The following is a 60,948-nucleotide window of genomic DNA, read 5'->3' as shown; positions in this document are numbered from 1 at the left end:
GAAAATGGAGGAGAAATAAGGTAGACAAATCATAGTTAAAGAGGTACTAATAATCTTTATTTAAGTTTAAATACAAGACAATTGTGCTTTGAGATTCCTCTATTCCTAGGAGGCGAGATCTTTTCTAACTTTGATTAATGTGGTGAGTGTTGTAATTAATCATTATCCTAGGATAAACATAGTTGTAATTTTTCTGCCCCCAATTCTTAAAATTAAATTGAATATTTCCCCTCATAGCTGCTCATTTTCAAGATAAGTTTACCTTAAAGCTGGAAGAATAAGCACATCAGAAGGCAAGCATGCTTGAAAAGATAGGAGTGTGCCCTTTATCAGTGTGGAAATTTTTATCTCATACTATGATCACCAAATAACTTGGACGATGCAAACTTGCTATGTACATTTAGATCATCCATTAACAAGCAAATACAATTTTCTAGATATTTTATAGCTTCACTTCTTCCAAGGCCTTGGCATGCCTCAACATTTACATGTTCTCAGTTGATCGATGTTTATGAAAGGAAGGTAATTTAAGTGCATTAAGAATGTAATAGTCCCCACAAGGATGAGGTTGAAATCAATGACATGACTCCAATACTGCCACGTAGGCTATAGCCGTACAAACAGTAAATAATCTTAAGCTAAAGAGAGACCACATTTGCTAATGCACCCTGCAGCCACTATTGCACCTAGAGAAACTAAGCAGTTAATGCAAATACTTCGCTCTGTCAATGTTCAGCATATCAAGTTTCTTGCATCTTCTCTAAAGAACAAATGTGAAAGCCAAATTCCACATTTGATCACTTCATAAGCAAGTCTTCCAATGATGCATTCAAAATTTTAATTTTCAGTATCTCATAAAGATGAAGATGCTAAATTTGGTTCATAATTGAGGAAATTGATTAGAAAACAAGATATACTCAAGTGCTAAACTATGATGTTTATTCTCTAACCCAGAAAACAAAAATGCCCTGCTAATTTGATTAAATACATTGGCATCACCCAGGACTGCCTCTAGTGTTCATGTAGTATTACTCACTGCAAAAAAACTGGTAAGCATATAAGGGAGAAAACCTATAGAGTAATTTCAAGCGCCTGCATTAGCTTGGATGCTTCCTTGCCTCTGAGGGGCTGCTGGTTCTGCTGGTGGAGCAGGTTTGGCATTCGGAGCATTTGGATCCTCGCCACTTGGTGCTGCAGCTGGAGGGGCTACTGGGGCTTTCATATGAGCTGGTGGATTGTGCTTCAGCTTCACCAATACTTGCCGCATACGTGTCAGATCTGTTGCCTTCCCTGGTTTGGGACCTTGATTAATGATAACGCTGGGTTTCTTCTTATCCTTACCTCGAGACTTCACCTCCATAGAAGGAAGTTCATGCGGTATCAACTCAGCAACAGCCTTCCAGTAATGTTTGTCTGCATTTGCATGGAACTTCTCCTGATTCTCAAGAAAAACCTGAATAACAGTACCCCCCAGTAAGTGGCATGTCAATTGACACAAAAAGAACAAGTAGCAGGAAGTACCAAAACCACCTTCACAACCAAGACCTCATGAAGTCCTCCCAATACCCAAGAAAACAGAAATTCCACACCAAAAAATGACTAAAATTTCATGCATCGCCTTAAAAAAACTATCATGCTTGATATGTACAGCTAACTGAAAGTTCACAGCAGCTTAGCTTCACCTATCTAGAATTTTGAACAGCAAACTTGGAATTTTGAGCATGTGCATTAATTTGTGGTAGACATAACTTTCCCTGAAAACCCCAAAAATAATATTAGACTTAGAGAAACTTGTGTGTGGTGCTGGGTTTAGGGTTCCCCCCCCCCCCCCCCAACGGGGGGTGTGGGTTTTCAGGATTTCTAAGAAGTCAGGGTTTAGGTTTTTGGAGACCTCCAAAAGGATAGAGACTAGGAGAAACTTTCTGCTGACGAGTGGCAACAGAAACAAAAATTGTGCCATGTTGCCAGTGTTACATGACATTACCAGGCATTATGGCTGCATGGAAGATTAGTCTCAGATTGATAGTGTTGGTATTAAATTTGGCATCCATTTTAGTGTTTACGAAGTGATCCATTTGCATGGATTGACAATAGCTTTATCAAGGATGAGTTTAATGGTTCTTACTTAAATAAGCTTTATTGGGATATCCGCCCAAATTGGGGTAAATACTACTACATTTTTTATCTGCTATATGTGAAGAAGATTACCTGACATGGATGTATTTCAGACACAAGATCTTTTGATCAAGTGACAACACTTGGACTATCAGAGTGAATAGTTATACTCTATGAAATCTACCTCAACTATCAGAGGAATAGCTAGAGGCATATTTCGAGGCTCGAGCTATAACAGGGTCAAGAAAGCGAGATTGATGCTTGAAGTCTGTAAACAAAATCCTCATATCTAGCTTCTTATCTTGTTTCTTGCTTGACTAGGTGATCAGCCATTGCCAAAAGATTAAGGATAACCTGAAATTGACTAACTAGCCTCCCCACTCAGCATCAGCAAAACCTGACTCAGCACCCAAATTGCAAAAGTGGTGTCTTGACTTGTAAGGACATCAAGGACCTGATCAAGCTTCTAAATTTTGTTGCATCTTCAAAAGTGGTGCCCAAGCACTAATTAATGATACAAATAAAGCCTTATTGGGACTGTAAATGGAAACCAAAAAAGGAATAAATGTAATACAATGCACTAAATGACTTGGGGTATCTGAAACCCCCTCTCAGGCCCAAAAAGGTGAAATAGGAGTAGTGGAATAGGCATCCCCACCTCGTAATCCACGTATTCCACCTAAAAGAAAACCTCTAAGGCAGAACAGTAGAGAAAATGTGCTGATAGTGCCCCAAACTTGACCTCGAGAGAGAAGCCATTAGCTCCATGTCTCTATGCTGGTGAGAATGTGAAGGCATAGCCACGAAGTCATTGTTGACACATCCAATGGCTCAACCTAGGTAGAATTTGTAGATCCTAGGTGTCAATAGGTAAGATTGCAGCTTGATATCAACCATCCCCGCCAAGGGAAGGCAAAGAATGCAAAGGCTTTTTGCCGAGGTGTATGAAGGACCGCACAATGAGTAGGGACCCCTTCTTAAACTAGAGGAAGAAATCTGCCTCTAAAGATGGAGAATTAGGATGCCTCTCTAACAGAGATAGAGAAGCTGAAAACTCATGAATCATGGCCTCCAAAGTGTCTAATGACAAACGAAGGACCATTAGTGGTGCCAAAGAAGGTACCTAAGGCTGCAAAGAAACAAAGGCCAAACAACTCCTAGAGATGGCCTCCCGAAATTGAGTAGAAGAGGGATAGAAGGTAGGGGTATCACAAATGATAGCCTCGATGCCCTAATCTAAGTTGGTGTCCGTGGAGTCCTACAAGGGAGAGTGGATCTTGTGGAGCCATAGGGAGGCAACAAACTTTGTCTATCAATGGACTGGACTGCAAAGCCGAAGGAGTCGAACAACCTTAGCCTCTTGACAAAGCGAACAACCAAAAAGGAGCCTCTATCTCTTGGTGGAGTGGACTACAAAGCCACAGGCTGTGGAAGCCATTGGACCCAAAAGTAGGTGGGGAAACCTCTCTAGCACGTTGAGGTGGTCTCCAAGGGGGCTTATTGCCTCGTAAGGTCATCTCCCAACTAATGCAACGGGAAACAAATTGTTGGTATTCTCATAACCTTTTTTTGTCTCAATGAAGTACTAGGATCTTTAGCTCTTGGTGCACCTTTGCTATGTTATCATGTTGAGAGACGAAAGTTGGAATAGTATGCTTTGATATCATGTCGAGAAACAATAGGGTTTGTGAGAAAAAACACAACGAATACGGTGAACACTAAGACGAAGAAACTCAAAGACACTGAAGAAAAAGATGAATGAAGAATGATGAACACTAAATCATGCTGAATGAATCGTGCTAATACAATGTAACAAAGCTCGAAGATAAGCACACTGTCCTAGGTGATTAGATAGCACCATGTGAAAGAAATTTGCACTGTGAAGGGAGTGAAATGTGGTCCTTTAGGTAGAGGTGTCAATGACAAGGAAAAGAGATGCTCTTTGGAGGGAGCGAAACATATATGCTTGTTGAAACCTCTCTATGATGATGGTTGCTATCAAGTAGAGAAATAGGAAACTGTCGGAACAGCCCCTCGGCATGCTGAAACGCCACGTATTGCGCCCTCAAACTATGAAACGTTCAGTGTCTCGTTTGGCCTGCCTACAACTACTCTTGGTCCGATCTACTGCCCCCGTTGCTCCTGGTCTTCCCTAGCCTCCCGCCCGCCTGTAGCAACTACCAACTACCAGCTACTAGTTGCCAGCTTCATCAAAATTAACCTCATCTCTCTTCCTTCTTCTCCAACCTCCCTCTTCCTTCTTCCTCTACTTCACTCTTCTCTCTCTTCTTCCTTCTCCATTCTTCTCCTCTTCTCTTCTTCCTTCTCCCTTCTCTCCTTTTCCCTTCTCTCTTCCAAGTTCTAAGTTCTCAACTTCTCCATCACTCTTGAGCCTTCTCCCTTCTCTTGAACCATTTTTATTTTAGTTTTCAACATGAAATGGCTTCATCTTCCCACCCCGCTCGTCATGCCGGTGGTCAAGGAAGAAGGTCCAATGAATGGTCATGGTGGGAAGAAGTAAATGCTAACCCCCCATTGAGTGGTGGAGGATCTCGACCATGGGCTTACAAGCTTTGCCCATACAAGTAAACTAGTGGAGCAAACAAGGTAATTCGTTGAACCGAGCATTTCTATTTTGAATTTTTACTGATTTTAATTTTTCAAAGTTACTTAAATATTAGAATATGGAATACCAATTGCCAATTGTTCTGTTTTATACATAATTAGGTCCGAGCTCATCTCCTACATGAGTTAAATTTAGAGGTATAGCTTTGTCCTAATGTGACCTTGGAGAAGCAAAGGAAGGTTCGTGACCGTATAATAAGTCAACAAGCTTATCTTGTATCTAGACCACAACGTGTTGCAATTAACCCTGCAACTTTTGTGACACCATCCCCATCAAATGTGTATAGAGCAAGATCGATATCAAAAAGTGCTATCTCCACACCTACTACAAGCAGTGCATTGGCAACAACGCTACATGTTGCACGTAGATAAAGCACACTTAATACTAGTTGGGACCCCAAGAAGAAGAAAGAGCTAGATACATTAGTGGCACGTTTTTCTATCATGACCACATTTTCTTGATCACGTTTTTTCTACCATGTAGCGCCATCATTAGAGACCTTACACACCACCTTGTTCGACAAGAAAAAGTGCCTTGTTGAGCAAGCAACAATGACTAAAAAGAGCCTGTGGACTAAAAATGGAGTTTTGTTGATTTTTTATGGTTGGAGTAATATACGCAAGCGATCCATTTATGAAATGGTTGCTTATTCTTGTGGGGAAATGTATTTCATATCTTCACATGACGCATCGGGGATAGGAAAGTCAACAGATGTACTTGCAACAGAGTGGGTTATAGGTATTGAGCTTATTGGCCCAAACATGTTGTGGGATTTGTTACAAATGGAGAGTCCGCAAATGGAGCAACAGATGCTATTATCTAGGGATATTATTCGCATATCACAATTTCATATTATATGGCTCATTGCTTGAATAACCTACTAAAGGATATTGGTAACCTATCATGGATTGCACTTGTCATAGAGCAAGGAGCTCAAATGGTTAGCTTTGATTTGAATCACCAATTTCTTCGCCATCAGTTCTCTTTGTGGTTGAAGAAGACACTTTTAAAATACTCTGATACTAGATTTGCTTTTAGCATCCTGATGCTAGGTAGATTAAGAGAATGCAATGGTACCTTGAGGCAATTATTTCTTAGTGATGAGTTCACCTCATCAACATTGGCAGATACTCCTACAGGTTACTTATGCTTGAAAAAAGCAAATAACTCTGCTTTTTGGAATGATGTAAAGCGGATAGATGCTATGGTATCACCTATTGTGCATTTATTGAGAGTTACGGATGCTATGCAACCTTGCATTAGCAAGGTATATGAGGCTATGGATAGGCTGAATAAAAAGCTACAGGAGTTGGTACCAAATGATAAGATATATGAGGAGATATGTCATTTAGTTATGATGAGGTGAAACTTCTATAGCTCACCCATACATGCAGTTGCATTTGTTGTGAACCCTGAGTTCCAAGGCAAGGTTCAAGAGAATGACACGCATGGAGACTTATATTGTCTTATCTAGTGCCTGATCATGGCACTAGACGAAAGATCAAATACCAACTTTCATGTTATAGGACCTTTCGAGGTTCTTTTGGTTGTGGGGATGCACAGGAGAATCGCTGTAAGATTGGGATAGCTTTGTGGTGGGAGGACTATGGTTCGAATGGCATGAGTTACAGCAACTAGCCATCCGTATTTTGTGTCAGTCAATTAGCTTCACTTGTTTAGAGCAATTGTGGAGTACATACACTCACATTGCCTTAAAGAAGAGAAACCGTCTTGGTGTGGAGAGGGAAAATAATCTAGTATTCATTAGTGCTAATTTGAGGATGTTATGTAATAATATGACAACAAAGCCTGATCCATTCACAGAGTGGGACATGCAACAAGAAGAGAACACATGCTGATGTTGAGGGAGATGCCACAGTACATGGTACACATGATGATGAGACTGGCACTTCAAGAGTAGCTAGAACAGCCTCAGATCATAATGATGATCTTTGATTTAGTTTGCTTATCATGAGTCTCGTGATACATGTACATTGTATATGAGATTATCATCATTGATGACAGTGTGATACTTGGGCCATTGTGCCATACTGATATAATATTTATACTTGCAATCTTGCAGTTGCCCTTTGAGCTATTTTAGCATGCAACATTTTGCTTTAGTCTAGGGATTAAACTTCATATTTGTAGTCTTTTTTGGGGTGATGAGCATGTTCTTCCAAAGATTAGACTTTATATTTGTGGTCTTTTAAGTTTTTGGCAATGGAACCATGGGCATATTCTTTCAGCTTAGACTTTAAAGTTTAGTTCATTGTTCATTGTTTTATGGCATATGTATTATGCGCTTTATAATTGAATAGCTTAACTCTTGAGCCTTGTAAGTTGTAATTCAATTTCTGACGACTAGTTTTAGAATGATGCATGATATCTTTAAAGTTAAAGCTTGAAATGATTTGTCCTCGTGGATTATATACCTTGGTTTTAACACTCCACATGGATTAAGAGTAAAATATTTTTTTAAAAAAGCCTGAATTTTTATTTTTTAAAAGTCGTTCCCATTCCCACATCCCCGTTCCCTAGGTTTGGTATCCCTGTCACCATCCCCATCCCCATTCCCCGTTCTTGTTCCCCGTTTCATGTTTCTATGCTGTCAAGACAACTAACTAGAGAAGAAAATGCAAGAATGTCAGAGAAGATCTCTCCATGTAAGTGGTTATAGACAAGAGATTACTAGGCAACCCTCCATGGGAGAAGCAAACTTAAAAATGCGGGTATCTAATGTAGGGATGATAATGGCTTGAATCTGTTACAAATGCAACCTCCATAAAGTGATTGATGGCTGAGAACTATTGCACGGGTACTAGGGTAGCAACAAGCGCTAGAACCACACAATCATGATGAAGATGCATACTGTACTAGTCCACTAAGAAGTGAAACCAGCAACAAAACAATGGAAATGATGCAAAACACGTTCCTAGGCCTTGTAGACTCAAAACACAACAATCAAGAGTGTCTAATATCACGAGGACGTGAAATTTTATTGCTTTGCTTAGCATTGGATTAAAAGTTAATCAAATTTGCAAATGTGACTTGCACATGTAAAGTGCACTACATGGTACCGAGTGTTAGAACTTGGCCAAAAACATTTAATTAGCCATTAGTATCAGTGGTGATGCTAAAAATTTGTCATTAATTAATTAAGTAATGCAAGTCCTAGGTTAATGAGTGCTCATGATCACTTAGGTGATAAATTGGACTAACCAATTTAATTGTTGACTAGTTAGATTATTTTTCTAGGCAATGAAAATTTTATTAAATTAATTTTCAAAAATTATTCCGAAAATTAATTTAATGGAAAAGATAATGCTGGAAATTCAGTTTAGAAGGCTGCACTTCGCAAAACTTGCCCGTGCAAGTTTGGAAAAGCTAAATTTGGAATGAGAGGTTGGATTGTACTACTAGCTCTGGGAGCCATTTCTTAGCCATTGGAGACCATTTTGGTAAAGACAGTTGCGTAATCCTGACCAAAGGAAGCTAGTGATCGCAATTGATATACTTTTTCCTGAAGTTTACAGCCTCTGATGCTCCCTTTGCTGTTGATGAATCCATTTGGGACTAAAAACCAAGTTGGCAACTCAATTTCACCAAATCCTCGCTACAAATCTCTGAATTTTCTCTCTCTACACCATTCTCTCTCTTTGACCAATCATTTCCTAGCTTTGCTCCAAGTTTTATAGCAATCCAACCATTGGAGGTGGAGATTTTGACATATCTCTGTTGTTAACTCTAATTTATTGCAGAAATTAGGGTTTGACAACCACTTGAAGAAGTGTGCCTAGATTTGAAGGCTTCATACTTGAATTTTTAGAGCTGAAATCAACGTATTTTCAAGAGAATTCAAGAGGCCAACCAACCAAAGCATTGAATTTTGGGATAAATTTATTTCCCAAGGAGCACGGTCAATCCCCTATCAAATCAATGGGCAAATTGATTTGAAGGCTTGCTAGTCATTTATACAGCAAGAGACACTTGGATTAGTGGAATACTTGTAGTAAGTGTTGAATTAGGTTATTTACCACCCTATTCGAGAAGGAAGCCTTTTTTCTGTCTAGAGCTGATGGCGATATAAAAAGAATCTCCAAAATGAAATTGCCTAACTGCTGGTATGGCATCACGATCAGCTGGACAACACCACGAATTGGGATACCCACTAAGATAGGGGTGTGGACAACAATGGTAGAAGGTTAGGTTGAAGGTGTGATGGGGAAATGATGAGGAATGAATGAGGGAGTAAGTGTTGAGTGATGAATACCCATGCTCTATTTATAGACACATAAGTCACTAAACTATCTAGGGTGGTGTGTTGGTTCTCTTAGATGGTGCTAGACACTAATTACTAATATAAATAGCGCCTTTTTGGCATTATAAATGGAAATCAAAACTTAATGTAATACAAAGCACCAAATGACTTCCATATCTTAATACTCTCCTCCATGTCATTATCATTCATACATGGATATTGCATCCTACTATAGAAAGGGACTTTTGGAGCAATGTGCTACTTGTCTACAGCTGACGTGGTTGTACACTCAAGCTTTGGTATATAAATTTTGTTTCCAAAGTCCATTAGTTCTAAGTTCATTTCTTCTTGTTTTTTTGTCCAATTCTCCATGTATATAGCATGTTCATTACTTTGCTTCCATCGCTTCACATTTCTTTAACAAATAAATGCATCCCTTCTACTTCCTCGAGTAGAATTCATAGACTTTGATGACTTAATCCTGATCTTAAGGAACTACCTCTCACTTCTTCATTATCGACACACATAAGAACGGTCACACACATTGGTTTCCTCGTGTAGAGCTTGAGAGCCACAACTAAAGCTAAAGAAAAGAAAAATGGAACAAAAAGCAAAACCCAAAAGAAGAGAACAATTCCTTTGCATTCCTAACCTTAACTCAATGCCTTGGTCCCTTTGGGGTGGGCCCTTTTGGGTCAAGGCTAAGCCATCTCTTCACTCTCTTTGATCACCCTTTTAGGGCTTAAGAGGGGATTATCTTCTAAATTATAATATTTTTCTAGCACCTTTTTGGGTGATTAAACAACCTAAAAAAGCACTTTTACTTTTGGTATGTCAGACAATACTTTTTCTAGCTCTAGTATGTTCAATAAATATGGACTCGATATCTAGACCCTTTTTATCCCTTATTCATTATCATCAGATCGTGCAAGCACTCAATCACCATTGCCTTTATCATCAACTCCCACCTAAGGTTGTTGTCAGCTTGCTGCTACCTTTGTTGTTGCCTCTGGAGTCTCATCACCATCATCCTAAATGCATTGCCTAGCTACATGAGGTGTTGCTGAGCTGCGAGAGGCTTCTCCATAGTTGTTGCCAAATTCAAATTGTGCCAATGAGCCCTTAGTCTCCTACAACCTGCATTTTCAGCCTCCGCACTGTCCTACATCATCCCACTACTATTGCTAGTCATCATCTACAATCAGCTTTTTCCAATTCTGATCCACGTAACTATGTTTTATTGCATTTTCATCAGCCCCACCTCCTACCTACTGCATGGATCGTATATAATTTTGCTGCACTCAAAATCCATTCTTAAAAGACAACACTCTCCCTCATTCCACTTCACAAGAGACCGTGATTATTAGACAATCTCCAAGGTCCTTAAGCTCGCTACATTTGTATCAATTCCTTCATTTCTTCATTAATTCATTCATGTATTAGTTACTTTCTTCTTTTTTTTGTCTTCTTATCCGAGAGAGAGAGAGAGAGAGAGAGAGAGAGAGGCCTATTAGTATTGCCTTCAGCCTAGATATCGAGCCTCTACCTCCATTTGGCTACATTGCAATTGGTTCTTCAGCTCCTTGAGCATTGTATCATTATGTTATCATTTTATTTCCATTCATTCTGATTGGTCATTTATTATTTGTCTTGCTCATATGCTCTTGAGTATTTTCCATTAGCCTCCACACTCCCACAAATACTACCCTTGTCTCCATTAAGCAAACAAAGGGATTCAAGATTCTTCAAGCCCAAAAGAGTCGTACATATGTACATATGGAACAACTCCTCATATCATACCTTAGCAACACATAGTGAGCCCTTACTTTGTGATGTGGTTCACTCTTCTCCAAGGCTTCAATTAGATAAACTACTAGTTGCAATAAAGAGAAGAGTGGGAATCCTCCCATTTGAAGAAAGAGAAGAATGTGGATGCTTTCTTCACTCAACTCACTGAATTTCTACTCATCTATTCTCTCTCTCTCTCTCTCTCTCTCTCTCTCTCTCTCTCTCTCTCTCTCTCATGAGGAATTCTAAATTAATGAATTGAAATATTTACAAAGGGCCTTCTTACCAACCAAGCACGCTCAAAGACAATGTAAAAAAAAAGGCCTTCAAGTTCTCTCCTCTTTAGGGAGATTTGAGGTAAAAAGCTCTAATCTCGACTTTTGTAATGATTGCATATATGGAAAACATGTGAAGTCTCCTTATTACTTTGATGTCATTAAGAAGTCTAATGCTCTCGATTTAGTACACTCTGATGTGTACACTATGCATGTTAATTTACATGGGGGTTCACGTACTTTGTCACTTTTTTTTATGATTTTAATAGAAAGCCATGGATGTGTGTATTAAAGAGGAAAAAGGAAGTGTTCGATGCTTTTTAAAGGTTTCATGCCTTTGTTACCACACACAAAGGGCTTAAGTTAAAAGCTATAAGAACGGATAATGGGAGCGACGAAGTATGTTTTTAATGAGTTTAAAAAGTTTTGTGAGATGCATGGCATTAAGAGGGAGTTAACAACCCCTTACAATCTTCCATCAAATGGCGTGGCTAAAAGATATAATCACACATTTTCTGAGAGAGCCAGATGCATACTGTCCACAGCTAATCTCCCGCAGCAGTTCTAGGGAGACCCTCTTAAAATTGCAGTTCATATATGTAATCGCTCTCCCAATCGAGCATTGGAAAATGGCATTCCTATGAAGAGGTTTGGTCTGGTAAACTTGCTTCATATGACCATTTGCGTGTCTTTGGTCATGATGCCTTCGTACATGTTCCTGTAAATCAAATGACTAAAGTAGACATGAAATCCATCTAAGGCATCTTCATGGGATATGGAGATGAGGGAGAGATGGGTTATAAAGTTTGGCTTCCTCAAGACAGGAAGATAGTACGCAACCAAGACGTAGTATTTAATGAGACAAAGTTGCTGAAAAATGCTACACATAGTGACCTTGACAAAACAAAGGTCAAATTTCAGCATGAACAACCAACCATTCAACAACCATTAGTTGAACATTCTTTTGCTTTTGATGCTGAAAACGAGCAGCAACCTATCATGCTACAGCCAAAAGATAATGTACAGCAAATAGATGCACAGGATGGAATAGGACAGCCAGAAGAACATGCTGAAAACAGGTTACAGCAGCAAGAAAATGCTGAAAATCAGCCACTGGGTGATGGTGTGCACATACCTGAGGATGTAGGCCCATTGTTTCACAATACAGATCATTGGGTAAGAAGGTGTACACGTATCCAAAGGCAACCACAGAGGTTTCAGCCATCTTTGGACTACATTTTATTGATTGATGAAGGTGAATGTATGACATTTAGAGAGGCACAGTCATGTGAAAACAAGAGAAAGTAGGAGCTTGCTATGCAAGAAGAGATGAAGTCTCTGTATGCAAATTACAGATGGCATCTTGTACCTTTGCCCAAGGATAGAAAAGCTATTTCTAATAAATGGGTTTACAAGGTGAAATGTATTGATGGAAAGCCCAAGTACAAGGCACGTTTGGTTGCTAAGGGCTATACACAGATTTAAGCGCAATCATGCTAATCATTCTTATACACTAAAAAGGTTGATGATAAAAGCCTTATTGTGTCTGACTTATATGTGAATGGCATGCCGATTGCAAGAAAGCATAAGAGTACTTTAGATGCTCTTAAAAGGCAGCTAAGTTCAGCCTTCTCAATGAAAGATTTGGGAGCAGCTGAACACATTTTGGCCATGCACATCATAGTGCGGGGAAGTTTCAGAAACGAGGGAAACGGAAACGAAAAAAAACGGAGTTTCAGAGTTTCAGCCAAATTTTGAAAATGGGGAAGCGGCGTTTCGAATTGTACACTAAAAAAAATACAGTACTATGTGGGTATGTAAATATATCAATGCCTACAACAACATGTACCCAAATTTCATACAAAACTTTGAGTCTTTATGCCATATGATTAAAATCATGATTCATTACACATTTCACGAGTCATAACTCATGACTCATGAGTGAAGATTGAGGAGTCAAGACTGAGGACTCGATGGTTGAAACTTAAGACAACTTAACACAGTTAAGACTCAATTTTCAAAACTTAAGGCAATAAAATAAATTAGAATTTATGACTCATGAATAATCTATGATCTAAAGAGCAGTGAAGACTGGCATCAAGAACAGTAGAACAAGAATAATTTGTATAATAAGTGGGATCAAGATCAAATGATACATGTTAACTATCTCATGTGAATAATCTGTCAAAACTCCAAAGTTCAGTGAGCCTATAGGTATCAACATCAATGAATAACTCGCAACTCTAGTCTAGACTTTGCACTACTAAACTGACTCCTATATATCAGGCGTCATAGTCATGACTCATGACTCATCCGGACTCTGAAGATTTGTGCACAATCTCCTCGTCCGACTCCGAGGACCCTGATCAAGAAGTTGATGAAGCAGCCTCAACCTCAGCCTCATCCTCAAACTCTGGCTTTGACTATGCCTGTGATCCACAACCACGTGAGGCCCTCACTCTAACCCTCCTCTGTTCAAGGATCTCATGCACTGGTGCCGATAGCTCCTCATAGAGCATGGAGTGAATATCTCATTCCTGCTGTGGTATCTGCTCCTCTAAAGGTGAATGAGACAAAGATATATCATATGAGAGAAGATTCAATATGTTCAATGTTCATACATATCACAATTTGCAATCCAACTTCCAAGCAAATTAGCAATGTCAAGTATCAAGGACTCAAGGTTAAAAAGTTAATTATACATGATACTAATCATTATCAATTTACTTATGAAGGCTCCAGGGACAGAGCGGTCCTCTCAAGAAGCTGGAGATTACAATGGCAAAACACTGAACTCTCCAATTGGGCAGTTGTAAGCTTGTTTCTCTTTATGGTATGGAAGAGGACCCATATGCTCCAGTTCCTCTCAGCATGCCTTGAACTACAATTTTGCGACAGGACCAGAATAACAATGCATTTCTATTCAAATTTAAGGGATTGAGGTTAAGTAATTGACAATTACTAATATGCAAGCCACAAAATTAACATTTGAGTAGATAATAGATTATAAAACTTGTTATCTAGGTTGGATAATGCATTAGATAATTAAGATTCAAAATATAAAAGTCACCAGCCACATTCCAAAGTAGCAGCACAATTGTCGCATTTCTCCCACCAAGAGATAGGTTGAAGCTGTGTCTCTCGAAGCCTAGCTTTGGATTGGCCAAAATGAAGAGAATGATTGGGGAATACCAACAAATCATCCTCTACTCTTCTCATCATATCTATATCATCCCTTGTAAGGCGCCTCATGTACTCCATGAAGCTCTCCTCTAACTCCTCACTAGTGTACTGCTCCTCACTACGCCAAAGGAGATGCAAGATATGTGCGACAGCATGGATTGGTTTATGGAACCAATCTCATCATGCATTTCACACTGCACGAATCTCATCGACCCTATAGATAAAATAAGTTAAAAACTTAAAAGTTGAAATAATGATTAATCATCAAGGAGTCATTAATACCAAATAATTATATGTGTCAAAGTTAAACAAAAACTTACTTGTCTTGGGACAAAAAGCTCTTACGAAGCAAGGACTCACCAATTTTATCCATATACTCATATAGAAGTCCCAAAGTACTCCCCTCCATATCAATGATACACAATACAGTATAAATAAGAGTGAGACTTTTCACCAATGCCTCTACCTCAACCCACCAACTCTCATTTAAAATATTGCGTCTAAAAGCAAGAGCTTTTGGAGACTCTCTCTCACTCCATGTGAGCCATTATTGACATGCAATGGTCCGTATCAAATTTGGACGGACTCGTATCAACCTCTTCAATACAATAAACATATAAACAAATCTAGTGGTGAAGGGCTTCAATAGCTCAAGTGTGCTATTGGCTCGAAACATGCTTGTGACAGATGGCCTCTTCTTCACAAATCTTATTATGCTTGTTGTCATCTTAAAAATGTCATCCACCCAAGATATTTTCCCAACATCTTCAATAAGCAAGTCAAGGCAATGGGATATATATGGAGTCCATACTATGCTAGGAAACTCCTCCTCAAGTACACGTCCCATAGACACATAATTGCTTCCATTATCTGTCACCACCTGCACCACATTTTGAACTTCTACGTTCGTGATAACATATCGCATGTGCTCCCAAATGAAAGCTCCTATGATGGTAAGACCTGAGACAAAGGTATCGATGGCCATAATAAACATGGTGCCTTTACATGAAGACACCAAAACATTGCAAACATTTCTTCGACGCATATCTGACTATCCATCGCATAATATTATGCATCCACCTTTTATCCATGTCTCCTTCAAGGGCTCCAATTGAGCCTCTATGAATGCTTTCTCCTTTCGAAGCTTCCATATACATAATACATCTACGAATGGACCTTCCCACTCACATCCTATGCAGCTTACTGCCTTGATTGTCTTCTTCCATTGATGTATAGTGGCCACATTGAAAGAGAGCACACCGAATAAATAAGCGTGTGAGTTCCCTAGTGTTAGAGATCATAGCCTGACTGGAGGGCAGGCAGCTGCACAGTCAGACTGTGCAGTCGGACTGCCACGTGGCAGTCCGACTGCCTGCAGCCCAGTCGGCTGCATTTAATGCAGCCGACTTATTCAGGCTGCGCCCTATTTTCTGGCGCCCCAGTTCGTGGCAGTTTTCGGCTATAAATACCCGACGTTTCCAGCAGTCTGGCCACTCTTCTCTGTCACAGATTGCAGACCGGTGCCGTGCAGATTTCTGTCTCTGTTCACAGATTTCAGACAGCAGACAGTGCAGACTGCAGCAGACTTCGAGGTGGACAGCAGGTCGCATCGTCGAGGTGGAGACACGCAGTCCAGCGCACTGCGCCCGTGTATATCTTTGTATTCAGCATTCTATATACAGCAGATCTTCATCGTCCACTGTCTCTTTCTCTCCCTTCTCTCTCTGCGTTCTCTCTCTCTCAGTCCTACGCTTCCGCACCGCTGCACTCTGACATGGTATCAGAGCAGTGTTTGAGGGCTGACTGAGTGCAGAATCAACCTGAAGAGGAGTTTCCATCGCGACACAAATTTGCGTTTTTTGCGTTTAAGGGCAGACAGGAGGGCTGCGCCTTGGAACAAGGCTGAAACGAGTGTGGGCGCACAGGAAAGGAGTACAGGTGGTGGATTTGCTGCTGTTTACTGCTGTTTGACGCGGAGGAAGTTTGAGTTTTTAACCTAAAAGTGTAGGTTTTCCTTTTTCATCGCCTCCGGCGGGTAAAGAAGCTTCGGGACGCGGAAGAGCCTTAGCAGGCTGAGTTTGCCCAGTCAGAGGGGGCTGCTTTTGCGTTTGAGTAGGCATTGCAGGTGAAGATGTCTACAGAGATGGACTTGGAGTTCCAGGCGATTATGGACCGGAAGGTGCCTGTCTTACCGGCTCTTCCTACAGATCAGAAGCTCGACGGCGACAACTACCGCATTTGGCGCGTTATGATGTTGGCCATCCTTCAGTCCTATGATTTGGCGGAGTTGGTACAGGAGGATATTGACCGGCCTTTGGTAAGAGATGAGTCTAAACTCTCTTCCGATACTCGTGCGGAGTTAGCCAAGGCCCAGTCTCATTGGGACAAACTGAATGCCAGGATTCGATCCTTTCTCTTTCTATCATGCACTACAGCCGTGATCGCTCACATCGAGCACTTGACGGTGGCTCGTGAGATATGGCTGGAGCTTGATCAAATGTACAATCGGATGACCCTGATGAAGAGGGTTTCTTTGGAGGTACAGATACGGACCTTGTCCGTAAATAAGTCTTCTTCGCTAAGGGAACACATTAACAAGCTAAGGCAGCTACAGATGCAGGTTCAGAATGCGGGGAAGCCGATTTCCTCCGAAGACATGGCGATCACACTATTGTCCCAGTTGCCGCCACGATTCGGTACATTTTACTCTGCCCTTATTGCTTCGGGGCGAGAGTCTACTCTTCGGTGGGAAGAGTTGGTTCCTATGGTCTTGGACCAAGAGGAACAGTTAAAGGGACAGAATGCTTCCAAGTCGGAGGCGCTAACAGGTCAAGCCTCTCAGAAGAAGGGGAAGGACCAAAAGAAGAAGAAGGGGGATAACAAGTCCAAGAAGGACAAGGAGAAGGACAAGGACAAAGACTCCACATGCCATATTTGTGAAAAGACTGGCCATTGGAAGAAGGATTGCCCTGACAAAGACACGAAGGACACCAAGAAGAAGGACACCAAGGATTTTGGAGCAGTGGCTGCACCCTCATCAGCTGCATTTCTTCATCTAGCTGTCATTGAGGACGCTTCACCGAATGCTTCTGATGCTGCGATGACGGCTCCCCAAGCTCGAGAGTGGATTGTCGATAGTGGTGCCTCACGGCACATGACTCCTTCCTCAGATGGTGTTGCCCAGTTGCGACCCTCGCGTGGGCAGATTCTCATTGGAGACAGCTCTTCAGTTTCTGTTGCAGGTCGGGGTAAGATGCAGCTTATTCCGGATGGACGAGGTGGCACCCATACCTCAGAGGTTTTGCATGTACCAGGATTAGGGTACCATCTCCTTTCAGTTCATAAGATTTGCTCCCTTGGTCTTTTAGTGGAGTTTGACAGTTCTACTGTGCGAGTCCTTGATCGTGAATCGAGGAAGGTTCTATCATCTGGATATGAGGAGAACGGCATTTACAAACTGAAGTCCTCCACTGCCCTCTCTACTCTTCTTCTTACCTCACAGTCTCAGTCTGAGTTATGCCATGCTCGGTTTGGTCACCTGAACTATGACTATCTTCGGAGGGCGTCACGTGGACAGCTTGTTCGAGGGTTGCCGGATATAGTGGTGAGCCAACAGCCATGTGTCTCCTGCATACGGGGGAAGCAGCATAGAGATGCCATTCCCCACACCGCTTCGCGGCGGTCTACTTCACCGATGGAGCTAGTATCTACGGATCTATGTGGCCCTATGAGGAATGAGTCCCTGCGTGGGAGCTCGAACTTCATGTTGATCGTGGATGACTACAGCAGGATGACATGGGCCTATTTTTTGGCACTAAAGTCAGAAGCTTTCTCACAGTTCAAGGATTGGCTTCTCTTTGAGGAGAACCGATCAGGCCGGAAGTTGAAGACCTTGCGATCCGACAAGGGTGGTGAATTTGTGTCTAATGAATTTGCTCGGTTTTGTGCAGATAGAGGAATTCACCAGGAGTTTGCCAATACCAATACTCCTCAAGAAAATGGTATTCTAGAACGGAAGAACCGCAGTGTGATCGAGATGGCGCGCACCATGATGGAGCACCGACAAACCCCTCAGGTTCTGTGGGCCGAGGCTGTGGCTACTGCAGTCCACATTCTTAATCGATCCCCTACTTCGGCCGTGGAAGGATGACTCCATTTGAGGCTTATTTTGGGACGAAGCCAGATGTTTCCTACTTTCGAGTCTTTGGGTGTGATGCCTATGTTCATATTCCCAAGGCTCACCGTGATAAATTTGAAGCGGCTTCCCGAAAACAGGTATTTGTTGGCTACAGCTCCCAGTCCCAAGGCTATCGACTGTATGATCCCGTCAAGCGGGATGTGTACACTAGCCGTGATGTGCGGTTTGTGGAGGTTCCAGCTTCTTCAACGGGTGAGGAGCACCCCGTTCTTGGAGATCCAGGGGAGAGTTGGGCTCCTTCTACAGTTCCACTGGAGCCCGTGCCTTTTGATTATGATTCTGTTTCTAACACAGAGTCTACTGTTCCACCGGACACCTCTGAGGAGTTACCACCGGTGGATATTCCAGAGTCTTCTGCTGATGGAGAACGACGAGGGGAGATTCGGCCTCCTCCTCGCTGGGCCCGTGACACACTCCGTGATTCAGGGATCGAGGGGGTTCCTGAGGAGTGGGAACCGCAGGATGGTCTGCGGTGGTCACGGAGGCACCAGGCGCATTCTTCGGAGCTTGTTTGCTCCAATTATTGTTTGTTGTCCCGTGTTATGCAGGATCGAGAGCCCACCTCCGTAAAGGAGGCTTTACAGTCCGCCCCATGGAAGAAAGCTATGGAAGCTGAGTTGGAGGCTATTGAGAGGAATGGCACTTGGTCACTTGTGCCGCGTCCCCCGAAGAAGAAGGTGATTGGAGTCAAGTGGGTCTTCAAGACCAAATATCTCAGTGATGGTACTTTGGATAAGCACAAGGCTCACCTTGTTGCTAAGGGTTTTGCGCAGCGCCCAGGGATTGACTGTCATGACACCTTTGCCCGCACAGCTCGTATGGCAACCATTAGAGTTGTTCTTGCTTTGGCTGGCCATAGGAGATGGCCTGTTTATCAGCTGGATGTGAAGTCGGCCTTCCTGAATGGTGATTTGAAGGAGGAGATCTACGTTGAGCAACCTCCTGGCTTTGGTTCTTCAAATGGGAAAGTCTACAGGTTGAAGAAGGCCCTGTATGGCCTCAAGCAGGCCCCGCGAGCTTGGAACGAGAAGATTGATTCGTTCCTCCAGTCTGAGTTGGGATATCGGCGATCCAAGTCCGATCCGCAGCTGTATGTTCACACTTCCGAGGATGGTTGTGTGCTGTTTGTATTATATGTTGATGATTTGATTGTCACAGGTGATGATGCACAGCAGGTCCAGAAGACAAAGTCAGCTTTACATCGGACGTTCGAGATGACGGATTTGGGGCTACTCCATTTCTTTTTAGGCCATGAGATTTATCAGTCTCAGAGGGGGATCTTTCTCTCCCAACAGAGATATGTACAGGAGCTCTTGGTGTCTTTTGAGATGAAAGATTGTCGGGCCCTCTCTACTCCTATGGATCCGAACTGGAAGGCCACTTCCCATTCAGCTTCTCCTTTGGCGGATGCGTCCCGCTATCGACAGTTGATAGGGTCCTTGATTTGGCTTCTCAACACCAGGGTTGATCTATGTTTTGCTGTTGGGCTCTTGGCAGGGTTCATGAGTGAACCTAAGACGGTGCATTGGCAGGCTGCTCAGAGGATACTTCGGTATCTGAGGGGAACGTCTGCTTTAGGGATTCATTACCCCGCAGGGACAGATGGGTCAGATCTTGTACTTGCAAGTTGGAGCGACTAGGATTGGGCCGGTGACGTGGACCACAGGCGGTCTACAACAGGTTACTGCTTTACTTTGGCTGCAAGTGTTATTTCATGGAGTATCAAGAAGCAGCCCACGCTAGCCCTTTCGTCTACTGAGGCGGAGTATCGGGCCGCGTCTTCCACCACATGCGAGGTTGTGTGGCTTCGGAGATTGTTGGAGGAGCTTGGGTGCCCCCAGACTCGTCCTACATTGCTGCGATGTGACAATGAGAGTTGCATTGCCTTGGCAAGGAACCCTGTCTTTCATGCCCGGACGAAGCACATTGAGATTCAGTACCACTTCATCCGAGAAAAGCTTCTGGATGAGACCATCACTGTGGAGTATTGCAAGACGGAGGACAATCTTGCGGATTTGTTTACGAAGGCGCTTCCTGAGGCTCTTCTTCGGCAACATTCCAGATCCCTCAGGCTTCTGCCCTGTCCAGGCTCTGAGAGGGGGTGTTAGAGATCATAGCCTGACTGGAGGGCAGGCAGCTGCACAGTCGGACTGTGCAGTCGGACTGCCACGTGGCAGTCCGACTGCCTGCAGCCCAGTCGGCTGCATTTAATGCAGCCGACTTATTCAGGCTGCGCCCTATTTTCTGGCGCCCCAGTTCGTGGCAGTTTTCGGCTATAAATACCCGACGTTTCCAGCAGTCTGGCCACTCTTCTCTGTCACAGATTGCAGACCGGTGCCGTGCAGATTTCTGTCTCTGTTCACAGATTTCAGACAGCAGACAGTGCAGACTGCAGCAGACTTCGAGGTGGACAGCAGGTCGCATCGTCGAGGTGGAGACACGCAGTCCAGCGCACTGCGCCCGTGTATATCTTTGTATTCAGCATTCTATATACAGCAGATCTTCATCGTCCACTGTCTCTTTCTCTCCCTTCTCTCTCTGCATTCTCTCTCTCTCAATCCTACGCTTCCGCACCGCTGCACTCTGACACCTAGTTGCCTCCACAATTGCCTACCCTTAAAATCTTACATGGACACTTGCACCATGCAAGGAGCCCTTTTGCTCACCACCACTAGAAGATTGCTACAGGGCCCTTTTTGCACTTAGACCCGATACAAATATGGATGCACTTCTTTTTTTATGGGCCACTGGCACCTCCAATTTTGCTAGCGCCACTAGATCCACTAGCCTCTCTTTGCCTCACTTGTGCTTCATTAGTACGATGTGGTGTTGGATGAGAGGATTCATCCTCTTCTAGCTCAATACCCATACACTTTCGGTGCCAAAGATGAAGACTTACTGTTACTTCTGCCGATACATTAGCCTAAGGTCCAATATCTTTGTTGAAAACGCATGCCAAGTGGTCTTTTACACGCGTTACACTCCCTAATTTTTCCAATCCATAATAGTTGCACCGCCACTTCTTTGATCTGTCGAAGCCCTCGAATCCCTTGATTGGAGTGACATGCCTCCAATATGGGTCCGGCACCATGATATGGTGACTAGTCTTTAGTACCTAGATAATGGATTAAAGGAGGAGAAAAAAAGAAGAAAAACAAAAAGAACAAAGAAAAAGAAGGAGAAAGAAAATAAGAACAAGAAGAAGAGGAAGAGAAAGAGGTAGAGGAAGAAGAAGAGAAAGAGAAAGAGAAGGAAGGAGCTGGACTTTGGAGGTCCGAGAAGGAGACGAGAGCCGGTGTGCCGCGCGAGTCATAAAGTGGGGAACGATTGAAATCCCGATCCGGCGCGTTGGATAACCAGCACCGAAACAAGCCGCATGATCGCAAATCGGCGGTCTGCCGTTTGCATTCTAATCCGAAACGGCCGGTTCGTTTCGACGCTGCCAAAACGGCATTTTTGGATACTATGATGCGCATTAAAAGAGATAAAGAGCAACACTTGTGGATATGCCTTTACTTTGACTGGTGGTGCTATTTCTTGACATTCAAGGTTGCAGAAAATTGTGGCACTAAGTACTACACATACTAAATATATTTCTGCCACAAAAGCTTCTAAGAAAGCTATTTGGCCTAGCCGTGAAGTCAAGGATTTTGGTCTTTCTTCACGTACTCCATTACTTAGTTGTGATAGCCAGAGTGCCATATGTCTGGCTAAAAATGCCATGTTTCATGCACGTAACAAACACATAGATGTTTGATACCACTTCTTTCGACAAGTCTTGGATAATGGTCTTGTCACACTAACTAAGGTCAAAACCCAATATAACCCTGCAGATGTTCTCACTAAGAGTCTTGCAAAGGCTCACAATGAGCATTGCATTCGATTAGTGGAAATTGGCTAGCTTAAAGGTAGTACTTCGGGCCTTTAAGTGGGAGGTTCCTTCGGATAAAGTCCCTTAATCTCCATGTGTATAAACTTACGAATGTGAACACACTCTTATTTGTACCCTAACATATAAATACATTTTATTTTTGTGTACCGTCACTCAACTAGTACACTCATCTTGGGATTCTCTCACTCTCACTCTGAACACTGCTCCTGCTCCATTTCTATCTCGCACTTCATTGCGCATCTTTCCAATAAGAATTAGGGTTTACAAACAGAAATCCTCCTACTGCCCACCAAATTTGGCGACGATTTACTTAGAATGATTGAGAAATGTTGAGATCTTTTGAGAAATTACTAAAAAAGGTAAGAGAAAGCCAAGATCAAAGAGAAATCTAATTTTCTTCACAAGAAAACCCTAAAATCTGCCTGCTGTCTGCTCCAACCTGCATTTAATGCAATCACTTACTACTAGGTACCTCCAAAATGATGTCACATGATCAACAATGCTATTGCCGGCCCCTAGAAGATATCTCCTTGTTGTCCCCTGCTTATTGAGGCTCCTAGATGGCTGTCTTCTATAGCAAATTCCTGTTCATTTGCTCTCTCCCAGGCTATAAACTAACTGAATGGTTGAGACCTACCCCTAAAAACGTTTTCTCAATTTACATAGCCATTTTTGCCAAGTGAGAACCTTCTAAACCCATTTTTCAGCATTATCCAACCATCGAATTAATTTTCAAAACTAAATAATCTTAAAAATTACTTTCAACCCTTTTAACCTTGCCCAAAATTAAATGTGCTCATCCATAATTAAATTAGCTAGGCCATTTAGAACCTAGAGTGGTCCCCAACCTCTGTTGGCCCTTAGATTGGCATTAGTTAATTAATTAATTCTGGTCCCTATTGCACCTTTGACACTTATTGACCAAGCAACTGTCCTAGGGTCAAAATTGACACTAATTGACTACCAAAGCCTAGCCGGTATAACTTATCACAGCTTTTGTCTTTGATACTTACTACATTCTTGGGGTCCTTAGCCTTTACCATGAAATAACTACCATATGTATCACGTGCTAAACAACCTTGCATATAAATTAATCAAATGTTATCGATAAGATTAAAGCATCCTAAAATTTCACATCCTCATGATATATGCATTGACAAACTTGTCACTTTGTGCCTCATGTCAACATTGTTATACATGGGATTATGCATATTACCAACCATACCAAGATACATTGGGCCTTGCACACCATACATTGGTTACTGCATATAACAAGGAGTTGTGTCATACATCCCCATATGCAGTCCTTGATCCACCATCGCATGGAAACTAGTGCCCCCACCGAAGTAACTTGACTACCCCATAATTGCATGCATGCCTAACTGTCCAAATACCATTGGATTGGCACTTTCAAGTTGGCCTTGCATATGCATCAATTTTCCCACTACCATCATTTGCTTATCCTCACTACCCACGTTTGGAACATCGTGTTGTTGTATTGGCTCTTCCTTCGGGAATCTTGCTGTCCTGAAACTCTTGAAGATGGTTTCCTCTTCTTACCTTTGCTACCCTCCTTTAAGGGGTTCAAAAAGTCCATGAACTAAGGATCGTTTGCCACTTGCATAAACCTTTCAGCTGTTGCCACTTGCATAAACCTTTCAGCTGTTGTCCTCAGCTAGTCATCAAATTCCTCTTCCTCTTGCTGATCATCAGCTTCTAAAGGCCTAGAAGAACCCAAATTTTGATCTAAACCAACATTATCAGCTTGTTGTCTATGTTGCATGCCTTGACCAAGATCACACATTGCATTTTCTCCAACACTTTGTAAATTTTCAGATTGAGAGGCATCATCCCTACTTGATCCTATCTCAGTATTTGACAACATTCTTATTGTAATACTCAATTGAATACAATTTCAACACTGAAGTAAAGTTTTGAGCCTTCAATCAGGCGTCTTGGCGATGAAACCATGAAACCATGAAACCAACGTTCCTCCTCGGATAGGGTGGTGATAACCTAATTTAACAATAATTATAATAAGCATAAATTTCACATAAACTGAAATGCATACTTTACCACTTTAATCTTGGACATTGGACAGCCTGTTAGCCCCAAAACTAGTGCCCCTTTCAGTATTTCTTTAACTTATATTGCAATTGGATGGAGTACAACTAGGATTCCTTAATCTCCTCCGCTGATCCAAATGCCCCTTGCTGTCACAAATGATCAACAAGTCTTCAAACCAATCTGCCCCTTGGTTTGCTTAGGGATTGGCCTTCACTCTACTCTTTGAAAAACAAATTCAACCCCAAATCTAACATTGGTTGGCTGGCCTCTTAAATCTCCTTGAAATTCCTTAATTTCAGCTATTGGAATTCAAATCCCAAGTCCTCAATTCTGAGCATGCATCCCAAGGTAGTTATTAAACCCTAATTTCTACTATAAATTAGGGTTGTGAAGCCCCTTGCTGTCACAAATTATCAGCAAGTCTTCAAACCGATTTCCCCCTTATTTTGCTTAGGGATTAACATTCACTCTGCTCTTTTCAAATCCCAAGTCCTCAATTCTGAGCATGCATCCCAAGGTAGTTATTAAACCCTAATTTCTACTATAAATTAGGGTTGTGAAGCCCCTTGCTGTCACAAATTATCAGCAAGTCTTCAAACCGATTTGCCCCTTATTTTGCTTAGGGATTAACATTCACTCTGCTCTTTAAAAATCAAATTCAATTCCAAATCTAATATTCGTTGGCTGACCTTTTAAATCTCCTTGAAATTTCTCAATTTCAGCTGCTCAAATTCAAGTCCTAGACCCTGAATTCTAAGCATGTATCTCAACATGGCTATCAAGCCCTAATTTATAGCAAATTTCTGCTATAAATTAGGGTTTGCAACAAAAATTAACTGAAATCTCTTCCTCTAATAGCTCAGACAGCTGAAAAATGCTAAGCTAGCTTGAGAGATGGCTGGGGGATAAGAAAGAATAATGTGGAGAGAGAAATTTCAGAGTTTCATACCCCTGCTGCCCAACTCAAACAATTATGGAAGTTGTCACCTACAAAGTAGGACCACTAGAAAGATTGTTGCCCCCTCCTATATGTTGTCATCTACACCAAAAGAAACTTGGGCTGTTGTCACCTGCTCCTAGAGGATTCCAAACTACTGTCACATGTTATAAGACTAATCCCTTGTAACTACAAATCACATCAGTAACCTCTCCTTACTCTCTAACAGCCTCCTTGCTCACAATGGCTAGAATAGACTTCCACCAACCCCTAAACATTCTCACAATGGCTAAAATAGACTTCCACCAATCCCTAAGCGTTTTACCTACTTGCATCAGAAAGTTTTGCCAAGTGGCAACCTTCTAATCTCATTTTTCAATATCATCTAGCTTATTAAATTAATTTTTAAACTATTAATTTTAAAATATTTAACTTAATAATTATTCTAGTACTCAAAAAATTAATTCCGCCAATCAATAGTTCAATTGGCTAGGCCAATTTGTCTTTCAAATGTCCCTGAGCAGCTATTGACCCTTAGACTGGCATTAATTAATTAATTAATGCCTAGTCTCTAATGTCACTATACTGACATTAGTGGCCAATAAATTAGTCTAGGCGCAAATCTAACATTGGATACCACCTAGTACCGGTTAAGCATAACTTATTACAACTTTTGCCTTTGGCACCCAATTGATTTCTCTCGGTCTTGGTTCCCACACTATGAAATAATTAACTTACACTTCACATGTGCAAGTGACATTGCACATTGAATTAACTTTTAATCAAATGCTAAGTCAAGGAATAAAATTTCACGTCCTCATGACAAGATAGATTAGAGCCTATGTGCATTGATTATTGTGCTTTGAATAAAATAGCGATAAAGAATTGGTTTCTAATCCCTCAAATCAACGATGCTACGAATAGATTGCAAGGAGCGACCATATTGATTTAAAAAGTGGATGCTATCAAATCCACATTAGACTAAAGGATGCACCTAAGACAGCTTTCAAGTCATCTTTTCGATTGTATGAGTTTTTTATTGTGCCTTTTGGACTTACAAATGCTCTTGTCACATTTAACCGGATGATAGATTGCATCTTTAGACCACATAGGGAATTTGTGGACACTTTCTTTAATGGCATGATTGTCTATTCAAAGAATAATACAGAGCATAGGAAGCATTTGAACATTGTGTTCAATGAGTTACGTAAGTACACACTAGTTACAAATGACGAGAAAAGTGAGTTTTTTCTACATGAGATTCACTTTTTGGGACACATTGTGTCAGCTGATGGCATTTCTATGGACCTTGCAAAGGTTAAGGCAATACACTCATAGCCTTTAATGGACAACAATGAAAATTTCAATATTTGAGAAGCTAAAGAAAAAGATAACTTCAGATCTTGTTCTTATGTTAAGCTTCATAGAACACCTACAAGGAAAGATGGGATATGGATCATTATTTGCAAGTTCAATAAGCAAGCCCATTTTATCTCAGTAAGTAAGAAGATAAAGGTTGATCATATGGTATGCTTATTTTTGCAATATGTGCTTAAGTATCATGGCATGTCGAGTTGATCATCAAAGATCGAAACACTTGGATGCCTAGTTTGTTTTTTCTTTTTAATTGCTTGAAAATATGAGTACCGCGAGCGTTGAAATTTCCTTCATCCTTCCATCCACAAATAGATGGTCAATCAAAAGAGGCAAATTCTACAATGCTTGATCTCTTGAGATACTATGTATCTAAGCATAAGTTACAATGGAAAAAGTATTTGCCTGTGATAGAGTTCACATACAACAATATAGTGCATAGTTTGACTAGCAAAGCTCCATTTGAGATTGTGAAAGGTGGCAAGAAAGTATCCCCTATTTTGCACACAAAGGACAAGATCTTTGAGGCTGATCCATATGCAGAAAACATGGATGCAACCTATTTAAAGACTAAGCATACTCTTCAAAGATTTCAAGAGATGCAAAAGAATGCAACTGATAGCCATAAATCCGTTTTGCAATTTGCAAAGAGTAATTATGAGTTGTTGCGTTTTGAAAAGGTAAGGTTGAAAAAGATAATAGGTAGAGAGAGTTCGTATCCAAAGCTCGGTATGAGATACCATGGGCCTTTTCAAGTGTTAGGGAGAATCAACTATGTTACTTATAGACTGAAATTGCCTCCACACTAGCGGATACACAATGCCTTTCATGTGACCTTGTTGAGGTTCTTCCATGGTGAAGTGCCTGAGGATGTATCTGCTGAAATTCAGCCAAAGGTTGAGAAATTGAATGAGATTTTGGCACTCGAGCAAATTTTGGCACATAAAGAGAGAAAAATTAGAGATATAGTTTCTTGAAGTGTGGCAAACCATCCTCAGTTGTTACAACTTTACTTCAAGGCTTTTCAAATAGAGCCAACTTTGAATCGAGCTCAATCAAGTTTGGCAAAGCAAGGGTCCAAGGCATTGCTTGATGCTTAAGCGGGAGGAAGCATTTTCACTCCTTTAGTGATGGACAGCTCTAGTGTATAGTAGAGTGGATCTGAAATATATTCAACATGCATCCAAAGTATTATGTTGACAATATGTCTACAATGAGATCATTGTTCAATGTACTAACCACTACAATTGGTGTACATATAATATGGTTTTCCACCTACAACTTTGAAACTATGCATTTGCATCAATATGCATCAATATATGATCATCAAAGATTGATTATCACTTACTAATTTTCCATCAATTTATCAATGGTATTCAACTAGTTTTATGAACAACAAACTATTTTATAAAAGCCATTGATCATTCGCACGCACGCACACACACACACACGAAAAAACAGGCAATGCTCCTATACGTGATAGTGCACCCTTGTTTTCATCAATATGCATTACATTTGATATTTTAGCATGAAAACATGTTTAAATTCAAAGACAAGAAAGAGCTAATATGGCATTAAAAAAATTAGGAGAGTTCTTTTAAATAACATTAAAAATCACTTTTTAGTAATCCAAAAGGAGAACCAAGCTACATAAAGAAAACATATTTTTGGATCTCACAAAGTACAAGAGCATATGGTAATGTTTTACAAAGGTTATAGGGTAACTGAAAAGTGTATATAGCTCTCATGAAAGACATCATACATGCCTAACAAAGTTCCCACTGAAGGCTTTAAGTTAGGATTTCTTTTACTTGTCTTTGAAAATTTGAATACTAGGTACAAGTATTAACCTCGTTTCTACAAGATTATAACTTCCAAAAATGGAGCAAAACATATTCTACATTATGCTCAATTTATACTTTGCTATGGTTGTTTGGCTACAACAGTTGAGATATCTTAATGATGCATTATGGGTTTCCAACATCAATTTTTAATTCTTTATAAGTCTTATGTTTCATTTATGTTGACTAGAAAATTTTACCAAGTGTTTGGCATATTAGCATGGTTGAGCAACAATGGCCAATGTCGTTTATATTGTAATGTCTTTTGGGAAATTTCTATGTATATGTTTTTGCTTTAGCATATTGCAATGCAATCAAAGACAATTGCAAGGATTGCAAGAGAAAAGGTATATCGCGAGGACATGAAATTTTAATGCTTTGCTTCGCATTTAATTAAAAGTTAATCAAATGTGCAAATGTGACTTGCAAAAGCCAGAAACAAGTTAGTTATTTCACAATGTGGAACCTAGGACCCTAGATATCAGTGAAGGTGACAAAGACAAAAGTTGTAATAACTTATGCCTGACAAAAACTAGGTGGTACTCAATATCAAATTTTAGCCTAGATTAGTTTATTGGTTCATTAATGTTAGTGATGCTATTAAAGACTAGGTATTAATTATTTCATTAATGCTGGTCTAAGGGGCTAATAACTACTCAAGATACTTGGGAAACAAAAAGACCTTGCCACTTTAATTATTGGCAAGTGGATTTTTATTCTAAGTAAGAAAAATTTATTAAACTAATTTTTCTAATTAATATTCTGAAAAATATTTTAATAAGCTAGATAATGCTGAAAAATGGGATTAGAAGGGTGCCACTTAGCAAAACTTGCCCATGCAAGTGGAAAGAAGATTATTGGAGACTAGTAAAAGACTACTTCAATCATTCTAAGAGAGGAGAAGGTCGTTGAAGTGATCTACAACTATCAAAGCCTTATCCAAGAGCCAAGGATAGCATTTTGGAGGCCTATAGGTGCAAGCAGCAACCGGGAAGGGGCCCAAATAGCAAGTAACTACTCCAGAAGGGTTAGCAACAATACATTTTGACTCCCATGCTGTAGACAACAGCAATCAAGGCTTTTCTAGATAGGGGAGCCATTGTTTTGGTTAATTTTTGACAATGGAACTTTAAAATTTCTCTCTACAACATTCTCTCTCATCCTCCAACCATTTCTCAAATTATCTCAACAAATCCAACCATTTGAGCCATCAAAAATAGAGATTTTAATTAATCTCTGTTGTAAAGTCTAATTTACAATTAAAACTAGGATTTGACAACCGCCTCGAGAAGAATGCTCAAAAATTTGAGGCTAAGGTTGTCTCTCAAGAAGCAAGGCGAAAGCCAATTCCCCAAGCAAACTAAGAGGCAAAGTGGTTTGAAAGCTTACTGGTCATTTATGATAGCAAGAGGCACTTGGATTAGTGGAGGACATTAGAGAATCTCAATTGTACTCCATCCTTTTGCAATCAACGATAAAGAAGTGCATTTGCAATCAAAGATAAAGAGGTACCGAGAGAGGCATCAATTTTAGGGCCAACAGGCTATCCATTGTCCACAATTAAAGTGGTAAAGTCTGCATTTCACTTTATGTGATTTATTTACTTACTGTAGTTATTGATTAATCAAGTTATTACCACCCTCTCCAAGGAGAATGGCTTGCATAACCGATGTACTACGACAAAGCCCAAGAACAAAGATAACGGCAAACTCCACCAATAACAGGGGAGACTCTTCCCAGAAGTTAGCTACCTACAACGACAAGAAAACAAGTGATCCAAAAAGAATTTCAACATTATTGGTATTTACAAGTTATTTATGTTATAGATGTCTTCATCATTCTTTTGAACGCCAAGCTATATTTCTCCATTTCAAGGTAAGCTTACTTCAGGATATCTACCTACAAGTCTTCTATCATAAACAAGTTTAGGCTAAGTATTATATTACATGGCAATTCGTATATTTAAGTCACTTTATAAGCATATCACTATTGATAAACACTTTGTTGGGGATAAAGGCGCCTCTGCCTAGCCACCCGTGTATTACTACACTGACAGTCACCACCACTGCACACTGCAGGTGGCGGGCGCCCGTCACCGTCACTTTATTCTTTATTTTTTTAGTGACAGTTTGAATAAAGGAAAGCCCGGTCACACATTGTGACTGTTGGAGTTTCCATTTCTAGTCTCTCCCTTTCTTGCTCTTACTCTCCCGCCATAGCTCTCGAGTCCAACCTTCGATCCGTCGCTCCCTTTCAACTGGTATCAGAGCTTTGCTTTCCGACTCTTGAGCTTAGTTCGTGGCATTCTCAACATCCCATCGACTCCCTACTTGCATTGGGTCTCCTTCTCGATAGCCATATCCGACTCCTTCGAGCTCCCGTCACTCCCTGGCTTCCCGAGCACCTTCCCAGCATTGTTGGGCACCTTCAGGGCATAACATCAAAGGTATTTGATCATTTTCTTCAGGGTTTACTTCAGTTCTCAGGACTCACAGGCTGTAAACAAGTTGTGGGCAGCCATAGCTCACACCTCTTGGAGCTTTCTTCACCTGGATCTTGCTTCCAGCCTATCAAGGCTTGCTGAGGCTTGGTGTAGGCCTTCTTTGGCCCTCATTTGTGCCCCCTTTGGGCCCCATTGTTGACACGTGGGACAGCAGACCCCCCCAGCCAACTCACGTTTTTTTTTTGCGCTTGTTTCAAAATCTAGCCCAAAAATCACTCTTTTTGTCATATCTCGAGCATTCGGAACCCAATTCAGGCAAGGTAAGAGTCTAAGTTGGGGTTTTGGCACGCTCCGAACGCGATGGTGATGTCGGATTTGCCAAATTCTGATGACAGAATCTTCTGCAACAGATTTCAGGTCTGAGACAGCAAGTATTTGTATACCTATGTTTGTTTGGACATGACTACATAACCGGTTTGATGCCTATTGCATCCCGAGTGATTGGGGGATTGAAGCTACATGTAATGCTATGATTTTGGCCTGATTTTGGGGCTGGAAATACACAGTTTATAACAGTAAATGCATGCTGAATACTCTTGGACTGAAGCTATCTTTCATGCTTTGACATATGCCTATTGCTTCCGGATGTATGTCTTGGGTTATGCTATGATGTATTGATCATCGAGGGACGACTTTAAGCTTGTCATTGAATCCGGATGTTTTTTGGAAGCTTGAGCTTATTTCAGCCCGCACTTATTGACATTGGTATATGCTTTGACAGTGATGCTTCTTGGGTTTATGCATACCCGTTGCCTACGGCTTGATGCTCATGTCACGGTTGATTACCCTATGCATACGTTGAGCTTGAGTGCTCATTGAAGCTCCACCTTGGATGCATTTTGGATTATCTGGAGTAGCCTTGGATGTTACTTGGCTTGTCAGAGTTTGGATTGGGATGTATTTGATGTCTTACATGCTTACAGATGCTACATACGGATGCTCTACCGCCTACATATTCGGGGTGTACTATTGATGTATTGTCTTAGACTTATGTCATTGGCACTGTGTCTTGCCTTGGCTTGAGCTCTTAATCTCGTACATATGACTTTTGTGCCAGTGGGAGCATTCTTGAATGCTTATCAGACATTGAGCAGGTGGTACTTTTATGTATTGAGCAGTTACAGACACTTGAGACTTTGGGATTTCTTACCATTCGTTGACTTGGACTTTTCTTGTCATAGAGATTCTTGATTTTATCCCACAACTGCCATGCACGCTGTCCTTCCTCAAAGACATTATAGTGAACTTGTTCTATGAGAAACAATACAATAGTGGACTTGCATAACTCATCAAGCTCAAGCCATTTCTCATCTGGCATAATTGCAGGCAGATACCCACTTAACCTCAAAGGTTTGATCTGCGATTTTTGCACCAACACCTGCCAAGTCTGGCTCTTGCAATAAGAGTAATTCGTACCATCAAGCTTAGTGATGTTGAAAATAGCATGATTAGTGGACAAACTCGCCATAATGCAGGCTGGAAGACTGTAGACAGTTCAAAACTGCTTGCTGTTTACTGCAGAAAATGACCAAAAAATCACCAAAATCGAGAGAAAATGGCAAGGAAAGTGGAACCAAAGCTACTGCCCACCAAGTACTAGTGAAAGTACATCATTTCAGATTTTTTCAGCATGAAAAATCCATGTCAGTCCATACATATATGCTTGTTGTAATAAATTTCAAATTTCAGTAAAAGAGAGCTAACAGTGCCAAAGTCAGATCCCAAGGCAATCAGATACTGCCAAGACCAAAGCCGGCATCATGCGGGCATAGCATAAGCATATGATGGTCGATAAGCATGAATCCAACACCCAAACATGTCATACAAATATCTGCCAGTGAGTAGGCATACCTCCCAATCAACAGGGGCGAAGTAAGAAAATGTGACTATGTCTACTCATTTGAGTCAGTTCCATGCTATACTCAAGAACTTGACTTCGCAGGACATCACTTTTGCAAAGGATGTCACTCCTCTTTTCTTGCTTAGTACTCTTAATGAGTCATGGGATGTATTCCGCACTGCATTATGTGCCTCTACTACTACCTTGAAATTATCTCATGTTGAGAGAACTTTTCTACAAGAAGAGGTTAACCGTAAGAATTTGGATGCCTCTCATGTGTCGCATGCTATGACAGTTAGAGGTAGGAATGATGGATATGGAAAGCATGGCAGTGGCAGTGGCAGTGGCCATGGACGGGATTCTCAAAAATCTCGTGGGAAGTCACGTAGCAAATCCCGTGGCAGGAATGCAGATGTTACTTGTCACCATTGTGGGAAAAAGGGCCATATTAGGCCACAATGCCATGAATTGCGCAATGAAAGGCGCAAAGATAAGGGGAAAGACAAAGTGCAAGATAAGTCTTCTAATCGCACCATAGTACCTGCAAAGTCCAGTGTTAAAATTGAAGAGATCAATGTTATGCAGCCTGAGAATGTTGATGATGATGATTATATCCTAGCAGCTTCTTCTAGTGCTTCGCAGATAACAGAGATACACTCTATGTATGCACAGTGTTGGCTCTTGGACTCAGGTGAGTCCTTTCATGTGACACCTTACCGAGATTGGTTTCATTCATACCTTGCTGTTTCGAGTTCTGTGCACTTGGGTGATGACAGCTCTCTTGATATTGTGGACATTGGTAATGTTAGGCTGCAGTTTCCTTCTGGCAGCAGTTTTGTTATGTAGGATGTCCGTCATGTACCTGCTTTGACACGCAGTCTCATGCCAACTGGACAGCTTGATGATGCAAAATATCATATATGTTTTGGAGACTCTGCATGGAAGATCACTCATAGCAGACTTGTGATTGCGAGAGGTGCCAAGGCTGGCAATCTCTACCCCTTGATTGTATGAGCTTCTTCCCTTGATCATATTTTGTCTGTGGGTTCTATCCCACATGTATCTCTTTCGCATGCCCGTTTGGGCCATGTGTCTTTGAAGGGAATGAAAATGCTTTCTAGTTTGCAGTACTTACCACCCCTTGATTATGCATGTTTTGATTCATGTGAGCATTGTCTTTATGGCAGGCAGACTAGGTCTACGCATAAGTCTGGTAGGCCACGCATAAGTGAGCCCTTGGCATTGGTACATTTGGATATCTGTGGGCCCATGCCTTGTCAGTCTATGGGTGGTGCAAAGTATTTTGTTACGTTCATAGATGATTTTTCACGGAAAGTTTGGACTTATCTCATTAAGCTGAAATCCAATGTCTTAGCTGTGTTTCACAGATGGCTTGCATTGGTCGAGAACTAGTCTAGGTATAGACTAAAATGCCTAAGGACAAATAATGGGAGTGAGTATGTCTCACGTGCTTTTGAGCAGTTATGTGATGAGAGGGGTATTAAGCGTCAGTTGACCGCCCCCTACACCCCCCCCCCCTCGAATGGTTTGGCTGAGCGGATGAATAGAACCATCCAGGAGCGTGTACACAGTATGCTTAGTCATGCAGACCTACCACAGAGCTTTTAGGCTGAGGCAGTTAGTACAGCTGTGCATGTCATAAACAAATCACCTCCTACTGGTTCGGATTTCCAGGTTGCAGAGAAGGTATAGACTGGAAAACTCCCCTCTTATGCGTATCTCCGTGTCTTTGGATGTGAGGCATTTTGCCATGTGCCCAGGAACAAGAGAAGTAAGCTGGATCCCAAGAGTGTCAAATGCATTTTTCTTGGTTATAGGGATGCAGGCAAGATGGGTTACCGTCTATAGGATCCGCAGGCGCAGAAAGTCATCCACAGTCATGATGTAGTCTTCCATGAAGACAAGATACATAGGCAGCCTGAGAGAGTTGTTAAGATCCGCAGGGTCATATTTCAGGAGGAGCCGAGAGCTCCTGCACAGCCAATTGGATAGCCTACAGCTGCAGTAGATACTCATGGTCAGGGCGTTGGACAGGCAGCTGGGCAGGCAGCAGAGCCTGCGGTGAGACGGTCTACTAGAGACAGACATTCACCGGATAGATTTCAGCCCTCGATGCATTATGTCTTGGTTACAGATGCAAGAGAGCCTTTCACTTATGATGAGGCTATGCGCAGGGGTGATAGTCACTCCTGGAAGAGGGTTATGCAGTCTGAGATAGACTCCCTGCATAAGAATGACACTTGGGATTTGATTTCCTTGCCTACGGGCAAGAAGGCTTTGCCATGCAAGTGGGTGTACAAGCTAAAAAGTACCCCTAGACACCCCAAGCCGGCATACAAGGCTAGATTGGTAGCAAAGGGTTTTAAGCAAGAGCATGGTGTGGACTTTGATGAGGTATTTTCTCATGTAGTTAAGACGACCACCCTGCGCTTAGTCTTGGCTTTGGTTGCTCAACTTGACTTGGATTTATACTAATGGATGTCAAGACGGCTTTCTTACATGGGAACTTGCAATATGATTTATATGGAGCAGTCTAAGAGCTTTGCAGAACCTAGCAGGGAGCACCTAGTGTGCAAATTGAAGAAAAGTCTTTATGGCTTGAAATAGGCACTTAGGAAGTAGTATCATAAGTTTGATGCCTTTATGCAGTCACAGGGCTACAGTCGGAGTGCTATGGATCCGTGTTTTTACACGAAGAAAGCTCGTGATGGTTCTTTATTAATTTTGGTACTCTGTGGATGATATGTTGATAGAAGGGAAAGCTCATGATGAGCTAGATGCTCTTAAGGCTCAGCTCAAGAAGAACTTTGAGATGAAAGATCTAGAACAAGCCGCTCACATACTTGGTATGTGCATTACACGCGACAGGCATCAGGGACTCCTCTACTTGTCACAAAGGGAGTACATTCATGAAGTCCTTGAGCGCTTCCGCATGCAGGACATAAAGCCTATTGGCTGTCCATTGCCTTCTTATGTAAAGGTATCACAGACTGATTGTCCACAGACAGAAGAGCAAAAGGCCGAGATGGCCAAGATTCCCTATGCATCCGCAGTGGGCAGTCTTATGTATGCCATGATAGCCACTCATCCAGATATTGCCTTTGCAGTCGGTGTTGTGACACGCTATATAGCTACACCTAGCAAGAAGCATTGGGATGCCGTGAAGAGCATCATGAGATACCTAAAGGGCACTGCAAATATGTGCATATGCTATGGCAGCCAGGATACAGGAGTCGTGGGGTACACTAACTCTGATTATACAAGACATGCAGATAGTAGGAAGTCCACTTCCGGCTATGTATTCATCAATGCTGGAGGTGCTGTTTCTTAGATATCCAGGGTGCAGAAATGCACGGCCCTTTCTACTACAGAGGCCGAGTATGTTGTAGCCACTGAGACTTGCAAGGAGGCCATTTGGTTGGGTCGTTTAGTTGTTGACCTTGGTATTGATGCTATCCCTACACTGCATTCGGATTCTATGAGTGCTATTCAGTTAGCCAAGAATCCGGTCTTCCATGCAAAGACGAAACATATTGAGGTGAGATATCACTTCATACATGGGATCGTAGAGAACAAGTTTGTTGATCTTGTCAAGATCTCGACTGACCAGAATCCTGCAGATCTGCTCACGAAAAGCCTCTCTACAGAGCGCTTTGCCTTCCTTAGGAGGTTGATGGACGTGGGATGAGATGACGTCTTTCCTCATCCTGTTGTACATGTGTACATGTTGTATTGTCTTTTTTCTTTTTCTTTTCACTCCTCACTGGGGCAGATTCGCCTTTAAGTGGGAGGTTGTTGGAGGTAAAGGCGCCTGTGTCTAGCCGCCCGTGTATTACTACACCGACAGTCACCGCCACTACACAATGCAGGTGGCAGGCGCCCATCACCGTCACTTTATTCTTTACTCTTTTAGTGACAGTTTAAATAAAGGAAGGCTCGGTCACACATTGTGACTGTTGGAGATCCCATTTCTAGTCTCTCCCTTTCTTGCTCTTGCTCTCCCGCCATAGCTCTCAAGTCCAACCTTCGATCCGTCGCTCCCTTTCACACTTCTTTTCGCCATCAAACTCATTCAATTTCACCTTCTTGAATACCTGCTTAATAGCATATTCTCCAACATTATCTTCAAAAGATATATCTTTTCTCTTTGATTGATGTGATCTAGGTTGTTGAGACGGCTCTCCAATCGACCTGCCCATACCAATCATATTTGCTTCACTTTTTAGACCCACAACGACCTCTTGTATCTTTGCAGCTTCCTTCGAAATCAGCCTTTCTCATTATAGAGTGACAAACAACCTAATTAAGCACTATTTACAATAATTAACAAATTCACAAAACTAAAATCGCACACTTTACCACTTAGCTTATAGATGCAAAGAACTAAAAAAAATCAATCATTTATTGTTGTTGCCCTGTCTCAACAGCCTGTAGATGCTGTCACCTGTGTTGAGATTAGTTTTCTCCTACCCCTAACTGCCTCAGAAGATCCTCCAATGGCTGCAAATCAGACTAGTAGCATCACCTCCCCCTCTCTTACAAACTGAATACACTAAAACTACCTCTTTCCACTCTCTAAAGACGTTTTTCAATCTTACATGGATATTTTTGACAAGTGACAACCTTCCCAAATGGTTTTTCCAACATTATCTATGATTAAATATTAATTTTCAGTCTCTAAATACTAAAAATTAATATAATAATTATTTTCATGCCTTGAAAAATAATCTGACTAACCAATAATTAAATTGCCTACGCAACTCTCATTTTCAAATATCTCTGCACTATCTTTGACCATCAGATTGGTATTAAGTACCATTAAACGCCACTTCTCTAATGTCGCTAACTGATACTTATAGCCAAATAAATGACCTAGACCAAACAACTGGCACCAAATACCACCGAGTACTTGTGTGGCATAACTTATAGCAACTTTTACCTTTGACATCCCATGATTTCTTGGAGTCCCGAGCTCATAAATTTACTTTAATCCCAGATATACCTCACATGTGCAACATTCACTTAACCATGTGATTAAAAATTAATCCACATCTTCAGTGAGGTTCCATAAATACATCTCCTTATGGCATCCTTACTGGCTTGTTCTCTTCTCAAATTAGTAAGAAGATATTGAATAAGTTCTTTTGCTCCTTGATTCTTTGCTCCAAGCTTTCCATCTTCATGGATCAAAATCTCTTTCCCCCCTACTCCCCCTCCTCCCGCCCTTCCCTCCCTTCGTACTTTCTTGCTAAAAGTCTTAAAAGATTCAAGTGTGTGATTGCCAAAGGTCTCAAAAGGTGCAAGAGTGCAAATAATTGAGAGAGACAACAACATGAGGTCAACCTATGGTATCACATTTGTAGCTTTATCAAGAATATATGACCAAATAATAAGCATTCAACAAATCATACACCAACGTAGCATAGAATTCAAGTTAGATACATGATGTCAAGGCTAAGAATTACCTTTTCTTTATCACGATTATTCTTTGTATTTGTCTCACAATGTGTCTTACGCTTTTCATAAAATTTATCTTTAAAAGCGTCTGCTTCATCAATAATCTGGGACAACGCCTCACGTTCATTTCTAGCCTTCTCTTCAAGTCGAATTGCATTCATGCTGCAATAAATAAAAAGACTCTAATATCAAATAAACAGCTAGACTCTACCCATTCATTTTTGTTATAGTCAAACATACCTTGTTAACAGCTCATTCTATAAAAAACAGCCAAAAGGCTTCATCCACTAGAAATATATGACATTTTGTTCTAAACCCACAAGACTTTCCATCCCCCCACAAAGATAAATGACATTTGATACTAAACTTTCTTATTGTCAAACAAGCACAAGCTTTTGATTACATAGCACTAATAAATCAATACACATCAAAAACGTATCCAGGACCCTTGCTAAGCCAAAAATGAAGAGCTCGAGTTCTAGATGTAGTTTTGGTCATGAACTGAAAGAAGTACCAAGTAAATCTGTAATAGCCTATTTCTGAAATGTAGTGAGAAGCTAGTTCCCTTTGTCCTTGAGGGAAAGTCGTAAGGCTATTTGAAACCAGAAAACACCCCCCCCCCCCCCCCCCAAAAAAAAGGGATAGGGGGGTTGCTGAGAGAATAGTCAGCAGGATCTAAGTTTCTGTAGGTAAATCTGCCTCAGCAGCCACCTTGTAAACTGTCTGCATATTTTGGCTGTCTGAGAAATCCAATATATCAGCAGGATCCAAGCGTGCATGCTTAAACGTGTTTAATTGCCTCCATGTAAAAGATTTGTATATTTTGGCTGTTTACAGTATAGACTCCATAACCAGTAGAGATCTACTCTTTGTAATGCCAACGTTATCTATCTTTACAAGGCCAATGTTCAAAACTGTCAAATGACAAAGGTCAAGAATGCTGACAATTTAAATGGACACTTTCCCGATCTGGAACAGGATATAATCTCACCGCTTCCATTCACGCAGAATGAATCCTTCTTCTGGCTGCATTTCTTCAGGTGGAGGCAGGATGGATCCAGATCCATTCAGAGATCCTGTCGGAGGGAAGCCGAATGCTCCATCAACATCATGTTCATGGAAACCTTTGCCATTTGAGGCGACTGAAGGGGGGAACTCATCAATGCCGCCGGCACCACTGCCACCAAGGGCGAAATCAGGAACGGGGGAGCTCTGATATGACTGTCCAAAGGGAGGGGACTGCTGGCTTTCATCATCAAAGGCGTTCTGGTGGTAAGGGGGAGGGGCGTCGGGGCCGCCACCAAGGGGGTCGAAGCCATTATCGCCACTGTGATGGATGTTGTCGCTGGTGTAATCTGCATCGAGCTCTTTCGATTCGTCGTGGTCGGGCTCACTGTAGGCCCCATGATCGCCCTCGCTGTAGGTGCTGTCTGGTGTCATGTGGAAGGATTCGAAGCGCTGAGAGGGGAGGCGAGGATCGTAGCCGATGTAGCCATCGTCGTCGAAGGGGCGGCCCCCAGCCTGCTGCACCTCCTCGCCTTCGCCAACGTACTCATCGAAGGTCTCCATGGCGACCGCACAGATGCAGCTTCACAGCGAGGAGATGATGATGAGCTCTCTCTCTCTCTCTCTCTCAGATCTGGCTACCTAACAGTTCTTTTCGCTCTTTACCATACATGAACGTGAAGAAAATGAGAGAGTAACTGGAATAGCCTTCTGGCACCAAACAAGAGCACATATAACAGAAAAATGAGAGAGTAACTGGAATAGCCTTCTGGCACCAAACAAGAGCACATATAACATTTTCCCACTTGTTACAGTCCATGGAGAGTGTTTTTCTTAATGTGTTACTAGGCACTCTGTGTCTAGATTTTCTCGAAATTTCGTACCTATGTTTAGTCGATGTTTTGCACGGGGTTTAAGAGAACCAAATGTCAATAATAGTAAGAAAACTTTGCATTTTAATGTACGTTTCATGTGGCAAGAAAGTTCATGGATTAGAAGACTTTGCATCCTAATGTACATTTCATGTGGCAAGAAGGTCATAGGTGGTTGAGATAAAAAAAACCAACCGTGCATGTATGTATATGTGTATGTGACTTATATGCATGTATTCATTTGTCTAGTCTCATGAGCTCATCATTTTTCTCTCCCCTCTTTTATCTCTCTCGTCTCTCCTTTCTTTTTTCGCTCTCCCATCCCTCCTCCTCTCTTCTTCTTCTTCTTCTTCTTCTTCTTCTTCTTCTTCTCTCTGGCCCATTACACATCGGCCTAAATAGCCATTGCAACTCGTGAAATGAAGGGGCACTCAACCTACCTATCAATAAAAGATTGGATTCGCAAAACTTGCACGGCAAACAAATCTAGGTGGGCAATCTTCCCCACCCAAGGGTGAAGCATGCACCCAAGTTAAAAAGACAACAACCTTTATTTTAAAAAAGTGCAAGTAAACTAACATGTATTAATCTCATGACCAATACTCTCATAGTGGTGAGCTCTATCCAATGGGCCAACCACTCCAAACTTATTAAAATAGTGGGTGTTCAATGTGTAAACAAGTGCACTGACACTTGAGGGAATGTGAGCACTTTTGCTCGAACTGTAACCAACCTCATAGACACACACATTTTCCTTTTCCTCTCCTCTTATTGTGGAAAATGTGTATATGCACACACGCACGCACACATATACACGGCCGTTCTAATTACGATTGTTAGTAAAAGCTAATAATTTACTAATAAATCATCATCCTACCTCATATGGCAAAATTCACTAAAAATTTAGGCTTCATCTTGGCCTAGAGTAAACACTAGCATACATACATGCATACATATATAGATATGTATGTATGTTATGTGTGTGGATATGTGTGTCTGGACAAGTGTGCACACACTTCCATTTGTGTGGTCTCAATGCATGTCCTCTCTCTCCCTCACATCATTTTTATTTTGTCTCCTTTCTTTTTTTTTCCAAGTTCCATGTCTCTCATCTTTTTACACCTCATATTTGTACATGTGTACGAATTTGTATGCATGCATCTATGTATGTAGGTATATCTATGTGTGTGTTTAGTATGTGTTTTCATTAATGTGGTCTCATAACTGTGTGTCCTCTCTCTCTCTCTCTCTCTCTCTCTCTCTCTCTCTCTCTCTCTCTCTCTCTCTCTCTCTCTCTCTCTCTCTCTCTCTCTCTCTCTCTCTCTCTCTCTCTCTCTCTCTCTCTCTCTCTCTCTCTCTCATGATTTTTCTCGAGTCCCATATCTCTCATCTTTTTTCACCTCATATATGTGCATGCTATATATACATGTGCATTCATGTGTATATGTGCATGTATATTTTCATACTCTCTCCTCTCCTTTATTTCCTCTTTCCCTCTTTCACGATTCTCTCTCGCTTTCTCCTAGATTTTTCTAGTCTCGCCCCTCTCTCTCTCTCTCTCTCTCTCTCTCTCTCTCTCTCTCTCTCTCTCTCTCTCTCTCTCTCTCTCTCTCTCTCTCTCTCTCTCTCTCTCTCTCTCTCTCTCTCTCTCTCAGTTGTGCACATAATTTACATAATGTCAAGCTCAACCCTATGTTACCCCATGCATTTCGGAAGGCCTGCCTCCCCCCCCACATGCATTTTGATTAGTGGTGCATTGAAGGCCTCTCTCTCTCTCTCTCTCTCTCTCTCTCTCTCTCTCTCTCTCTCTCTCTCTCTCTCTCTCTCTCTCTCTCTCTCTCTCTCTCTCTCTCTCTCTCTCCATTTTTTGTGTATAAGTATGTGTCCATATGTGCATACATAAGTATATGTGCTTGCACACACACACACACACACACACACACACACACACACACATTTGTGGATGTTTTTAGAATATGCATACATTACAAGCATGTGTTTAACCATTGAAATATAATTTCATCAAGAAATTTCATCTCTTTTTGAGTATATGTGTATTTGTGGGTGTTTTTAGAGTATGCACACATTACATGTACATGTTCAACCATTAAAATTATATTCATATCATATTTTCAAATTTTTAAAAAATTCATATGTCTAGGAAAAAGTGTTAACCCTTGGAAGACCAAGATGGAAAATCCAAAAAATTGGAAGTGGAATACAGTCCCAAGGCAAGAGGAAGACAAAGATGTACTGAGGAAAATTTAAACACACAAAGCATAGGAAGTAATTCTAAATGTGAGAGGAAGGCGCACAAGAATAATCGCACCTTAATATTTTTGCAAAAAGAGCACCATGCATATTGTAATTTATTTTGTAAAAGAGCGTCGAGCTCTCTCCCATGCGAGTTCTAAAGAATGAGAGGCACGGGTTAAGGCCATGCTAATAGGAAAGGAGGAGGAAAAAGAGTGGAGGAATGGACAAAGGCTGGGCCAAAAAGGGGATGGCCGCTTAAGGAGGAGATAGGGCATGCATAAAAGTCAAAAAGTGAATGAAGAAGCTCATTCTTAGTGTATGGTCAAACTTGCTCTCTTCTTGTTTCTTGCTTCTTGCTTCGTTCTTATGTATGAGAGAGGGAGAGAGGAAGTGTAAAAGGGAGAGTGTGTGGGTGTAAGAGTGAGAGATTGTGCTTCTCTTTTCTCACGCATGTGACTATGGAGCTTGAAGCTTGGAGCTTAGAGATGGAGCTATCAGTGGATTCGTGGGAAGAGGCAACTCAATCGGACTCAAAGGTAAGCTCACTACACTTGTATGTGAGAGAGTGTGCACGACTATGTGAGAGATAGCCATAGCTCTTGGCTTGAAACGCTCAAAGCAATAAGTGATCCGTGGGTCTTGACAGTATGCTTACGAGAGTGCTGATTTTTTGGTTCCATTGCTAATACCAACAGATTCAAGCTTGAGTACTTACGTGTTCCAAATCAAGTGGTAGAGTAGGAGTTCATCTCCAACATGGTGCTTGGTTTAGGTAGGAAGCGAGGGAATCGAAAGGTGTTCGATCTCCTTTACTTGATAATTTAGGTGTTGGAAGATATATGAGCATTAGTTAGATCAATGGTATGTTGTTTTCATTAGTAGGATGCATTAAGGTTTGGGATATAAGAAAAAAAACACAAAAAGATAAATCTCTGTAACAACCATGAAACAGGGAACTAGAGAAAAAAAGAAAAAAAAGATTTTGAATATTTGGGAAAGAAAATGGATAGAGAAGAAAAAGAGAGAAACAAAATGTGAGAAAGGGGAAAGAGAGCTCGTTTGGACACCACTGAGAGATTGAGAGAAAGAGCCACAGGTCAAGAAGGCAGTAGCAACAACAATCCGTGGTATCATCGCATTTGTGTGTTTCAGGTATGCTATGAGTTCTCCTTAATGCATATTGAATGAAGTCAGAACCTGGGGTGCATCAATAAATAGTGCATTGAATAGTTCTAGTCAATTTTTTTTCATTTGATGTGTTTTTTCTACCTCTCAAATGGCGTCCCTAGGCCTTGAATGGTGAATCCTCACCAGCCCTCGAACGTTCGAGCCACCTTAGTCCCACTCAAATACTTGGACTCGGACAAGTCCACTCGGATACTTGGAAGGTCACCCCTCATTTGAGTCTGCGTTTGACCACTCAGACAGTCATAGAGCCCACATAGGTGGTCAAGTCTGGGACTTGGATGGTCACATAGTCCACTTAGATCTCTAAGTCTAGGACTTGGAAAGCAAACCTGCTACTCGGATGAGTTGTCCAGAACACAATTTTTTGACAATTTTGACCACTCCAAGACTTGCTAAGGCCAACATCTAGTTGCCTAGCAATTCAGGTTGGAATTCAGACCTGCAAATGAGACCATAGAGTTAGTCAGGAGTGACTAAATTTACAGACCACCAGTCACTTATCCCCTAGTATAAACTCAATTTGATTGCTTGGGCTGATCAAACCACCTATCAAAACCCACGAGGGACCCAAAATCGACTGTTAGGAGTAATCATGATTCATACAAAAGAGCTGCAACTGCATGAAACTGATTGGTTAAAGTGTGGATGTGATTGATTTCATCAAAGGTTGCATCCTACATCATAGACACTTAAGCATGTGTTAAAACTAGAAAGCTTGATTTTGCATAGCTTACATTGAGTCGCACCGCTCGAGCGTGTAAGTGTATATATACTTGCAGATTGATTGGATTAACAAGGAACACAATGAAGGGGATAAAGCTAAGAAACGAACCCATCAATAGGAGTGCAACCCTAAAAAATCAGACGAGTGAACCAATACTCCAGAGACAAATATCTAGGGATGACAAAATCATTACACCACTAAGGGAAGGAAGGACTAACCAAGATTAGAGGCACATCTTTAGCTAGCCTAGTCAACCTCATAGAAATACTAGTGGGTCAGGAGACAACCACCATGGCAAGTACTAGATCAAACGGGAATGACCGACCTTGACCTTGATCTTAACATAGCAGGGTACTCGGATGACATCCCACGACTTATCACACAGTATGACCAACAAACAAGGATAACACATCATGGAAGACTTGCAGCTGATATCATAGCCAATCTTGAGGAGGAGAGGATGCTAGGAAGAATCGCACTGTATTGCATAGCAAGCTATAATAGGAGCAACGGGCTCAAAGGTCACTCCAGGAGAGAGAGCTCAACAAAGGGAGAGAGCCTTAGAAGTTGATCTTACAGTAGTGAGCGAGTTGTTCACAAAGCGATTGCTAGATAACACCAGCATCGAGCAAAGTGGAGCAACCAACCATGGCAACATCATTGCTAACCGACATGGGAGTCACCCCAAATACCAGGAGCCAAACAAAGATACCCATAGTTGCTAGGAAACTCAACAAACATCAAGCAAGCAATGACCATTATAGCTTCGTCATGAAGTTTGAGCAGGTATAAGAGGTTAACAACCTCATGTATCCTACTCAACAGGCACAAGCATTTAGTCTTTGTTTAGGAGACAAGGGAAAGACTTGGTTTGCTGGTCTAGATAATACTGAATGCAATAATTTTAATGATCTAAAGGATCTCTTCATCAAGAGATTCTTGAAGATGGGATACGTTAAGCTAAAAAATGTCAGCCAAAAAGACAAAGAGGACACATGAGACTATGTCACTCACATGAGGAATCTCTACAAGAGGATACTTACAGCAGCTAAGCGACCCAATGAGAGAGCGATCTCCATCATATTCCTCAACGGGATTTGCAACGAAGAACTCTATAAGACCTTAGCAAGCAACTCGAACCTGCAAAGGGATGTGCTAGCAAGAGTCTTTGAGGAGGCTATATGAGTGGATGACTTGATCAAATAGAGAAGCTCTAGGGATATGCAGCAAGAGAACAACGTGTTTAGAAATGCCAAGAGAATCGCAACACTTAGCGAACAATTAGCCCCTACTAGCGAGCAAGATAAAGGAAAGAATGTGGACCAAACCCAAGTGATTAGCTGGATATAAAGTCAGAGCTGACCAAACTACAAGACTCATTGCAAAGGATAGTGCGACCTCGCGTGTAGTGTGTGTATTGCATGAGGGAACCACTTGCCATTTGAGTGTCTTGATCGTAGGTCTCGTTCCAACTACAATAGATTTGGACATGACACTATGCACTGTTGATTGCCAAGATGGTTGCCATAATAGCAACCTTATGCTCAGCCATACTATCCAGGAGTTAGGTAGCCTAACTTTGGAAAGAGGAGCCCCTTTGGCTCTACCCATACCTAATGATTTAAAGCCAATCGCTCTAAGGATCGATACATCAATCCAACATGAATCCCTAGACCACCAAGACCTATAGTGACCCATCCACCAAGCAATGCTCTTGTGCACTTTGTAGAGGAACCATTGGAGGAAGACTCATACATGAACCCTTATGTCTCTTATGACAAGGAGGGTAATCCCATACTGATGGACTCCTATGACATTGCCACACTGGGAGAGTTGCTTAGGCAAATCCCTGCACTATGGCAAGTGTTGAAGCAATGGGTAGAATGAACCAATAGACATGAACTGCAAGACTTGCCCAACCATGATGCTATGATGCACATACTAGGCCTAATGTTGAACCCAATGTTTAAGTCCCCATAAGCAAATGCCTTTTGGGAAGGTACTAAGATGCATGCAATCTTACATGTCTCGTTGCCCTAGCAAATACAACACGCGAAAGGGGATACTAGACACAGGAGAAGAAGTTAGTGTACTTAGCCATGCAATCCTATGAACTTGAAGAAACCCACCAATAGAAAACTACATGGTTCAATGTCACTCTAGTGAATGGGATGAAGGTCATACCCTTTGGGGTCCTGAAGGATTGGTTTTTAAAGATAGTAGGAATTCAGTTCTCCATGAACTTCATAGTCATGAAGGGAGTGGATTATGATATCCTACTAGGCAAACCTTGGATGAGGAATGCTCGAGTAATAGAGGATTGGGGTAATGGCCTAATATTCTTAAGCAATAGATCAGAAGCAGTCGAAGTAGAAATGGATACTTGCAAAACCTCACCAGTGGACCTAGATGCCATCTCTGCCATGTTGAAGGGTGACTCAAAGGCCAAAAGCAATTATGGACCTCTAACTAAATACATTCCTTGCCCTAAAGATGATCGCGATTGGATGCATGTGTTGGTAATCATTGATCTACTATTCTTGGATGATGAGGATGAATATAAGCAAGTTGTAGACGAACTGGCAAACCCAACAAAGTTACAACTTCTAACCTGCCCATAGTGCCCGTATGCATGATGGCCAAGAGTTACATAAGCCAACCGACACCAATCACTTATCATGTCCTAACTAACAAATCGGAACTCCATAGAATCCTTGAGTGCTTGTCAAGTGAGCTAACTCACAACCCAGCTACAAATCTAAAACCCCTCAAGGATCTCATGGAAAGTAAGGAGTGGCAATGGACTAAGGTGCATGACTTAAACATGTTATACAACTGGGCTCTCACTATAAGTGAGAAAAAACTTGAGGACAGGAACCCTGAAAACAATGAATAATCTAAGTACAAGGATTCCAATGATGAGTACAAAGACTATTGTTCCATCAGTGAGAGGAGAATGAAGAAGAAGTGGAGACCATTGAATATGACATGAATGGATGAGTGATTGAGAGCATCAGAGCAAACTCTAAACCCTAAGAGGTCAACACTTTTAGAGTGAACGAAGGAGTTATCAAGGTAGATTGCAACCAAACTTGACTAAAATACCTAGAGGTAGTAGATTATGAGTAGGCGGGATTGGTCCAGTCTGGCACCTTTGGAGTGGAGTCAACCTCAAAGCTATGACCATTAGGGGAGACAACCTCTCCTAGTGAGGATTGTGAGTATAACTTCGAGTCGGAGGTAAGCTCTGATAGTAGCAACCTCGAAATGCCTCAACCACCTAGGCCCAAACACACCAAGGGGGACCTCCCATTCCACCTAAGGTGCAAGAGGCCAAAGGAAGAGAGAAGGAAATAATTGAAGTCTTTAGAAGCTGATTGACATAAGGAACCCTAGGATTTACCCAAGTGCTTCACAAAGTTCAAGAAGGGTGATCGAATAGTGGTGTTAGTAGGAGCCAAGCAGAAAGGGTAGGCGAGTGAAGCCAAGTTAAGAAAGTCAACTTGGCAAGGGAAGGGGACAAACCTCAACCCACGTGCATAGCGAATGACCTAACTAAGGAGGAAGAGACTAATCTCATAAATCTCTTAAGAGAATTCTCCAACGTGTTTACGTGGTCCTTAGATAAGTTGAAAGGAATATATATGAGTATCGTGACTCATAATATTCGCATGACCTCCGATGTAGTACCGGTCAAGCAATGACCATATACGATAAATCCTAAGCATGCACATGTAGTGAAGGAATAGATTGATAAGCTACTAAATGCAGGATTCATCCATGAGATAGAGCACATGGACTAGATATTACTTATAATGATAGTCATGAAAAAGAATGGAAAGATTCAAGTGTGCGTGAACTATCAAAAGGTCAAGGCACCTACAAAGAGAGACAACTATCCATTACCATACACCGAGCACATGCTAGAGAGAGTGGTGGGAAAGGAAGCCTATAGTTCCTAGATGGCTCCTCAAGCTATAACCAAATGCAAGTCTATCCGGACGACAAGCACAAGATGGCATTTGCCACCAAATGAGAGGTGTTTACATGTATAATCATACCAATTGGATTGATCAATGCCCATGCAACCTTCCAGTGCCTCATGTGTGCTATCTTCAAGGACATGCTCAGAAAATGGTTGGAGGTATTAGTCAATGACTTGTGCATCCACATCACAACTAGAAAGAGCACTTAGAAAAGCTATGAATAGTCTTACAAGGGTGCATGCAATATGATCTCTCACTGAACTCCTTAAAGTACCAATTTTGAGTGAAGTACGATTGTATTTTAGGGCACATTGTGTCCAGGAATGATATAGCCATAGACTCCTTGAAAGTCAGGTAATTGTAGACCTTACCCCCTCCGACCAACTTCAAGGGAGTTCAATATTTCTTAGGCCACATAGGGTACTACCGGCAGTTTGTGCTGAACTATGCATTGATTGCAAGAACTTTGTACAAGCTATTGATAGTATTTGAGTGGACCGAAGAATGTTAGTAAGTGTTGGGGGTAAAGGTGCCTCTGCCTAGCCACCCATGTATTACAACACTGATAGTACATGCCACTACACACTTGCAGGTGGTGAGCGGCCATCACCGTCACTTTATTCTTTATTCTTTTAGTGATAGTTTGAATAAAGGAAGGCCCGGTCACACATTGTGTCTGTTGGAGTTCCCATTTGTGTCTCTCTCTCTTCTTGCTCTTGCTCTCCTCCATAGCTCACTTCCAAGTAAGCTTCGATCCTTCTCAACTTTCAATTGGTATCTGAGCGAAGCTTCCAGACTTCCTGAGCTTGGTTCGTGGCATTCTTAGCTTCCATTTAAATACCTACAGCATTGGGTCTCCTTCACGATAGCCATAGCCGACTCTCTTGAGCTTCCGTTACTCCCAGGCTTCCTAAGCACCTACTCAGCCCCCGTTGGACACCCTCAAGGAATTACATCAAAGGTTTTTTCTCCGTTTTATTTCAAAATTTTTAAATTGGTTTATAGGTTACACAAGGTATTCACAGGAAGGGGGCAACCATATCTCATGCTCATTGGAGCTCTTATGACTCCTGCCTTCCCTGGAGCTCTTTGGGGCTAGCTTGGGCCTATTGTAGGCCAGCTTTACCACCATCCCAAGCCCCCCATCAGCCACATTGGAGCACAGAAGTGTTGTCGTCTAGCCACACCAGTTTGCTCTTGTTTTCCTGCAAGCATGGGCTACATCTCCACTACAACGTTTTGGCTCCTTGGTCATTGCTCTCTGCATTGGGCACTAAAGCAATGCTATAAACAATGTATTGATGCTTTTCTTGAGCTTTGGAACTCTGGTTTGAGCACACATTTGCTGTAATATATGGCAGCAGATCTGTCCAAGTCTGCAGCAAAAGTGTACAAGTCATGGAGCTCATCTACATGCACTATCTCATACCCATATGCTATACCATTGATGCCTATGCTCGGTGGATGTTGTGCTAATGCGTTGCCATCATTTTGGTGACGATTTGGACCTACAAGTACTCAGTTTCAAATAGTAAATCACTGCTTTACAAAAGTGGGCTGAAGTGCCTCTGATTGCCTTTGGTTATGCCTATTGGTTTCGAGCTATATATTTGGGATATGCAATAAAGTATTGACCTTCGGGGTACGACATCGAGCTTGTCTTTGGTTTTGGATCTTCATTTGAGCTTGAGCTTGGCTTTGGAATGCATTTGATGCCCCGTCTTGGATGTACATATGGCATGTATGTTATCAATGTCGATCGGTCTTGACATGCTTGGCCTATGCCACTACTACATGCTAGTTACATTGTTTGGAGCTAATTGCTACTAGAGCCTTATCTTGGCTTGCATTTGATTCCTGTAACTTACTTGGGATATTTCTTGGCTTGCGAGAGTTGTATTTAGGATACAGTTGATGGCTATAATTGCTATAATTAGAGGCTACAGAGCCGATATGCTCATGATGTCTTATTAATGTCTGGTCTTGGATGTTTCGTCATTGGTGCTATCATATGCCTTTCTTCAGCTTCTTGGCTTGATCCATATGGCTTTTGTGCTAGTGGAAGCATCTTTGGATGCTTGACAGACATTGAGCAGGTGGTTTATGCTATTGAGCTTTGAGTCTTCTGAGACTGGGATCTTCTTCACTTGGATGTTGCATGGTTGCTATGCCGTGGCCCGCATACATGTACTTGGGCTGATTTCGGCTTCGCACTCCTTGAGCATACAACATTCCACAATAGAGAGGAAAGGGTTAGCCATTGTGTTTACTGCGAAGAAGTTTAGACATTATCTTCTAGCAACACCCTTTACTTTCTTCGTGGATCATCAAGCATTGCTTTGTCTTGTGAAAAAACCCCTACGCAACACGATGCATTGCTCAATGGTTACTTTTGCTTTTGGAATTTGACTTCTCTATGGTGGTATGCAAAGTCAAATAGTACTACATGGCAAATTATATGTCCCGCATATCCACTAGTGAAGCGATTGGATAAGGCATTATTGATGACTAACTAAATGCACATCTTTTTAGAATATCTAACGAATGGCTTATTTAGAGCATATCTCACACCGTATTGAGCAAATGATATTGTCCACATCCTAGAGAATGGATTACCTGAATGACCCATAGAAAAAGCTAGGTTAAAGAGACTAATTTTGAAGATCCAACCCTATCAGTTGATTGTTGGTTAATTATATCGACTAGGACAAGATGGACTTTTAAGAAAATGTTTGCAAACACGAAATGCACGATGTGCTCACGAAAGCACATGGCAGGATTGCTAGAGGACATTTCAATGGAGACACCACATCACGCAAGGTGCTTCAGTCTCAATTGTGGTGGCTTGCACTATTCCTCGATATAGCTAAGTTTGTAAAGCACTGTGATGAGTGCCAAACAATGGACTAAAGTCCCTATTTGTAAGGATAAAATGAAGTTGACACTAGTGATCGCAAGATAACCATTTGAGAAATGGGAAATTGACTTCATTGATCCAATCAACCTTGTGGCACAATACTTACAAGTCAAGTACATCATTGTTCCTTTGGGAGTAAATAATCTCATAGTTCAGTTGTTCCATAGAGTTGGTTAGTAACGAAGGCATGCACTTCATCAATGAAGTGATTACTCACTTGTTATCCACCTTCTTAATAATCCACAGAAAATCCTCATTGTATTATCCTCAAGCTAATGGTCAAGTTGAATCCATGAATAAGATCTTAGTGAATGTCCTAAAAAAGGTAGTCTATGCTTCACACATTGAGTGGGACAACAAGCTCATGGTAGCTTTATGGGCATATAGAATGGCCTACAAAATGGCCATAGAATAGACCCCATTCAAATTGACATATGGAACTAAAGTGATTCTATCAATGGACTTCTTTATTCCAAGCTTGAGAATAGCAACCTAGGAGGGATGGGAGTGCAAAGAAGCATGGACAAATTGTTTGCTAAAGCTAGAATGCCTATCCAAGACTTGTTGTCTCATTGCAACCCATATCCTAATCTGTGATGAGAAGGGGCAACACAAGAGTTGGTTTGACAAGCATGTCAAACAACGAGACTTTGAGCAAGGAGATCTAGTCTTGTTGTACTCTATTAAGGGACACAAGCAAAAGATGAAATTTAGGGGATTGGGACCTTTCAAGCTTCGCAACATTAGTAGAACAAGCAATGTAGAACTTGAAACCTTAGAGGGGGAGGACATAAGCTTTTTCAATGGAAGTCGCATAAAAAAGTATTACCCTCCAGCACAACCACTCTATGAACCTCCAATGATAGAACCACTGATAAATCTAAGAGTTGTAACTATCATTGAAATTGAGGATGAGGATGAGGACGAGGAAGCAATAACATCATCCTACCTGTGTGTATCAATGACTATTCAAAAGGTTTACAACTTTGACGCACTAATTGATGAGGGAGTTGACTATAATGTCTTAATGTATAATAATTGGACCACTATTGGTCAACCCCAATTGCAACCAACCAATGCAAAACTTAGCCCATTTTGGAGGCAGTCCTATCTACTATTGGGGAAGTACAAACTAATGGTTTCTATTGAGATTGAGAGTCTATCCATCCTCTTTTATGTACTACCTAACAAATAAAATGTTTGCAAGGAATCACTATTGAAACATAAATGATCTTCCACCTAATAAATCTAATGTGATCACCACTACATCATCCGATGACAAAGCATCAATTAAATTTCAAACCCAATCAACTTCTCAAACCATGCTCACCAAACCCAATGAGAATCCCAAAGTAGAAACACCGCGTACCAACTTGTCCAGTCCAATTAAATCAAAGACACTAGTAGACCTTAAGTTGTCATAGCAATGACAATCCATTCTTAAATCGGCTTCCAACATGGCTATGGACACACGAGATGCATTAGTAATGTGCATTCGACGATTGGACTCAACATTCACATTGTTTGCTAGAAGTTAGGAACACTTGGATCTAGGCCTACTTGACGAACACATAACAAATGAGGTCCATTCCTTGTTGTTGTGTTATTGGGAATAGTATAAATTCACCTTTACAAATGCCTCCATTGTTGTAGATGAGTTGTTTGCCAATGAAATTCCAAGAGACTAGGCCTTAAGCCAATGCTTACTCACATCCTTCAAGAAGAGTGAAATTCCCATGCTACCACAAGAACTTGCTAAGCTCCAACAATTAGTTGAATCTAAGTTCAATTTTTTACACCAATGGTATAATTTGCACATTCAATGGGAACAAGAGGGTTATCAAATCATGACCAATGTGGAGCAATGACGTGCCATTCAGACTTTGGAGTATGACCAAACATATGTGGCCCCAACTTCATTTGGGATATTAGCCATGACAAGAGATCGACCATTAGAATATGATATCATGCTACATCCATACTTGGATAGGATCCTGACAGAGGAGGAACCCTACATTAGAAGGTTGACTCAACTCAGGTGACCACTTGACTGACGTATTGACTTATATCACACATGTGAGATTTCATCCACAGGATATGGATTGTTATGCGATGTTAGAATATAACCAACCTTTTACAATTGGCTCTCTTGAAACAATGAGGCACACCAAGGCTACACTGTGAAGGCCGTTACACCTTTACTTCCTCGATCCCAGGAAGGATTTTCATCATTTCAAAGGGAGAGAGGATAAAGTGAATATGAATGAAAAATCAAAATAGGAGTTGAACTTCAAAAGAAAAGGATGAATTGAATTTTCTTCTTCTTTTAGTAAAAATCCTCCTTGAAGTTCTTGCGTGGAATGTTGAAGGGAGCTTCGAGCTCAACCCCCGAGACCTATGGACCGCTTATTGGTCAGGCGTTTCAAGCAGAATGGCCATGGCTACCTCTCACATAGCTGACACGCCCTCCTTACCTATGGGATGTAGTGAGCTTACCTTGATGCCCGATCAAGTACCCTCCTCTCCCGTGCATGCCAGTAGCTCCATGATCCTTGAGGCAAGCTCAAGAAACCTCAATCCCTCTCCAACAAGCTCCATCCTCCATAGCCACGTGAGACAAGAGAAGAGTAGAGAAGAGAAGAAGATGAAGAGAGGAGATGGGGAGCTTATTCTCCTCGATCCCTCACTCTCACACACTCACTCACTCCCTCTCTCAAGCATAAGCAAGAAGGCAAGAAGAAGAGAAGAAGAAGTTTTTTGCAACATACAAGAATGAGCTTCTCATTCACTTTTCAACTTTATATACAAAACCCTAAATCCCTTTTGGGCGGTCATTCCCTTATCCCCTTTTTTACATGGCCACCCTTTTTCCCATTGTCCTCCTATCTTCCTAGTTTCCTTCCTACCGCCCATCTACCTTCATAGATTGCATGGATGAGAGCCCGGCACTCTTAAAATAAATCATGGTGTGCCTTGCGCTTTTTTACAATAGTATAAACTTGTGCTTTTTCTCGTGCGCCTTCTTCCTTGATTTAGGACTTTTATGCACTTCTTGTGTTTCCAGATTCTTCTTCTTGGTGCGCCTTTGTCTTATGTTTTACTTTTGCATTGGCCTTGTCTTCTTCTTTAGATTTTTCAGCTTTTTCACCTTTTTTATTTGAGGGTTAACAAATGTATGGATTGATTGATGTGAAAATTTTAATTTATTGGTTTATACATTTCACCATTTGATAGTGTTTCTTTCAAATCACTTTACCTTTTATGCAAGAAATGTCATTCAAAGAGAACTCATTGTGGGCTATTGTATGGTGACAGGAACCAAAATGGCAGGGCATTAGGATAAAACCAATAAGCTCCCATTCTCGAGGAAGAACACAAAAAATATTGCCTAGCCACTCTGAGACACGCATCTTCAACTAGCTAAAATACTGCAATATCCATAACTTGGAGGAGCTAGTGACATCAAAAGAGGCAGTCAAGCAGATAATAGACTAGTGCAATCTTGCTAAGTACTCGGAGAAGGTGAGCTAGGACATAGATCATAGCAAATGCACTAAATTTCTAAAAACTTTTGATGTCCAGAAGAATAGTGACATGGTGACAATCAAACAAGGAGATACCACGAAGATGGTGGAAGCCGAACTTAGCCTAAAGGTCGTGGAGAAGACCTTGGGTTTAGTGGACAAGCTAGAAAAGAGGATGAAGAGAGATGTCTATGGAATGTTAGGAATGGATAAGAAGAAAGTTTACATGAATGACGGAATCAGCTTTGCTGATATTCCCAAGCCCACCATCAGACTGCAAGCAAAGATGATCCACACTCTCTTCTTGAGTCATAGATATAATACCCTTATGAATAGAATGGGAGTGACCTTACTTGAAAGCGTTGCAGCAAATGCATTGGATGAGGTGAACTGGAATGCTTATGTCTGAAAAACAATCCAAGCATTGGCAAGGTGCTAGCAATAGCTCCAAGGGCAACAGGAGAAGAGTCTCTAGCTACAATAGCGAAACTAGAGAGGAAAAAACATGCATCCAAGGTGATGACCATAGTGTTTGGAGGGGTACTAACATCCATAATATAAGAAGCCATGGGGAAGATGGAAAGAGAAGAAGTAGTGGAGAAAGCCCCTAAACGATCGCTGACCCAAGAAGAGCATTGCTCTCCCATTCTAGTGAACCCTCCCGCCTCATTCTCACAACAGGGAATTTGGAGGAGGAAGAATGCAGTAGAGTTCAGCAGTAGCAGTAGGAGGCAGAACAAGCTAGTAAGAAGAAAGAAGCTGATTTCCCAACTCAACAATAGTAAGAAACTTCAAGCGAAAGGACAGTTAGTGAACACGAGAAGTAGGCTTCAATTTCATCAAGCCAAGGAGAGAGAAAAAGAATCACACTAAATATTCCCATTAAGAGAACCAAATCCACCATATTGAAGAATGCAAAGAATTGCAAAGGGTTGAAGAAGAATCTAGGAAACTCGAAGAGGAGACTGCAAAAAGAGATAAGAGGAAGAGGAAAAAAGGCTAAGATGAGAGGAGGAGGAGCAAGTGGCCATTGCTATTAGAAGATCAGTGGAGCAACCCTCACAATCTTGTGAGTGAGTGATGATGAGTCCTACATGGCAACCTGTGGACTATGGAAAATAGTCCTGGACTGAGGTAAATCAGTCCACAAATCAATGGCAATGATAACACCAATGTCGAGCATCAAGGGGGTATTCCCAAGTGCCAAATGAAGTGTTTTCAAGCCTCCAATGAGTGCCAAGGGAGGGCTGAAGTAAAAAATGAAATTTTTGTAGGTCTTCAAGCTGGCCCAAACTAATATAGGGCATGTGGAAGGGTTGGGCAAGGTCAAGGCAAGGTTGGGGGAGTAGTTAAGGACCCCCAGGAGCTCCCTCTTGAAGGGCAAAGTCACCGGTAGAGAGTAGACATCACAAGAAGCAAGAGAACATGGCTACCTTGCTTTACAAAACCTGTGGATTGTAGTAAAATAACAAAAGATAGCTCCAATACCTCTGAAGGAATGTCCTAAGGGTGCCCAAATGGGCCGGGTAGGTGCTCGGAAAGTCGAGGAGTGATCGTAGCTCGAAGGAGTTGGATATGGCTGCCAAGAGTGAGAACTAATGGTGTAGAGATTCGAATGAATACTGAAGGAGTCACAGACCAAGCTTGAATGCTAAAGCAACCATGCTTTGATACCAATTGAAAGGTGAGAATGATTGAAGCTTGTGTAAGAGAGCTACGGCAAGAGGCAAGAGCGAGAGAGAGAGAGAGAGAGAGTCACAATGTGGGAACTTCAACAGTCACAATGTGTGACCGGGCATTTCTTTATTCAAACTGTCACTAAAATAATAAAGAATAAAGTGATGGTAACTGGCACCCACCACCTGTAGTGTGCAGTGGCGGGTACAGTCAGTGTAGTAATACATGGGTGGCTAGGGCAGAGGCGCCTTTACCCCCAACAAAGACCATGTCTCTTTGTTTGAAGATTTGCTCTTGCCTTTTTAGATTAGCATATGCCTTTTGTTGGTCCTTGGCTACTTGAATATCTTGATTGATAATCTTGATTTGATCATCCATTTCTTCTAACATTTTTCTTAAAGCTTCTACCCTTAGAGTAGGATCGAAAAAATTAGGTAGCATATGACAATCTTGACCATATAGTGCCTGAAATGGAGTCATCTAAATACTTCGATGATAGGACGCATCATAAGCAAATTCCACCAAGGGTAGATATTGAATCGACCTTTTAGGTTCCTTGCTGCAATATGCATGTAGAATATGTGATGTGAAAAAAGAATCTCAGTCACACTAATGATCCTTTTAGGCAACCCATGTAACCTAAAAATCTCTTTTACAAAAATTCTTGCAATATCTGAAGCTTTGTAATTGGTTTTTGTTGGAATAAGATGAGCGATCTTTGTTAGCATGTCTATTATCACTATCATTGAGTTATATCCTCCTTGCACAGAAGTAACCCAACTACAAAGTCCATGCTAATAACCTCCCATTTCATATGGGGAATGTCAAGTGGCTAGAGTTTTCCTGATAACTTGACATGTTTGCATTTTACCCTTTGGCAATTTAGACATTTAGTGACATACTTAAGTACATCACCCTTGACTCTTTGCTAGTAATATATTTTCTTGACAGCATTAAGAGTTTTTGCATATCTCGAATGTCTTGAAAAAGGAGGGTCATGTGCTTCCCAAAGTATTCTTCTCTTGAGAGTCTGACTTGAAGAAATGTATAGTCTCATTCTGAAATAAACAAGTCCTTCGTCTTCATCTCTAGAGAATTCTTGATACTTAGTTTTGAATTTGGGATCTTGTTCCTTATTCTAAACTTCCCAAAACAATTGTTGATAATCTAGGTCCTTATTTGCTTCATCCTTTGTCAACTTGATGATAGGATTAGTCGGCATTGATACCATTGTAGCCAGAGTTTTTGCCCTAGATGGTTCTTCAGCGATAAGAGCATTAAGGAAGGCTTTACGACTAAGAGCATTTGCTACTACATTTTCTTTACCAGGTTTGAACTTAATTTAAAATTCATACTCCTGCAAAATTTCAATCCACCATCGTTGCCTTATATTAAGATTAAGCAGAGTAAAAATCCACTTAAAACTTTTGTGATCTGTGACTAAGGAAAACTTATTTCCAAGCAAGTAATGTCTCCATAATTTGAGAGCGTGAATCACATCTAACAACTCCAGGTTCTGAGTAGCATAACTCTTTTCATGGGCTTTCAACTTTCTCAAAGAGTAAGCTACAAGATGACCTTCTTGCATTATTCATCCCAATGCAAGAGAACTGGTATCTGTGAGACAACTTCATCCTTGCTTAAGTCAGGTAGCCTTAAGATAGGAGCGGTTATCAAACTATGCTTTAGTTGCTCAAAGCTAGATTGTTCAAAGGGCATCCAGATAATGGCAACTTGCTTTTTGAGTTGGTATGTATAAGAGGCGTTGCAATTTGGACATAGTTTCTGATGAATATCCTATACCATCCTATTAGATCTAGAAAACTTCTCACTTCCTTGATAGTGGTTGGGGGTGGCCAATCTTGAACATCTCTGACCTTGGCGGGATCTAATGATATACCTTCAACAGACACTATGAATCCCAAGTATTCAATCTTCTTTTGAAGAAGGCACACTTCTTCTTCTTGGCATACAACTTGTGTGTTCTCATTGTCTCTAGATGTGGTTCATGATCTTCTTCCTCCTTAGAATAAGTTATGATGCCATCAAAGAATACAATAAAAAAATCATCAAGATGAGGTCTGAAAATGTCGTGCATTAACCTGTTGAAGGTGGCTCGGGTATTTGTTAACCTGAATGACATCACAATGAATTTGAAATGACCGTACCCTGTGTTCAAGGCGGTTTTAGGAATATCTTCATCTTTGATTTTGATATGATAATATCTTGATCAAAGATCAATCTTAGAAAAGATCCTTGCTCCTTGTAGATGATCAAGAATCTCATCTATCCTTGGGATCGGGTGCTTATTCTTCACCGTTACCTGGTTTAGCCCTCAGTAGTCGATACAAAGACAGAGAGACCCAATTTTCTTCTTTTGGAATAATATTGGGGCTCCCCACGATGAACTATTTGGCTGAATATACCCTTGTTCTAGTAGTTATTTGAGTTTCTTTTTTAGTTTGATGGCTTCAAGAATAGATATTTTGTAAGGTCTTTTTGCAACTGGAGCAGCTCTTGGAACAAGTTTGATCGCATGATCGACTTCTCTTTACGGAGGTAGCTCAATTAGCTCTTCAGGAAATACATCAGCGTATTCTTTTAACCAGGACGGTTCTTCTTTTGCCTCTGACCATCTTGATTTACCTTGTTAAGCTTGATCAAGTAAATAGGTAATCCTTTCTTCAGGCCTTTCACAATTCGAGAAGCTTTTGCTAATTGAACCTTAGGTTTCTCTATTTCACCTTGTGTAGTTGCTACTTCACCGTTCAAATCCTGAAATGTGACTTGACCTTTTCCACAATGGATATGAGCATCATTGGGAATCAACCAATCTATTCCCAGTAAACATTCATAAGCTCCTAAGTTCATTACTCTGAACCTCATACTTGAAAGGTTTCCTTCTAGGTTAAACTCTACCTTGGCAATTTGTGTGTAGAAAGTACTTCCTTTCCATTTGCTAATTCCACAAGTAATTTTGATGCATTTATTATATCTATTCCCAACTTCTTAGCACACTTGGGTGAAATAAATGAGTGCGTACTTCCACAGTCAATTAAAACTTTAAATGATTTACTAGCAGGTGTTTGCATTATCGAATATTGACGATTTGGACCCTTCTTGTGGAATGCCGCATGAACATTTACTTTTTCAATATCTTCTTTCATATTAGGGTTTTCCTCCTTATTAATCTCTCTAAGAGTAATATTTGACGTTCTTCCTCTTGTCATAGTTATTTGACCACAACCTTGGGCAGCTTTGCCTTGACCTCAAAATTGGCCTTGGCGATGGTTTCCACCAACCTTTGGACATTCTCTTCTGAAATGTCTTGGCTCATTATAGTGGAAGCACCTAAGGCCATCCCTGTTTCCCTGGGTAGGAATAAAGTTTCCAACTACATTGGATTTTGCATTTTTCTTCTAACCTTGGTGAAATTGACCTTGGGTTCTTTTTGCTTGACCTTTGAATCCTCCTTTTTTTTGGTTATTGTAGCTCCAAAACTTATTATTTTTGGGTTTTGATTGTACTTCCCGCACTATAAGAGCAGCTCAAATCAAAGCATCTTGGAGGTTTGTTGGGTGCATTGATTCAAAATGAGTGTTCAAAGGAGAATTTATCCCATTGCAGAACTTGGACAGTTGTTGAGTAGTATCCATGGAGGGTGCATATTTAAGAAGTGAAACAAACTTGGAGTCATATGCTTCCAGGGTCAGTCCCATTTACTTCAAATTAAAGAACTCATTCATATCCTATGTGCAATTAGCTGGAGGTAAATATCTTCCTCTTACAACTTCTTTCTGCAAATCCCAAGTAATAGTATTTTTAGGGACACCTTAATCTGGCACCACTGCTTTCACTAGAGTCGAGCTTCGCCAATTAATTTTAGCTTAGCTATCATGAATTGGTTGGCTGGGACAGTTCCAATAGTAGTAAAATAATCTTCCATGGATTCGATCCAAATTTCTGCATCGGCTTCCACATTCTCACCTCTCCCGTCAAATTTCGGAGGTTTGACTTGCTTCAAAAGATTCCTTTTCTCTTGGGCTTCATTGAAAATTATTGTGGGTGCGAGATTCTAGGAATTTTTCAACAATTCCCAAGTTAAACTTTATGAATTTTATATAGCCTTAATATTAGAGTTTGATACTCAAATTATTTATCACTTAATTTATTGAAATAATTTTAAATAAAAGTCTTTTCCCATTGCTAAAGTTAAATTGCAATTTCAGAGGTTCCAAGGGAAAGTAAGGTTCCATTATTTCTCCGATTGATAAAGTATCAATCAATCTTTATGACAATGGATGTATCTGGAATGAGAAGGTAATCAAATGGGAAGAAATACATTATTTACATAGCTCACAGGCTCGTCTTATTTTTTTTTTTCTAGAAAGTGATTTCCTATTACAATCTAAGCATGACAC

General features: G+C 41.2%; 1 protein-coding gene across 1 annotated transcript; it reads right to left on the bottom strand.

Annotated features, from left to right (window-relative positions):
- Positions 1-805: 805 nt before the first annotated feature.
- Positions 806-40,108, bottom strand: LOC148020807 (clathrin light chain 1-like). The gene is made up of 3 exons (XM_087698616.1): positions 39,370-40,108; positions 38,387-38,540; positions 806-1,453 (listed from the first exon to the last, which is right to left on the bottom strand). The coding sequence occupies exons 1-3, from the start codon at positions 39,945-39,947 to the stop codon at positions 1,085-1,087; spliced, it is 1,101 nt and encodes a 366-aa protein (XP_087554742.1). The 5' UTR covers positions 39,948-40,108; the 3' UTR covers positions 806-1,084.
- Between the last annotated feature and the right edge of the window lie 20,840 nt (positions 40,109-60,948).

The sequence above is a fragment of the Lygodium microphyllum genome, chromosome 18 (assembly GCF_053477565.2).
Source record: "Lygodium microphyllum isolate KBCC chromosome 18, Lygodium_microphyllum_v1.1.10, whole genome shotgun sequence".
In the NCBI taxonomy this organism is placed as follows: Eukaryota; Viridiplantae; Streptophyta; class Polypodiopsida; order Schizaeales; family Lygodiaceae; genus Lygodium; species Lygodium microphyllum.
Note: the sequence above shows the minus strand (reverse complement) of the source record. Positions and strands in the feature narration are given on the sequence as shown.

Bases quoted from the DNA above. Each gene is read 5' to 3' on its own strand.
- LOC148020807 (XM_087698616.1), bottom strand. From the start codon at position 39,947: ATGGAGACCTTCGATGAGTACGTTGGCGAAGGCGAGGAGGTGCAGCAG. The intron at 38,541-39,369 runs GTGAGATTATAT...TATTTATTGCAG, and splicing joins ATTCTGCGTGAATGGAAGCG to CATGAATGCAATTCGACTTG. The intron at 1,454-38,386 runs GTAATTCTTAGC...ACTGTTATTCAG, and splicing joins ATAATCGTGATAAAGAAAAG to GTTTTTCTTGAGAATCAGGA.